Below are 72,089 nucleotides of genomic sequence, written 5' to 3'. Positions count from 1 at the left end.
ACAACAAACCAAATGGTAAACACCTCAAAGATAATGAGTGGACAGTTCAAGATTATACACTATTTAAACAGACCCAAAACCTTGTATCCAAACATTAATAGGACAAAATGCAATCTTGAAAATATGACAATGAGATAAAAAATTGTCTATCTATATTCTGGATCTAATAATTTCAAAAGTAAAAACACTCACTTGAGAGACATAGGGTCCTTTTACCTAGAACCAAGGACCACTTATTATGGAATCCAGAATCATTAACTTAGGCATTTGATCATGTAAATTGGAATTGTATATGTCAACACTAGATGTGATCAAACTAACAATAACTCCAAATTAAGTCACGTCCCAAGCTTAAATCTAAACCTAGGATACAAAACCAAGATTCTATGACATCTCCCAATCACAATCTATAAATCAAAACCCACCAATCCAATTTCTTTTCCATCTACTATTGGCACTCAAACTCACAAAGAATATATTTGGATCTTGGAATGGGAACAAGGACAAATTGGATTCAAGGAATAAACCCATAACCTAATACAAAGTGCACTTGGAACCAAAACCAGATAGGTAGAATTGATTGCCTGAAATATTTGGAGTTTGGATATTCAAAATCTTGAAAACAAATGTTAGCAAAATCTAAACGTAAAATTTGTTTATCTAAAACATCTTTGGGGGGTCCAAAACTAGGGACCAAAACGTAAATCCAATACTAAAAATGTATTGAAATCATTTATCTAGGTCATGAAGCTAGAACTAATACATATTTCAATATTCCTTAACTAAAAATCAAAAGTCAGTTTTAATATTTTTTTTTCTTGATACAAAGAAATCACGATGACCTTTTATTTTAGAACCTTGCTTGTACCAATCTCTTATAGTTCTTTGCTTTATTTTGAAGAAACCCCATCCAAATTTATTCTTAAAGCCATTCCAGTTAATCACAAAAAGATCTTTATGTATGCACAAATAGCTTTATTGTGTGGACTAAAGTAAGCATTAAAAAATGGTAGAAAGGTCAAAGCTCATTTGAATTGATCATGTTATCGAAGAAAATTTTCATTGTATAATAAGAACTTTGTTGATTGCTCTTTCAAAGGTATTGTCTAGTAATCTTCCATACCAATAACTACATATTTATAACTCCATTTGTATACTAGGATGGGAAGGCAAATCAATGAGTGGGTAAGTGTCTTAAATCAATTGGATTCAATTTCTATTTCCTGAGGTTGCAAAAAAATAAAATCAGAAGAACCATCTCATCTAGCTTCTTTAATGAGCTTAAAAACTATGTCCCATGATCTCAATTTGGATAGACCAAGAACAATTGCTAATTTGTCAATCTACATTAAAACTTGCATTGTTAAGTGATCATATCAAGGATGTTTGAAGACTTGGTGCAAAGTCAGAGAAGCTAATTGCCAGTAATATTAGCTAAATTTTTAGTTCTAATGGATAAGACTTCTAGTTCTATGCTAAAAGCAACTAGACTCCATGATTATGTAGGGTTAGGTTTTTTTAGATTTGTGGGCATGTGGCATTATCTGGAGACATGTATTGAGGGTGCCCCAACCCTCAGCCATCTAGCCATTCCTAGTAGCCTCATCCCCAAAAGTGAATGCAACATGTTGAGGTCTCCTATCACCAAGGATTTATATGCCTTGACATTGGGCTACCCAATTTAATGTGGGATTAAGCCCTTGTACATTTACCCAATTTAATGTGGGAGTAATCCCTTGTACATTTGCCACATGTCATGGTTCTATTCAACCCTCTCCCTATCAACACTTGTACCTTCATGAACTCATGATTATGAACATTCTAATGTGCTCCTCAATCCTAAGTCAAGTCATAAATAACTACCATTGATTTTCATCCTCACGTGCTCCCTTTGCAATTTGTGGGCTCTAGCTTTTCATCGGCTTCATGCTACATGGCTCTTCCCTACATTTGGTCTATGTTTCAAGGTGTGTGCTTCTTGGTCCTTTCATAGGTTCATTTCATGTGAATCTCTTTGGTTGTACGTGCATGAGTTAACAACCTTGCTCCTTGCATGGATGTTTGCTTCTCTTGGAGGACTTTAGAATTCACACTTAATTTTGTGTTTGAATTTTTATCCTTGAGGAAGGATAGGCCTTCAAGAGACACATTTGCATCCCCTTTAACATCTTGTCCATGTTCATTATGTATATGCCACAAAAATTTCCACTTGTCATTGCCCTCATCAATCTACTACATCTGTGTACTTAGCCACATCTAACTCATGGTTAGTCTACATTGTCTATCAAATTTGCCTTGTCTACAATGTCAATGTCATAAAATAATTATGCTTGCTTTTGACCTATGGTAGTTGCCACTTTGCTTTAATGCACTTGTGGATCTTACCTTGCTATAGCTAGTTCTTGCTGCTTGGATTTAGTGTAGTCTATCTGGCTAGTATTCTTTTGGCTACTACTGATCCCAATTCTACACTTGCTTTCAAGCTTGCATGCAATAGTTCTCTGATCCTAGTTCCATGCAAGTTCTCTAATCCTATTGATCCCAGAGATTTGATACAGTGTTGGGATTTCTAGACACATAGTGTTATCTAGATCGATCTAGTGAGGGTGCCCCAACCCTCGGCCATCTAGCCACTCTTAGGAGTGTCATCCCAAAAAGTGGATCCAAGGTGTCGAGGTTTCCTATTACCAAGACTTCGGCCATGGCTAGCTTCAGTTCCACATTTATGCTCAAGCTATCAATTCTTTTAGCACCTCTTCACACGTTATTTCTTAAGAACATGAAATTCATTTGGATAGATAAATGTCAACAATCATTTGATAAGATAATAAATTTATTGAAAAAGGGCAGTTTATTGCATCATCTTGGACTACAATAGACTTTCTTATTTGCATAATGTTTACAAGGAGGGTCTAAGAGGATTTCTACTATAGTTGGATGAGCATGACAATTTGAGGCCTTTTATCTACCCTAGTAGAACTTTGTCTGTTATGAGAATTGGGATTATCCCATTATTTTTTATCTTTCAGTATTTAGTTTTGAGTTCTATCATTTTGTCACATAGGTGATGCAGTGTGGGCTTGGTATTCATATGAGTGTGGCAGTGTGTGCACCACTTATGTGATGAGTGTGTAGCAGTGTGTGCACCACTTATGCAATGAGAGACAAAATGTGTAGCAATGTGTGCACCATCCATACGCATGGTTGGATATATAGCTATGGCTATATGAGTGTGTAGCAATGTATGCACCACTTATTTGATGATGGTATGTGTAGTAGTGTGTGCACCATGTGATGGTATGTGTAACATGTATGCACCATCCATCTATGATTTGTTGATTTTGCTTTGCTTAAATGTTAAAATATTGAAATTTTGCTTTGCTTAAATGTTGAAATATTGAATAATATTGGTGATTGATTCCAAGGTTCCTTATGCTTGAAATATTTGCATTATTTATGGATGTTGTGAATTCAATGGAAGAGTAACTAATCGGGCAATGTCTATTGGTAGCAAGCATGATTTGCCATATTTTGTGTTTATGTCCCTTGTTGCTAGCCCATGGTGTGTTTGGCAAAGTAATTCACTAGTCCTTGTTGAGATATCGAGCTCCACTTGCGATATGCCAGGGTGACCGTTGTGTATTTATGTCACCGACTTGTTAGCTGGAGATGCGGTTGATACACCGCCCACGAATAATAGCTGGATGACAGCTATCCTTATCTACTCTAGTTTGTGGCTCAGTTAGCATGCCACCTTAGTTAGTTGAGTTTGGTTTGAGACCCACATATAGGGTTCTTCTATTTCTTTGTACTAGAGTTCTTTTGGCTTTCACAACTAAGAAGAGGAAAACTGTTTTCAGCCTCCATCTTTGTGTGTATTCCCCCATTTGTGCATGTGAGAAAGCCGCAAGTGAGACTCCTTCCCTCTCTCCCACTATCTTCACATGGTATCAGAGCCTTGTTCGTGGTAAGGAGCTCAAGAAACCAAGCCAAGTTCGTGGTGTCCTAGTAAGAGGACCAGTGTTGCTTTCCTATTTCGAGTTTGGGAGCAAATCTCTGCAGGTAGCACAGCCAGAAGTGCAAGAGTGCACTGTTTCAAATTGAGACGCCCTTCGCGGTGTGGCGAGAGCGCAGTATATGCTGCGGGAATGGGCGAAGCCCTTAGTGACTTTATTTTTCTAATTTGAGGCCATTTCGGGGCTCATTTTGAAGGCGGAAGTTCTTTGCAGGCACTCAAAAAAAGGCCGTGTTTTTGGCTGTGCGACCACTGCGCGGCTAGTCGGTGGAAAGTTGCCATCGTATGCCTGTGTGCAGAGATATTGGGAGTTGCAGATTCATGCCTGTTGCCTGTTGATGCAAAATCGTCACTAGGAAGTGACTGTGTGGTGAAATACCACTTTCATCAGTTTTGCAGATCTGCCCTTGTGAGGCAAAAGCTGTGTTTTTTTACAGTGATAGAATATGTTGCAGTGTTCTGTAATGGCATCTGATTCTCTTTCACAGATTGTCACTGAAAAGCTTGACAAGAACAACTTCCAGGCATGGAAGTTTAGAATGATGAATTTCTTGATGGGAAAAGGCTATTGGAAATTCATTACAGGAAATGAAGAAGAACCTGTTCTTCCTAATGTTCCCAGTCAACAGGAAATGCAGGCATTCAAAGGATGGCATGAGAGAGCTAGGAAAGTTATGTACTGGCTGTCTATCAGTATTTCGAACTCCATGATTGTGCATATTCAGGATGCAAGTACGCCAAAGGAGGCATGGGATACTTTGGCAAAAATGTACAGCACAAATACGCAAGCCAGGAAAATGCAGCTCAAACAGGAGTTGCACAATGTGCAGAGAGAAAATTTGAGCATAAATGACTACCACATGAAAGTGAAGAAAATTGCAGATGCACTTGCTTCCATTGGGTCGCCAGTGGACGATGACGATTTGGTCTCTGTCACCTTGAATGGTCTAGGAAAGGATTATGCATAGTTCCGGACATCCATTGCCGTCCGTGAAAAATTTCCTGATTTTGAGGAGTTGATTGCTCTTCTAATTTCCGAAGAGCAAAGAAATGGTGGTGCATCTTCTTCAGCAGGAACTTCAAAAGAAACTGTCTTCTACTCAAATGCTGGCAGATGTAGAGGCAGAGGTAGAGGAGGCCGATCTGCAGGCTGTGGTAGAAATCAGAATATGCAACAAACGCAAGAAAACCAGTCCTATGCAGGAGGACGTGGTAACTCTAGAGGCAGGGGGAGCCAAAGAGGCCGTGGTGGATGGCAGAGAAGCCAAAATGCAAACAGCAATGTTGAATGCTATTATTGTGGCAAAATGGGTCATATGGCTAAGGACTGCTACAAAAAGCAGAATGACATTATGAATGGAAAATTGCAGCAAGGCAATTATGCATCTTCTAGCAGGCAGGGTGAGCATCTATTTATGGTGCAGCATATAACCAATTCTGTGACAAGTGCAGAAGAACAAAATGATGTATGGTATGTTGACTCAGGTGCGTCAAACCACATGACAGGTCATGCAGAATGGATGCAAGATGCAAGGAAAATGGAGAAACCAGGATTTGTGGAGACTGGTGATGATACTGCAGATCCTATTGTGCAGATTGGCAAAATTCCTTTGTCTATGCAGGATGGGAAAAAGAAATACTTGTTTGATGTATTTCATGTCCCGAACATCACCAAGAACCTGGTTTCTATTGGTCAGATGGTTGAGCAGGGCTTGCAGGTTAGATTTAATCCTCATGGATACTTTGTTGAGGATATGAAAAATAACGGTCGCTTGATAGCAAAAGGAAAGAAGAAGGGCAGGATGTTTACGTTGGATGTGGACATGCCTGAATTGAGTGCAGCAATGTTTGCACATGGGACCGATGTAGTTGCAGATATTAATATCTGGCACAAACGCATTGGTCATGTTAATATACAGTGACTTAAATCAATGCAAGCCCAAAATATTGTTGCAGGATTGCCTAAATTCAAGGTTGCAGAAATGCACAAGGTTTGTGAAGCCTGTCAATTTGGGAAACAGGCAAGGAAACCTTTTCCTAGGCATGTTCAAGAGAGTAAAAGGCCATTGAAATTAATCCACTCTGATGTGTGGACTACAAAAGCTGCATCTATTGGAGGTTGTCACTATTTTGTCACATTTATTGATGACTTTAGCAGAAAACTGTGGGTGTATTTTATGAAAAAGAAAAGTGAAGTGTTTGGGCACTTCAAAGCTTTCAAAGCTATGGTGGAAAAAGAAACAGGCCTACAAATAAAATGCCTAAGGTCAGATGGAGGGGGAGAGTACCTCTCAAATGAGTTTGCAAGGTTCTTGCAGGAGCATGGTATAAAGCAGCAATATTCATGCAGTCATACCCCACAGCAAAATGGAATTGCAGAAAGGAAAAATAGGCATATTGGAGAGGTATCTCGGGCTATGCTAAATGAAAAAGATCTACCAGATTATTATTGGGCTGAAGCAGTTGCTACAGCAGTTTATATAATGAACAAGACTCCCACTGCAGCAATACATGGCATGACACCAGAGGAGATGTATACTGGTAGGAAACCAGATATTTCTCATTTGAAAATTTTTTGTTGCATTGCCTATGTCCATGTGCCAGATGAGTTGAGTGGATCCAAAAGCTAAGAAGTGCGTCTTTATTGGTTATTCTCTGCAGCAAAAAGGGTATAGATGCTATAACCCTTCTACACGAAAGTTCACAGTGAGCAGAGATGTTGTTTTTGATGAGATGAGCAGCTGGTATAAACCAGTAAATGTGATGATTGATGTAGATGCACAAAATGGTAATGAATTCACAGCAGCAATCACAAAATATCAGTGGACCTGGAGTGTCCTCTAGCAATGGTTCACATACTTCGCCATGGACAGGCAGATTGAGATCAGGAGAATCTCCTCAAAGCAATGCAGAGAGTGGTACGCAGGTATCACGAAAAGGAAAAGAGAAGGTATATCAGCCCATGTTTGATGTGAATGCAGGTCACTCTTGTGTGGATGGTGAATCCAGTAGCTCAGAACAGAGCATTGATGATGAGTTGGGTATTCCTTCTATTGTTACACCTGGAGTAAGGAAGACCAGGGATGTTTTGAGAGCACCTAGAAGTGAGCCTATTTTGCACAGGTCTACCAGGGTTAGGTATCCTATGGATAGGCTGAAATATGATGGATTTACAGCCATTCACTATGCCTATATGGTCAAAGTGATACAGGAACCAGAACCCACTTCTTTTGAGCAAGCCATGGGAAATGAAAAATGGGAGAAAGCCATGGATGAAGAAATGGATGCCTTGGATGCTAATGCTACATGGGAATTGGTGCCTTTGCCTAAAGGCAAGAATGCAATTGGCTGTAAATGGGTTTATAAGATCAAGCACAATGCAGATGGTTCTGTGAATATATACAAGGCAAGATTAGTTGTCAAGGGGTATGCACAGACATATGGCATTGATTATGAAGAAACTTTCAGCCCTGTTGCAAGGATGGCAACTATGGCTGATCAAAGGGATGGTCTTTACATCAGATGGATGTAAAGAATGCCTTCTTGCATGGTGATTTGCAAGAAGAGGTCTTTATGGAGCAGCCAGCAGGTTATGTTCATGCTATTCATCCTGAGTTTGTTTGCAGGTTGAAGAAAGCCTTGTATGGCTTGAAGCAAGCACCTAGAGCATGGTCTGACAAGATAGGACAGTATCTTGTCATATTGGCTTTCAGATTTCCAAGGCAGATTTCTCACTCTATGTGAGAAAAACAGAGAAAGGGATTGTGCTGCTGGTCATTTATGTTGATGATTTGATCATCACAGGTGATAGTGATGAAGATATCCTTCATGTGAAAATGCTATTGAGGCAGAAGTTTGAGATGAAGGATTTGGGAGAGCTGCGTTATTTCTTGGGCATTGAGGTGATTAGATCACCAAGTGGGATACAGCTCTTGCAGAGGCAGTATGGATTGGACATGCTATCCAAATATGGGATGACAAGCTGTAAGCCTATTTCAGTTCCTTTGGAGCAGAATGTGAAGCTGAGCGCAGATGCAGGTGAGCTTCTGGAAGACCCTACTATGTACAGACGCATAGTAGGAAGTTTGATTTACATGACTATTACCAGGCCAGATTTGAGCTATGCTGTTGGGTTGGTAAGTCAGTTTATGCAGGCTCCAAGGAAACTGCATTTGGATGCGGCTAGATGCATACTCAGGTATGTGAAGTCCACATTGCAGTATGGACTATTTTATGAGGCTGGGGTTCAGATACCGTTGCGTGGATACACTGATGCTGATTGGGCTGGTAGTATTTCTGATAGATGATCTACCAGTGGGTATGTGTTCTCTTTTGGGAGTGCTGCAGTCACTTGGAGCAGCAAGAAACAGCCTATAGTTGCCTTGTCGAGCACAGAGGCTGAGTACAGTGGTGCAGCAATGGCTGCATGTGAGGTAGCTTGGTTGCATAAGCTACTCTATGATATGCATCAGTCTACAGATGGGCCAGTTGTCATTTATTGTGACAACATGAGCAGCATACACTTGGCAAAGAACCCAATCTTTCATGCTAGAACAAAGCACATTGAGGTGCATTATCACTATGTGTGGGAGAAGGTTTTACTAGGTCTTATTGATCTAGTTTATGTCAGCACAGAGGATCAGGTAGCTGACATATTCACGAAAGCATTGGGCACAGAGAAGCTACGCAAGTTCAGAGACCTGCTTGGTGTGCAGGAATTGGGATTGAGCTCGAGGGGGAGTGTTGAGATATCGAGCTCCACTCGCGATATGCCAGGGTGACCGTTGTGTATTTATGTCACTGACTTGTTAGTTGGAGATGCGGTTGATACACCGCCCACGAATAATAGCTGGATGATAGCTATCCTTATCTACTCTAGTTTGTGGCTCAGTTAGTATGCCACCTTAGTTAGTTGAGTTTGGTTTGAGACCCACATATAGGGTTCTTCTATTTCTTTGTACTAGAGTTCTTTTGGCTTTCACAACTAAGAAGAGGAAAACTATTTTCAGCCTCCACCTTTGTGTGTATTCCCCCATTTGTGCATGTGAGAAAGCCGCAAGTGAGACTCCTTCCCTCTCTCCCACTATCTTCACAGTCCTTACATGGAATAGGAGCCCTGTCATGTCTTCAACAATTAGAGCCTCCTCCATTATATACTAGAGTCTATTTGGGCTGCTTGAGCATGGTTATCATATAAATTTTGATCCCTCTTTGTAATGAGTGACTCGGCACAAGTCAACCTTCTCTATAATCATCCCTTAATGTTTCATCTACTACTTTCTAATGACATGAGCCGATGTGTTCTTACCAAAGTCATTGCAGTCGATAGATCTTGTACTTGGTCTATGACCACACCTCTTTGGTAAGGTTATCTATTGCTTGTCTTGTTTGATGAACACGCAAGTATCAAGACTTATAGTCTCTCTGTTTTTGTTTTTATTTTTGCATGCACATCATGGAAATGGTTTTGCATGCTACTTTGATGATAGTTCCAATAGGTTAGAAACCTAGAGCAATTGAGGCACTACACATATCTATACGATCCAAGTAGAGAGAGAGATCATGAACATTGATGGCTATATGCAAGAATTAGTGGGCTGTGGCTCAAAAATCATGGCAATAGACTCCTTCAGTAAATATCTTTGGATAGTGTAAGCTTGGAGATGTTATGGGCCTTCGATCCATGAATGAAATATCTGTTGCCCTTACCCTATAGCGTATGCTTTCTTGGGAGGTTTCTTATTATTTCAAGCCTACTTCAACTTCTTGGCAAAGTAGATACAAGCTTAACCATTTCTACATGCACGAGTGCCAAGCCTAAAAAGAGATTATGTCTTTTGGTTCTAACAATCTAGCCCACAGAGTTAGTCTACAACTAGTACATAGTGGAATCTTAATTATCCTAAAAAAAAGACGCTTGGCTCACATGATGGATGCACTTTATGAATGATATTTCCTCAATTTGTCATGGATACTTTTCCCACATATGCATACTCTCTATGGATACTCAAGAGTCTAGGAATTGGCATTAATGATAGTGCTAACAAATGATTTCAAGTTTATTGCATTGGTGATCATGTAAGCATTGCTCATGATGTTTCACATAGCCCATCAGCTCATACTTTTTACTGTCAGAGGCTTATGTTGGCTCTTTCCTACGGCTTCCGTAGGAAGAGCAAGGTATTCTCAGTATGCAGGGTTTCGAGGCTTTTTATCACCTACAGATATATCGGGGTTATCATTTGTAGTATACGTGTAGCTTAGGACCTCGAGTCGTGTTTTGGTGAGAGACGTAGGCTTAAGTGTGGTGAGCAAACATAGTGCATGCATGTGTAAAAGGAACGTGTATTTTCATGGTTGAGGTAATGAAGACTTTCGCCTTCATTGGGGGTTGCAGGGTTTAGGAGGAGTTTAAGGATTAGGACGAGGTTCCAAGGTTTAGAAGAGGTTCCAAGGTTAGAAGGAGTTCCAAGGTTTAGAAGGAGGTTCCAGGGTTTAGAAGCAGGTTCTAGGGTTAGAAGGAGTTCCAAGGTTTAGAAGGAGGTTCCAGGGTTAGAAGGAGTTCCAAGGTTTAGAAGGAGGTTCTAGAGTTTAGAAGAGGTTCCAAGGTTTAGAGTAGAGTACATGGTGGAGAACTCGTCTCCCTCGTAGATCATGGAGGTTAAGGGTTAAGGAACTAAGGGTTTAGGGGGAGCATAGAAGTGGGAGAGGAGAAGGTGTAAGAGCATGGGGGAAAGAAGAGAGAGGAGGGAGGAGTTGGAGGAGGAGGAGAAGGGAGGAGGGAGGAGGAGGAGGAGAAGGGAGGAGGAGGAGGGAGGAGGATAGGGAGAGGATGGGTTGCAAGGTTGGAGGAGAGGGGAGGAGGAGTTGCAAGGTTAGGACATGCTTTTGGATGTGGAGTGCAAGGAAGCATGGACACTTGAGACAATTGCTTGGAATACCAAAGTAGAACTCAACACAATCCCCAAAGAGTCTGGGCTTCATTCCATTATGGGGTATTTATACAAGTTGGAGAGCTTCTCTCTCTGCATGTAGGAATTGTAACACATTCTCTCTCTACATGTAGAACTTGCATGTAGAACTCGCATGTAGAAGTTGCATGTAGAACTCGCATGTAGAACTCGCATGTAGGAGTTGCATGTAGAACTCGCATGTAGAACTCACATGTAGGAGTCGCATGTAGGAGTTGCATGTAGAACATGCATGTAGAACTCACACGTAGGAGTTGCATGTAGGAATCATATGTAGACCTTACATGTAGAACATGCAAGTTGGCTCCCAATCTCTGGGAGAGTTTCAAAGGATGGATTGAACTCGCAAATCCCCCTCCACCTATGAATGACATCGAAGATATCCTTGTGCAAATGAGTGAGAGAGATGACATACACAACATTACTATGCCTTTGATCCACAAGGCATATAATGAAGTCCAAGCCATAGTGGATGGTGGAGCAGGTGTAAATGTCCTATCAAAGGAGCTCTACGAAGAATGGGGTCTCCCACCAATGCAAAAGGCTAATTTCAACATACGCCTTGCCGATGATTCATGGGCTAAACCCTTGGGAATGGTGAATGGTGTGTCCACAAAGATCACAGGGGTCCACTTTTCCCTTCAATTCACAATCTTAGATCTCCCCAAAAAATCCTATCAAATCTTATGGGGACGTCCTTGGTTACAGGAAGCATCAGTCCTTCATGACTGGGGAACTGATAGACTAACAATCCAGAATCGCAACACCGCAGTTAGGGTGAATGTGGGAACAGGAGCTATAAAATCAATTGTGCCTAGAGCATTGGAAGACACATCTTTCATGACAATCTCAAGCAAATCGGCCCCCCTGCAACAGCATGCCATAGCGGGTTACTCAAAAAGCAATGTCAATAACTGGATACAAAAAATGGCAACCATCGAAACTGCCATTCATTAGACCCCATCTCACAAATAGATGCTAAGGCGCTATAGGTAGATCCTCCACTCCCACATGAAGAACCAATCGATCTAGAGATGCCATTCTTTATGGCTGACCTCGAGTGGGATAATGAACCTGAAGAATGTACCCATACCAATGATGACTCAGATTTTCCTTGGGACCTTGAAATAGAAGCTGAGAATGTTGAAATTGAAGATCAAATCTTTGATAATGACTTAGCCATTCTGCATGCCCTAATGGTAGTCGAGCTCCCAAAAGTTGAACCTCCACAATTGAATAACAGCAGAAGATCCCACAAGAAAGCTGAAGGAGGAAATCGTAGAAAAGCCAAGGCCGAGCACTTCAATGAATTCAAACGAATCCAAACATGGATCATCAAATTGTACCTTGCAAAGCCAGCTCCCTCAAAATCAGAACCACCGTTTCTTGAATGGTCCCCTGAGGGACTGGAAGGAGTATGCGCAGCAAATGAACCCTTACTTGGAAACACCTTACTAGTGGAAAAGTTACCCCATAGTTCCCAACGTAAGAACTTTTGGAAATATAAGCCACATGTACAGATGAAGCTCGATCAAGAGACTTCAAAAAAAGAAAGTCAAGAAGAGCCTAACAAATTAGTAAATGCAATTATGCCACCCAGTACACATGGCACATGTCAGGCTAGTTCAACACCATCAGAGGCCGATCTTTGAGAAGTGTCGGAATACTTCAAGAATTACACAAGTGACAGTGTGCCAATAGCAATGCCAAGACCACTAAGAGAATTTGAAGTTCATGAAACCGATAGCATTGGAGAAACTCTAATCTATGAGGGACTGGCAAAAACATGCACAATAAACCTCGCCCTTGAAGGGGAGGAAGAAAAACTGGTTTTCATTGGGAAACAGCTTCGTCAAGAAGATGAAACCAAACTCAAAGCACTCCTAATGGAATACTGTGACTGCCTAGCATGGTCATACAAAGAGATGAAAGGAATTTCACTAGAAGTGGCAGTACACACAATACCTATAAGGGAAGGTGCTCACACTAAGATATGTGGACCTTATCGCACAAATCTTGAGTATGGCACCATGGTTTATGACGAGTTGGAAAAACTCCTAGATGCCGAATTCATCTACGAGATAGAGCACACTGATTGGGTTTCACCCATTGTCATTGTGCCTAAACGCAACAAGAAGCTCAGAATATGCATAAACTTAAAAAATGTGAATGTCGCCACAATTAGGGATCACTATCCCCTACCCTTAACGGAAGCAGTGTTGGAAAAGGTGGTAGGTTCAGAAATATATAGCTTCTTGGATGACTTCAGTGGCTATAACTAAGTGCAAAAAAGACCAATCAAAAATAGCATTTGCTACAGAATGGGGTATTTTTGCATATAGAGTCATGCCATTCAGCCTTTGTAATGCCCCGACCACATTCCAGCGAGTCATGTTCACAGCTTTCAAGTCATTTCTGAATAAGTTTTTACAGGTGTTCTTGGATGATTTGTGCATCCATTCAAAGAAACAAGACCACTTCAAATGTCTTGAAGCAGTACTAATCAAATGGAGGGAGTATGGCATCTCCCTAAATCCAACAAAATGCCAATTCATGGCCACCCACAGAGTTGTTTTGGGACACATCATCTCTCAACATGGGATTGCAACTGACATGGACAAAATCAAAATCATCATGGAATTGCCTCCTCCTACAAATTCCAAAGGTGTACAGGTCTTTATGGGACATGCAGGCTATTATAGAAGATTTATATTACAGTATGCCATGATAGCTAGACCACTTTACAAATTATTAGTGGAATTATTATGGACCAAAGAGTGCGACCAAGCCTTTGAGCTTTTAAAGTGGCACCTAATCACAGCACCCATCCTTATATCTCCCAATTGGGATATTGATTTTCATGTTCATATAGATGGATCCAAGTATGCAATTGGGAGTGTGCTTTGTCAACCTAGTGAACATAAGAAAGACTACCCATTCTACTTTGCCAATCGACAACTCAATGATACAGAGATCAACTATACCACCACAGAAACAGAAGCCCTAGCAATGGTGTATAGTGTCAAGAAATTTTGGCACTATCTATTGGCAAATGATTTTGTCTTCTACACCAACCATCAAGCATTGCTTTATCTTGTGAACCATCCGTGTACAATAGGAAGAATAACCAGATAGCTCCTCTTGCTTCAAGAATTCAACTTCAAAATAGTGGTCTGCAAAGGTGCCCAACACTACATTTCCGATCACATGTCTCGAGTCAAGTCGAGAGAAGAAGCCACTAGAGTAGAAGACAACTTACCAAATGCCACACTATTTCAAATAGATGTTGTTCTAGAGTGGTGTGGAGATATCATTGGGTACTTGATGGCAGGAAGACCACCCCCTGATATGAAAGCAGTAGATGCCAAAAAATTGATTCTAAAGGCTGCACCCTATCAACTCATTACAGGACAACTGTACAAGATGGGCAAGGACCAAATATTAAGAAGATGTGTAATGCCTCATGAGATCATGCCAATCCTGAGTGAAGTCCATGAAGGCATTGCAGGAGGACACTTCCAAGGGGAAGCCACAGTAAGAAAAGTTCTTGTTGCAGGCTACTGGTGGCCAACACTGCGGGAAAATGCCTATGAATATGTAAAAGGTTGTGATGTATGCCAACGGACTACTAAACCACAACACAAAGATTTTCAAATCTACCAACAAAATAATATGCATTATCCTCACCAAGGTAGTAGAACCACATCATTCTAATTGGGCAGAGAAACTGAATGCAACCTTATGGGCATATAGAACCACATTTAAGGTCAGTACAGGAAACACAACTTTTCAATTGGTGCACAGCCTTGAAGCTGTGGTCCCACTAGAATTTGTAATACCAAGTCTGCGCATAGCAGTACAAGAATGCATGGGAGACCATGAATCCTTGCAAGAAAGGCTCTATCAGTTGGAGAAGATATAGAGACAAGACTAGTCACCTACCATGCCATGACAATAGAAAAACGCAGAAGAAAGGCATAGTTTAATAGAAATCTGAAAGCTAAAGACATCAAGGAAGGCGACTTAGTCCTGTTATACAATGCCAAAGTACACAAGGGGAAACTAAAGTATCTAGGTCAAGGACCCTATTGAGTACGAAAGATGAATCCCATCGGAGCTGTGCTGCTAGAAACATTGGATGGAGTTCAATTCAACACAACAATAAACGGGAGCCGACTGAAGCGCTACTACATCAACATGCAAGCCATCCCCGACAAAAACGAAGATTTGGGAAACCAAGTCTTGCTTAGTTAGGATTAGATTGTATCACAAGTACTCACTAGCATATGCACGTTTTTGCACATATATTTTGCACTAGATTGTTACATGCACACTCACTGGCATGTGTACATTTTTGCACATTTAGGAAGACCTAATCAATTTCGTATTAGGGATGATTGAGTCTTAGTTTCCCTATTAAATCCCCCAAATAAGCATATAGTTAGACACATCACGTGCACTCACATGATTTTGCATAGGCACATAATAGATTGCATCAATAATAGTATCACACACTTTCATTCCATACTCTCAAAGCATGCAATGAATTCACAACAAGTAGTACAAGAAGCTATGCCAAAAATCAAGATGAATTAGCAAAAGAGTCTATAGCCTCAGCAATGAGACCCCCGCCAAACATCACAGTCGTCTCCTTTGATAGGACATTTACACCTGCTCCACCATCCACTATGGCTTGGACTTCATTATATACCTTGTGGATCAAAGGCACAGTAATGTTGAGTATGTCATCTCTCTCACCCATCTGCACAAGGATATCTGCGATGTCGTTCATAGGTGGAGGGGGATTTGTGAGTTCAATCCATCCTTTGAAACTCTCCCAGAGATTGGGACAATTCCGTAGGAGGATTCCGATGGGAATTGACACAGGGCAACTCAAGATGCTAGAGAGTGCGGTGCCTTCAAGTTGACGTGGTGGTACATTATATTATGGAGTCTGTTGTTAGAACAAAGGCTCAAGTACAATATCAGTCATGGATTGGGTCTTGAGCTTGTTTCTCAGCCTCAAATTGAGCTTGTTTCTTAGCTTCAAATTGAGCTTGTTCCTTTTGTACCCATTCTTGAAGTGCCTGAAAACGAGCCTTCTCCACCTCTGCATTTGGGTATGGAGCTTCTTTTATTTGAGGCTCGAGAGTTGATGTGGATGAGCTCGGCTGCTCATTGCTTGGCGGAGGTGGAGGCACTTATGCTTTCTTTTTAAGAAGTCGCTTTGGTTGGATTGGAATGTTAGGGTCCTTGGTGGCCTCTTTCTGTTGGCATGTAATTACATTTACAAGTTGTGATATTACACTTGCCAGACCCAGACTTTGATGGTCCACCCCAATGATGCCGATTGGGACGTCAGGCTTAACCTCTGTTTGTTCTGGGACCTTATTTTTCATGGGCCAATCCATACATGCATGTCCTATGCCACAATCTCTGCAAAGTGATTGGAAAGTAGCTGGGCTACCACGATGAGGGCACTCTATGATCTAGTGATTTTTGCCAAAACCGCAGCACTTGATTGGTGCTTGATATGTGTTGGGACGTACTTGATTTGCATAAACTGGTATTAGACCCTCTGCACCTTCTACATAGTACACTAGGTACTCTGCTTCATACTCAAATGGTGAGTCTACTTCCTCGGCTTGTAATTGATGTATTGGAACTGCCTGAGTATTAGATATCAATGCTCCACTCTTGTGTAACTGCACGGGAACCAGCTAACTCTACTTGTAAGGCCCCCCATATGAGGAGAAGGCATTTGAGTAGCTCGGTTATCCGGTAGGTCCTGGTTTGGACACCAGATGGGGGCCATGTGTGGCTTGATGGCTGGACGGCTTCAAATAGAGTTGGCACACTGCCAACTAGGCTACATGCAAGTGCAGGAAGGCATCCCTTTGTTGAGATATCGAGCTCCACTCGCGATATGCCAGGGTGACTGTTGTGCATTTATGTCACCAACTTGTTAGCTGGAGATGCGGTTGGTACACCGCTCATGAATAATAGCTAGATGACAGCTATCCTTATCTACACTAGTTCATGGCTCAGTTAGTATGCCACCTTAGTTAGATGAGTTTGGTTTGAGACCCACATATAGGGTTCTTCTATTTCTTTGTACTAGAGTTCTTTTGGCTTTTACAACTAAGAAAAGGAAAACTGTTTTCAGCCTCCACCTTTGTGTGTATTCCCCCATTGTGCATGTGAGAAAGCTGCAAGTGAGACTCCTTCCCTCTCTCCCACTATCTTCACATGGTATCAGAGCCTTGTTCATGGTAAGGAGCTCAAGAAAGCAAGCCAAGTTCGTGGTGTCCTGGTAAGAGGACCAATGTTGCTTTCCTATTTCGAGTTTGGGAGCAAATCTCTGCAGGTAGCACAGCCAGAAGTGCAGGAGTGCACTATTTCAGATTGAGACGCCCTTCGCGGTGTGGCGAGAGCGCAGTATATGCTGCGGGAGACGAGCGAAGCCCTTAGTGACTTTATTTTTCTGATTTGAGGCCGTTTCGGGGCCCATTTTGAAGGCGGAAGTTCTTCGCAGGCACTCAAAAAAAGGCCCAGTTTTTTGCTGTGCGACCACTGCGCGGCTAGTCGGTGGAAAGGTGCCGCAGAAATTGCATCGTATGCCTGTGTGCAGAGATATTGGGAGTTGCAGATTCATGCCTGTTGCCTGTTGATGCAAAATCGTCACTAGGAAGTGACTGTGTGGTGAAATACCACTTTCATCAGTTTTGCAGATCTGCCCGTGTGAGGCAAAAGCTGTGTTTTTTTGCAGTGATAGAATATTTTGCAGTGTTCTGTAATGGCATCTGATTCTCTTTCACAGATTGTCACTGAAAAGCTTGACAAGAACAACTTCCAGGCATGGAAGTTTAGAATGACAAATTTCTTGATGGGAAAAGGCTATTGGGAATTCATTACAGGAAATGAAGAGGAACCTGTTCTTCCTAATGTTCCCAGTCAACAGGAAATGCAGGCATTTAAAGGATGGCATGAGAGAGCCAGGAAAGTTATGTACTGGCTGTCTATCAGTATTTCGGACTCCATGATTGTGCATATTCAAGATGCAAATACGCCAAAGGAGGCATGGGATACTTTGGCAAAAATGTATAGCACAAATACGCAAGCCAGGAAAATGCAACTCAAACAGGAGTTGCACAATGTGCAGAGAGAAAATTTGAGCATAAATGACTACCACATGAAAGTGAAGAAAATTGCAGATGCACTTGCTTCCATTGGGTCGCCAGTGGATGATGATTCTGTGACCTTGAATGGTCTAGGAAAGGATTATGCACAGTTCCGAACATCCATTGCCGTCCGTGAAAATTTTCCTGATTTTGAGGAGTTGATTGCTCTTCTAATTTCTGAAGAGCAGAGAAATGGGGGTGCATCTTCTTTAGCAGGAACTTCAAAAGAAACTGTCTTCTACTCAAATGCTGGCAGAGGTAGAGGCAGAGGTAGAGGAGGCCGATCTGCAGGCCGTGGTAGAAATCAAAATATGCAGCAAACGCAAGAAAACCAGTCCTATGCAGGAGGACGTGGTAACTCTAGAGGCAGGGGGAGCCAAAGAGGCCGTGGTGGATGGCAGAGAAGCCAAAATGCAAACAGCAATGTTGAATGCTACTATTGTGGCAAAATAGGTCACATGGCTAAGGACTGCTACAAAAAGCAGAATGACATTATGAATGGAAAATTGCAGCAAGGCAATTATGCATCTTCTAGCAGGCAGGGTGATGACAGAAATGAGCATCTTTTTATGGTGCAGCATATGACCAATTCTGTGACAAGTGCAGAGAAGAACAAAATGATGTGTGGTATGTTGACTCAGGTGCATCAAACCACATGACAGGTCATGCAGAATGGATGCAAGATGCAAGGAAGATGGAAAAGCCAGGATTTGTGGAGACTGGTGATGATACTGCACATCCTATTGTGCAGATTGGCAAAATTCCTTTGTCTATGCAGGATGGGAAAAAGAAATACTTGTCTGATGTATTTCATGTCCCGAACATCACCAAGAACCTAGTTTCTGTTGGTCAGATGGTTGAGCAGGGCTTGCAGGTCAGATTTAATCCTCATGGATGCTTTGTTGAGGATATGAAAAATAATGGTCGCTTGATAGCAAAAGGAAAGAAGAAGGGTAGAATGTTTACGTTGGATGTAGACATGCCTGAATTGAGTGCAGCAATGTTTGCACATGGGACCGGTGTAGTTGCAGATATTGATATCTGGCACAAACGCATTGGTCATGTTAATATACAGCGACTTAAATCAATGCAAGCCCAAAATATTGTTGCAGGATTGCCTAAATTCAAGGTTGCAGAAATGCACAAGGTTTGTGAAGCCTGTCAATTTGGGAAACAGGTAAGGAAACCTTTTCCTAGGCATGTTCAAGAGAGTAAAAAGCCATTGGAATTAATCCACTCTGATGTGTGGACTACAAAAGCTGCATCTATTGGAGGCTGTCACTATTTTGCCACATTTATTGATGACTTCAGCAGAAAACTGTGGGTGTATTTTATGAAAAAGAAAAGTGAAGTGTTTGGGCACGCACTTCAAAGCTTTCAAAGCTATGGTTGAAAAAGAAACAGGCCTGCAAATAAAATGCCTAAGGTCAGATGGAGGGGGAGAGTACCTCTCAAATGAGTTTGCAAGGTTCTTGCATGAGCATGGTATAAAGCAGCAATATTCATGCAGCCATACCCCACAGCAAAATGGAATTGCCAAAAAGGAAAAACAGGCATATTGGAGAGGTATCTCGGGCTATGCTAAATGAAAAAGATCTACCAGATTATTATAGGGCTGAAGCAGTTGCTACAGCAGTCTATATAATGAACAGGACTCCCACTGCAGCAATACATGGCATGACGCCAGAGGAGATGTATACTGGTAGGAAACCAGATATTTCTCATTTGAAAATTTTTTGTTGCATTGCCTATGTCCATGTGCCAGATGAGTTGAGGTCCAAGTTGGATCCAAAAGCTGAGAAGTGCATCTTTATTGGTTATTCTCTGCAGCAGAAAGGGTATAGATGCTATAACCCTTCTACACGTAAGTTCATAGTGAGCAGAGATGTTATTTTTGATGAGATGAGCAGCTGGTATAATTTAGTAAATGTGATGATTGATGTAGATGCACAAAATGGTAATGCTGCACAGAATGCACAACAGCAATCACAAAATATCAGTGGACCTGGAGTGTCCTCTACCAGTGATTCACATACTTTGCCATGGACAGGCAGATTGAGATCAGGAGAATCCCCTCAAAGCAATGCAGAGAGTGGTACGCAGGTATCACGAAAAGGAAAAGAGATGGTAGATCAACCCATGTATGATGTGAATGCAGGTCACTCTTGTGTGGATGGTGAATCCAGTGGCTCAAAATAGAGCATTGATGATGAGTTGGGTATTCCTTCTGTTGTTACACCTGGAGTAAGGAAGACCAGGGATGTTTTGAGAGCACCTGCAAGTGAGCCTATTTTGCACAGGTCTACCAGGGTTAGGTATCCTGTGGATAGGCTGAAATATGATGGATTTACAGCCATTCACTATGCCTATATGGTCAAAGTGATACAGGAACCAGAACCCACTTCTTTTGAGCAAGCCATGGGAAATGAAAAATGGGAGAAAGCCATGGATGAAGAAATGGATGCCTTGGATGCTAATGCTACATGGGAATTGGTGCCTTTGCCTAAAGGCAAGAATGCAATTGGCTGTAAATGGGTTTATAAGATCAAGCACAATGCAGATGGTTCTGTGAATAGATACAAGGCAAGATTAGTTGTCAAGGGGTATGCACAGACATATGGCATTGATTATGAAGAAACTTTCAGCCCAGTTGCAAGGATGGCAACCGTAAGAGCAGCCATTGCTATGGCTGCATCAAAGGGATGGTCTTTACATCAGATGGATGTAAAGAATGCCTTCTTGCATGGTGATTTGCAAGAAGAGGTCTTTATGGAGCAACCAGCAGGTTATGTTCATGCTACTCATCCTGAGTTTGTTTGCAGGTTGAAGAAAGCCTTGTATGGCTTGAAGCAAGCACCTAGAGCATGGTCTGACAAGATAGGATAGTATCTTGTCACTATTGGCTTTCAGATTTCCAAGGCAGATTTCTCACTTTATGTGAGAAAAACAGAGAAAGGGATTGTGCTGCTGGTCATTTATGTTGATGATTTGATCATCACAGGTGATAGTGATGAAGATATCCTTCATGTGAAAATGCTATTGAGGCAGAAGTTTGAGATGAAGGATTTGGGAGAGCTGCGTTATTTCTTGGGCATTGAGGTGATTAGATCACCAAGTGGGATACAGCTCTTGCAGAGGCAGTATGGACTAGACATGCTGTCCAAATATGGGATGACAGGCTGTAAGCCTATTATTTCAGTTCCTTTGGAGCAGAATGTGAAGCTGAGCGCAGATGCAGGTGAGCTTCTGGAGGACCCTACTATGTACAGACGCATAGTAGGAAGTTTGATTTACATGACTATTACCAGGCCAGATTTGAGCTATGCTGTTGGGTTGGTAAGTCAGTTTATGCAGGCTCCAAGGAAACCGCATTTGGATGCGGCTAGACGCATACTCAGGTATGTGAAGTCCACATTGCAGTATGGACTATTTTATGAGGCTGGGGTTCAGATACAGTTGCATGGATACACTGATGCTGATTGGGCTGGTAGCATTTCAGATAGATGATCTACCAGTGGATATGTGTTCTCTTTTGGGAGTGCTGCAGTCACTTGGAGCAGCAAGAAACAGCCTACAATTGCCTTGTCGAGCACAGAGGCTGAGTACAGAGGTGCAGCAATGGCTGCATGTGAGGTAGCTTGGTTGCATAAGCTACTCTATGATATGCATCAGTCTACAGATGGGCCAGTTGTCATTTATTGTGACAACATGAGTAGTATACATTTGGCAAAGAACCCAGTCTTTCATGCCAAAACAAAGCACATTGAGGTGCATTATCACTATGTGCGGGAGAAGGTTTTACTAGGTCTTATTGATCTAGTTTATGTCAGCACAGAGGATCAGGTAGCTGACATCGTCACGAAAGCATTGGGCGCAGAGAAGCTGCGCAAGTTCAGAGACCTGCTTGGTGTGCAGGAATTGGGATTGAGCTCGAGGGGGAGTGTTGAGATATTGAGCTCCACTCGCGATATGCCAGGGTGACTGTTGTGCATTTATGTCACCGACTTGTTAGCTGGAGATGCGGTTGGTACACCGCTCATGAATAATAGCTAGATGACAGCTATCCTTATCTACACTAGTTCGTGGCTCAGTTAGTATGCCACCTTAGTTAGTTGAGTTTGGTTTGAGACCCACATATAGGGTTCTTCTATTTCTTTGTACTAGAGTTCTTTTGGCTTTTACAACTAAGAAGAGGAAAACTGTTTTCAGCCTCCACCTTTGTGTGTATTCCCCCATTGTGCATGTGAGAAAGCCGCAAGTGAGACTCCTTCCCTCTCTCCCATAATCTTCACACCCTTGACTGACCACACTGAGGGTAGATAGAGCATTTCTCAGGGTAGCCCACTCTCGGGTTGCGGGGCCCGTTTGGAGCCAATGGCTTTGGGCCGAACAGAGACCATAGGTTAGTTGCTCTATTTTGCGCACTGGTTCTATCGTATGGTCAGTGGCCTATTTCGAGACTGACCCCCAGTCGATCGTTTTGGGTGGACTGGGTCGGTCACCCAATTGAGCCTAACCAACTACGACTGGTGGCTATATAAGAGCAAGCCTGTGAAGCCCATTTCATCACTGGCTATAGCAACCCTGATTCCTTAGCATCCAGCCTCCGTTCTTCTACTATTTCCAGCACACCATCGAAGCTTCTTTCACAGGAGCGTACGGTTGGGAGGCAGCGCCATCTATTATATCAGTCCTACAATAATCAAATTTTCTCCATACTATCTTGTTTTCTCTCTTGCGTACAAGATCCTGTTATCTATTGATCACACACATTGTATTATTTTCTTACATGGTATCAGAGCCTGGACTCTAGCAAGAAGATTTGGTAGTGTGTTTCTGTTTGCGAGCAGATTGTGAGAGATGGCCCAGCCCGCAAGACTGCAAATCCCACCGTTCGGTGAAAGCAGAAAGTTGGATGGCTCTAACTATCCACTTTGGAAGTTCAAGATGAAGACCATCCTAAGCGCATACGAGCTTTGGGACACTGCTACTGGGGTGGACGTGAGGCCAGTTGCGAGACCGGATCTAGCCAATGCAGGACAACAGATAGTACCAACTGCGGATGAGATTCTCACGTGGATAAGAAGAAATGCAGATGTGTTGTGTTCTATTGTTTGCAGTGTTAGTGATTTTGTCATGGCGTTAATTCAACATGTCACCACAGCAGAGGAGGCATGGATGGTCTTGAAAAATCAGTACGAGACCACCAATCAGATGTGGATTCAAAATCTAGAGACTCAACTCATGAACGAGAAGTTGTCTGAGTCTGAAGTAGTAGAGAAGTTCATCACCAGGGTGAAGAATTTGCGCGATCAGATGACTGCGATTGACATCACCATCACCAGCGAGAATCTAGCACGAAGGTGCATACAGATTCTCCCACCAAAGTACGACAGCCTTGTTACGGCGCTGAATACACAGAATAGAAATCCGCCCCTCAACTTTGAGGATTTCAGCGCGATGCTTCTCGAGGAGGAGATGCGTTAAAAGATGAGGACTGGAGAAGATACGGCTATCTGGACCGGATCAAAGAAAGGTAAGGGTAAGGACTCTAGTAACCCATCTTCTTCTGATGATAAAAAGAGAAAGAAGAAGATCAAGTGCTTCTATTGCAACAAGGCAAGGCACAAGCAGAATGAGTGCCGAAAGAAGATTGCAGATGAGAAGAACGGAGTAAAGAAAGAGTCCAGCAACAGTGTGCAAGCGGCACCAATAGAGCTGTTCGTAGCAATTGAGGAGATTTGCATAGAGGCAATTCATGTACCTACGGATGAACCTTGGATCATTGACAGTGGTGCATCGCGCCACATGACCAGTCGAAAGGATTGGTATACGTCTCTACAACTGGTAGGGAATGACATCTTGGTAGCAGTCGGTAATGATGCAAAATGTCCAGTAAAAGAAAAAGGTACGATTACTCTCAAGTCAGATGGAGTTGTAAAACAGTTGTCCGATGTTCTTTATGTGCCAAATATAAAGAGGAACTTGTTGTCCATTTCTGCGATCACGGATCAGGACCTCAAAGTTCAATTCAATAAGAATGGTGCACCGATCCTGGATCTTCAAGGGAAGTTCATTGGTAAAGGTACACGGCGCAACAACATTTACGAACTCTCAGCTTTTAGTGCTCAAGCGGATGTGAACGCTAAGCTGTGGCATGAGAGGTTTGGTCATCCAAACCTTAGTTCTTTGAAGGAGATGCATAAAAGTGAAATGATTGCAGACCTACCAGAAATTTCAGATCTGCCCAATGTATGTGAAGCTTGCATGATGGGCAAGCAGCATCGGCAGCCCTTTCCTAAAGAGGCCAGTAGGGCAAAGGCTCCTCTAGAGCTCGTTCATATGGACCTCTGGCGAAAGATGGAGACGGAAGCTTTGGGTGGTTCCTACTACTTCATGACGCTGATCAAGGACTACAGTAGAAGGATATGGATATACTTCTTGAAGATGAAAGACGAGGCTTTTAGTAGGTTCCAGGAATGGCATCTAATGGTCGAGAAAGAATTGGGGAGGAAGGTGAAGAAGCTGAGATCAAACAGAGGTGGAGAGTTCACGACTGAATTCGAAAGTTACTGCAAAAGTCACAGAATCAAGAGGCAAAAAGCCCTACCACATACATCACAGCAAAATGGACTAGCAGAATGCAAGATGCGCGTCATCTGTGAAATGGGCCGGAGTATGATGAAAGGGAAAGATTTGCCAAAGACTTTTTGGGCTGAAGCATGTAACACTATGGTTTACATCCTGAATCATAGAGCTACACGAAGGCTGTGAATGGGATGACTCCACTGCAAGCCTTTTCTGGTAAGAAACCTTCAGCTGCACATTTCAGAGTTTTTGGATGAGATTGTTTTGTGCATGTCCCTGATGCTACCAGGACCAAATGGGAACTGAAGAGCCGGAAGTGTATTTTCTTGGGCTATAGTGAAGAGATGAAGGGTTACCATCTCTATAACCCGATTACCAAGAAGGTAATTGTAAGTCGCGATGTGGTCTTTTCTGAACAGCTGCATCAATTGGAGGATGCTTCCTTCCCAGACAACTAGGACTAGGATATCCATCCAGTACCACCACTAATAGCAGACCGAACTCCCCCAACGGTGCTTGGGAGGATTGAAGACAAAGAAGATGAAGAAGAGCCTGTAGAACCACAATGGCAACGGCCATTCCCGAAGTGGGTAAAGCAGCTTTTGGATAGCAGAGAACCTCCAGCCATTGAGGAGGAACCATTCGAACACCACCGGTCCAAGAGATTAGAGGAGCAAAGAAGGACACAGGAACACTTGGTCAACTACGCTTTGATGACAGAAGTGATCCGTGCTTATGAACCCAAGTGTCTTGAAGAGGCACAGGGCGATGATAGGTGGATGGAGGCAATGCAGTCAGAGTATGGCTCCATAATGAAGAACAACACTTGGGACCTTGCGGATCGACCACCGAAATGCAAGGTAATCGAAACCAAGTGGGTGTACAAGACCAAGTACAAGTCCGACAGCACGTTGGATAAGTACAAGGTTCGGCTCGTGGCAAAAGGATTTGCACAAGTACATGGTTTTGATTATCAAGATACTTTTGCTCCCATAGCTCGACTAACCACAATTTGCAGTGTTTTGGCTTTAGCTGCCCAGGGAAGTTGGCCCGTGTTTCAGATGGATGTGAAATCCACCTTTCTGAATGGAGATCTCAAGGAGGAGGTATACATGGAACAACCACCAGGTTTTGAGATCCTCGGTTCAGAAGGTAAAGTCTGCAAACTAAAGAAGGCACTTTACGGGCTGAAACAGGCCCCACAAGCATGGTACCAGTGAATTGATGCCTACTTTCTGTAAAACGGGTTCAAGAGGAGCCCATCTAATGCAAATTTGTATATCTTTAGAGAAGGAGGCATGTGTATGATCGTGGTCCTTTATGTGGATGACCTTGTCATAATAGGGAACCATGAAGAGAAGATCTCGCAGACGAAGAATTTGCTAGGAAGAGAGTTTGAAATGATAGACCTCGGACTAATGCATTTCTGTTTGGGGATTGAAGTTTGGCAGGAGCCGAAAGATCTTCATTTCACAGTATGCTGGAGAGATACTGAAGGCATTTGGCATGGCTGAGTGCAAGACAGTTGGTACCCTTATGGAGGTTGACACGAAGCTCTCAAACGAGGATTCATCACCACTGGTGGATGAAGAGAAGTACAGAAGGCTTGTGGGCAGCTTGATTTACCTGTGCAACACACAGCCGGACATCAGTTTTGCAACCGGTGTACTAAGCATGTTTTCCAATAAGCCCTGGGAGAACCATTGGAGGGCAGGGATGCGGGTGCTGAAATACATCAAAGGCACACTTGATTATGGCATCACCTATACCAAGGGCAACATCTTGACCGGATTCTGTGACTCAGATTGGGCAAGAGATGTGGACAGCATGAGATCAGTGACAGGGTACTGTTTCTCACTTAGATCTGGAGTTGTGTCATGGGTCAGCAAGAAGCAACCCACAGTTGCTCTTTCTTCTACCAAGGCCGAGTACAAATCTGCATGCTTTGCTTCTTGCGAGGCACTGTGGTTGAGGAGGATTTTGGGGGACATGGGTGTAGTGCAGAACAAGCCTACGCAGTTATCATGTGACAATCAGAGTTGCATGGCGATTGCAAAGAACCTGGTGTTCCGTGCTCACACAAAAAACATTGAGATTCAATATCACTTTGTACGCGAGCTCATCATGGATGGAGAGGTCGACTTGGTATACTATCCGACTACAGAGAATGCTGCAGACATGTTGACGAAGGCTCTTGGAAGAGACTTGCTAGAGAGGCATCTTCATCGACTTGGCATTGGGCCGAAAAAGTAAGTTCACTTGTAGTGAGGGGGAGTGTTAGATATCAATGCTCCACTCTCGTGTAACTACGTGGGAACTAGCTAACTCTACTTGTAAGCCCCCCATATGAGGAGAAGGCATTTGAGTAGCTCGATTATCTGATAGGTCCTGGTTTGGATACCAGATGGGGGCCATGTGTGGCTTGATGGCTAGACGGCTTCAGATAGAGTTGGCACACTGCCAACTAGGCTACATGCAAGTGCGGGAAGGCATCCCTTGACTGACCGCATTGAGGGTAGATGGAGCATTTCTTGGGACAGCCCACTCTTGGGTTGCGGGGCCCGTTTGGAGCCTCAGATGATCTCCAATGGTTCTGGGCCGAACGGAGACTGTAGGTTAGTTGCCATGTTTTGCACACCGGTTCTATCGTATGGTCGGTGGCCTATTTCAGGACCGACCCCCAGTCGACCATTTTGGGTGGACTGGGTCAGTCACCCAATTAAGCCTAACCGACTACGATTGGTGGCTATATAAGAGCAAGCCGGTGAAGGCCATTTCATCACTGGCTACAGCAACCTTGATTCCTTAGCATCCAGCCTCCGTCTTCTACTGTTTCCAGCATGCAATCGAAGCTTCTTTCACAGGAGTGCACGGTTGGGAGGCAGTGCCATCTATTGTATCAGTTCTATAGTAATCAAATTTTTTGATTCTCCATACTATCTTGTTTTCTCTCTTGCGTACGAGATCCTGTTATTTGTTGAGCACAGATGTTGTATTATTTTCTTACACTGAGGATCTAGATTTGATGCTCTTGGATCTGGTCATGGATTCGGATTCCTAAGTAGTTATGGGACTTGTGTCAGAACAGAACAAGATTTAGCCTCGGAGCTGGGGGCGCTTGTGCAAGTGCCAATTGCCTGTATACTGGCATGGGTGCCGCTTGGTATTGTTGAGGTCGAGGCGAGTTGTTGCACATGTTGAAGATGCAATTGTTTTCATCATGACCGCCGATGACACAAATATGGCACTACAACCTAAGCAGTGGATTTGCTTGTGCAGTGATCCTGGCTCTTAGGACCGGGCACTCATTTGCTGTATGATTGGCCATGCAGTGTGGACACCAGACATTTTCTCGCCGTGGATATGTCAAAGTTAGCGACTGAGACAAGTGAAGTTTTTGTTCCATGGCCTACATCATGTCTTCTTTCAGCTTCATGGTCATGGCCTCTAGGCGATCTTCATTTGATGTTTCGTCAGTGGACTTGGATTTGCCTTTTTTCAAGCGCTTATCCTGTGTACTAGATCTGTCGTCATCGCTGCTAGTGTTTGAGTCAGTCATGCGATCCTTGATGTCAATGGCTGCCGCATGAGTAACACTGAACGTTTCATAGCTGCTTATCTTTTTCATATCCTTTCGGATTTTCTTTCTTAGTCCGACAATGAACCATGCTGTGAGGTACTTTGCATTTGGGCGTGGGTCACATTTGGCGATTAATCTTACCCAAGTATGTGCATACATCTTCTTGACAGCCTTGTTCGATCTTGCTTAGTTGGAGAGCGGGATCATCTTGTAGTCTTCCATTTGAAAGCGTCATTTGAATTCTATTTGAAGTAGGTTCCATGTGTCGCACTCTTCCATTAGAAGGTCAAGGTACCATTCAAACGCTTCATCAGTTAAGGCCATGGGAAACCAAGCCACCTTGGTTTCATGGGATTGATCTCCACCTGCTCAGCATGTGGCATCAAAATGCTGGAGGAATCGGGCTGGATCTCCCCTACCATTATATTTGGGAAGTTCTAGTTTTTCCAAGGGGCGTCTGCCTTGATTGTTATTATTTCTTTGATGAAAGAAATTGTTAGCCTCTGCATCGAGGTCGATATCCCCAAAATTATCGCGATGGCGTCCAGCCATGTTGGAGCATGGAGGAGTTAAAGGGAGTGATTGAATTTCAGGAGGGGATTCAGGGTAAAGGATTGTCGGGGGTGGTGATTGCAGTGGAGTTGTATGCGTATTTGGCGAGCGGTGGAGTTGGAGGCATTGGCCAGAATGTAGCTGCATGCAAATTGGGCGAGATTTGCCAAGGGTGTCTCTGCCACAAGTGCGGGTGTGGATGAAGTTTTGTTGGGAGGGTTAGAGTGGTGTTAGTTTGTGTAGGAACCATCATGTTAATAATGTGCCTAAGATTGTCCTACATGTGTAGGGAAATGTGCCGGTGCAGACAGATCATTAATCGAAGGTCACAGCATGAAGATATGAGCGAATTTGTGCGAAACGAGGCCCACACGAGGGCGCGAATGAGCGAGTGCTAGGGATGCCAAAATGGTGTGCAATGGGCTGGAAAAATACCCCATAGCATGGTGTTTTCGTGTGTGAAATCTGGGTTCAAACAAGGTCCAGTTTGGGTCCCAAACGGATGAGTTACGAGGGGTTAAGGTAGGTGTAAAATTTGCTTTTTTGGGGAGGGGTCCTAAGGGTGGTGTGAATGGACTTTAAGTCTAACTGAGGGGTTTGAACCAAGTTAATCTAGTTTTTAACCTCCCAACTAAGTTCACTAACTACAGTTAGTGACTAACTGAAGGTTACTTAAACTAACCTAACTATCAGTAACTAACCTAGGTTAAACTAACCTAATTAAGTTAGGCTAACCTAGGGTTAGGTTTAGGCTAGGTTTTTTTTTTTTTTAAGAACAGTTTGTTGGAGGGGGGGGCTTTCGTGACAGTGACGCGGCAGGAGGGGGTTCCACCTGACAGCGGCGGGGGGGAAGGGGGAAGGGTAGAGGGTAGGGGGGGTTTTCGCGCTGGGGGCAGAGAGGGGGCAGGCGAGAGCGGGGCGGTGGGGAGGGGGAAGGGTAGAGGGTAGGGGAGCGGAGGGGGGCAGGGGGGAAGCAGCGACGAGGGGGAAGAGGAGGGTGCGAGGGGGGGAGGAAAAGGGGGCACGGGTGAGCAGCGACGAGGGGGAAGGGGAGGGCGCAGGGGGGAGAGGGGAGGGGGGCGAGCATAGCGTGGGTGGAGGCGAGGCGGTGCAGCGTAGGCACGGGCGAGCGGGGCTGTACGGCGCGACATGAGGCAGGGCAGGAGCGGGCAGGGCTGCGCGATGCGGGGTGGGAGGGTTTCGACGAGCGACAAGGGAGAATGGTGTAAACAGAGGGGAGGGGAAGAGTAGAGAGGGGGAGGGGGGGAAGAGAGAGAGAGAGAGGGAGAGAGAGAGAGAGAGAGAAGAGGGAGGGGGAGGGAAAGAGAGAGAGAGAGAGAGAGAGAGAGAGAGAGAGAGAGAGAGAGAGGGGGGGGAGGGGGGAGGGGAGGGGGAAAGAGAGAGAGAGGGGGGGAGGGAAAGAGAGAGAGAGAGAGAGAGAGAGAGAGAGAGAGAGAGGGGGGGGGGAGGGAAAGAGAGAGAAAGAAAGAGAGAGCGGGAGGGAAAGAGAGAGAGAGAGAGAGAGAGAGAGAGAGAGGGGGGGGGGATGGGAGAGAGAGATAGAGAGAGAAAGAGAGAAAGAAAGAGAGAGGGGGAGGGAAAGAGAGAGAGAAAGAAAGGAAGAGGGGGAGGGAAAGAGAGAGAGAAAGAAAGAGAGAGGGGGAGGGAAAGAGAGAGAGAGAGAGAGAGAGAGAGAGAGAGAGAGAGAGAGGGAAGGGAGGAGAGGGTGGTGGAGATGGAGGGGGTGGGGGAGTGAAGAAAGAGGTGGTGGAAATGGGGGGGGGAAAGGGGGTGGTGGGGGGAGGGGGGAAGGGGTGGTGGAGATCAAGGGGGTGGGGGGAGGGAAGAAAGAGGTGGTGGAGGGGGGAGGGGGGGAAGGGGGTGGTGGAGATGGAGGGGGTGGTGGTGGAGAGGGGGGTGGAGGGAAGGGGGTGAGAAAAGGGGTGGTGGAAATGGGAGGGGGGAGGGGGAGGTGGTGGGAATGGGAGGGGTGGTGGAGATGGAGGGGGGGAGGGGGGAAGATGGGGGAAAGGGGAAAGTGGTGGTGGTGGTGGAAGGGGGGGGGGAAAGAGAGAAGAAAAACAAAAACCTTGACAGACGAAAAACTTTGAGAAAATTTAAAGGAAGGAAGAGGTGGTCACCTGAACGCTCTCCAAGTCTTTCTCGATGTAACGGGATTGTTAAGGACCAATGGACGGTGGGTGGATGGCTAGGTTATCGCTGCAAGATGGGCTTGAAGTCACTTACCATGTGAGGATGGGAGTAGGGTGGTGGTCGATGGAGAGGGAGTATCTTGCGTAAGGCTCAAAATGAGGAAGAGGATGGAGGTAAGATGTGAAAGATGAAGAATGAGGGGGTGGAGTGAGTTTTTTTATAAGAAATGGGTTTAGGTTTAGGGTTAAACCCTAAACTCTTCCTGAGTCGTAACTTTTTATGGATAGCTTGGTTTGCTCTTTTGCCAAAAGGTGAAATGATCAAAATTGCAAGCTCTACGCATTCGTGTCCACTACCTTGCCTGATTGTTTATCAAGTGGCTTCTTTTTAAGAAATAAAGAAAATTTCTTAAGGTAGTAACCCAAGGTTGATGCTTGGGGTTGATATGTTTGGCTAGGAATGGAAAAAAAATGCCCTTGAGTGTTATGTTTGTGAAAGTTCGAAGTAATTTGTTTTTTTTACACATACCTGCGTATGTTTACTCGTTACTTGAGATGCTAGTCTCCCCGGCAGTGGCACCAAATGTTGGCTCTTTCCTACAGCTTCCGTAGGAAGAGCAGGGTATTCTCAGTATGCAGGGTTTCGAGGCTTTTTGTCACCTACAGATATATCGGGGTTGTCGTTTGTAGTATACGTGTAGCTTAGGACCTTGAGTCATGTTCCAGTGAGAGACATAGGCTTAAGTGTGGTGAGCAAACATAGTGCATGCATGTGTAAAAGGAACGTGTATTTTCATGGTTGAGGTAATGAAGGCTTTTGCCTTCATTGGGGGTTGCAGGGTTTAGGAGGAGTTTGAGGATTAGGAGGAGGTTCTAGGATTTAGAAGAGGTTCCAAGGTTAGAAGGAGTTCCAAGGTTTAGAAGGAGGTTCCAGGGTTTAGAAGAGGTTCCAGGGTTAGAAGGAGTTCCAAGGTTTAGAAGAAGGTTCCAGGTTCAGAAGGAGTTCCAAGGTTTAGAAGGAGGTTCCAAGGTTAGAAGGAGTTCCAACGTTTAGAAGAGGTTCTAGGGTTAGAAGGAGTTCCAAGGTTTAGAAGAAGGTTCCAAGGTCAGAAGGAGTTCCAAGGTTTAGAAGGAAGTTCCAGAGTTTAGAAGAGGTTCCAAGGTTTAGAGTAGAGTACATGGTGGAGAGCTCGTCTCCCTCGTAGATCATGGAGGTTAAGGGCTAAGAAACTAAGGGTTTAGGGGGAGCATAGGAGTGGGAGAGGAAGAAGATGTAAGAGCATGGGGGAAAGAAGAGAGAGGAGGGAGGAGGAGGAGGAGGGAGGAGGAGGAAGAGGGAGGAGGAGAAGGGAGGAGGAGGAGGAGGGAGGAGGGAGGAGGAGAAGGGAGGAGGAGGAGGGAGGAGGAGAGGGAGAGGATGGGTTACAAGGTTGAAGGAGAGGGGAGGAGGAGTTGCAAGGTTAGGACATGCTTTTGGACGTGGAGTGCAAGGAAGCATGGACACTTGAGAAAATTGCTTGGAATACCAAAGTAGAACTCAACACAATGCCCCAAAGAGTCTGGGCTTCATTCCATTATGGGGTATTTATACAAGTTGGAGAGCTTCTCTCTCTACGTGTAGGAATTGTAACACATTCTCTCTCTACATGTAGAACTTGCATATAGAAGTTGCTTGTAGGAGTTGCATGTAGGACTTGCATGTAGAACTCGATTGTAGAACTCACATGTAGGAGTGGCATGTAGGAGTTGCATGTAGAACTCGCATGTAGGAGTTGCATGTAGGAGTCGCATGTAGAACTCGCATGTAGGAGTTGCATATAGGAGTTGCATGTAGGAATCATATGTAGAACTTGCATGTAGAACATGCAAGTTGGATTTCTAAGAGGGATTATTTCTAGCCTTATGCAAGTACAAGTGGAGCTTTGCCGCTACTCTACACACACATTCTGTTCTACCTAAGTCCATGTTGGCACAGAGACAACAGCTTCCATGGATATGGTATACTGCATATTCTTGTATGGCTTACTCTGTATAGTTGTAGGTCTTGAAGACCCTTCAACGACTCTTTGACAACCTTTTTAATACATGAGCATCTTTTATGTGGAGGTCCTTTGTCCCTCCTTTCCTATTTCTGAAGGGAGTTGTCTTTGAATGGATATGCGGCTCAAGAAATTGATGTAGTTCCAGCAAAGTGCAAGAGACGCTATGATTATAGCAAATGGAACGTTATGTATTATACTTTTTCTAAAATTAGAAACAAAATGGATTTAATTTCCAACATCTATTAATGCATTAATCAAAACCCGAGAAGAGAAAAGCTTTTTTGCAGGGGCGTCACCATTGTTTTGCCCTTTAATTAATGAGAATATCCATATGGCAACATACATATTAGTCGCTTTCTACAATATTTCAATTCATTTACATTGAAAACAATGAAAATTTTCACTACTGTGAGAAGGAAAATGCCTTGCACTTGGGAGGTTGATATGTAAGATACTTTGATGTTGAGAGGGGCATATAAAGCATACTGTAGATTATTTGGTGATTTATGAAATGGTATATGTGCCTATTGCCTTGACCTATGATAAGAGGATGGACAAGAATATGCTTTTAGCACATAGCATGGTTAAAACACATGACAATATTAACGTATATTATTTTAAGGGTGGTTGCTATAAAATTGGGTGCATATTTGTTCCTTAAGATACATATGAGGTGACTATTATGATTGAAGGAAGTAGGAAATCAAATGTTTATCAACTTGCCTTTGTTTACTATGATGGGATTTGCAATCCTGGTCTTTAAAATTATTACTTCGTAAGTGTTTTCTCACCCTAGAGATACTCCTTTTCTCTTTATAATTTATTGCATATGAGTATTTTCTTTGATTTTACTATAGAATGTACTACACATGCAAAGAATGGAAAATGCCAACCTATGATTTCGTGAAAACTAGAATGCCAAGATTCTATTTTGCTAGTCTAGATTGAGTGACAAGGATAATAACTAGACATCATTGAAGCTCGACTTCCACAATTTCAATGGATTATTCTAGCTTTCATTTGGTTATGATGGTGCCACATGAGTTAATACACTTCTTAGTCGGGTTTATAGGGTAGAATGTTTGGCATGAGATTATCCATTACGAATGATGTTGAAAATTACACAATTTACTTCTTGATGGACTATTAAGTCGACATGTAATGACACCTTTTTGGATCAACAAGACTTTTGGAGGGCTCATCTCCTTAAATGGAAGTTCTAGACAATGTGACAAAGCCATATGGGGAAAAACGCCTTCATTAGTCAGTTTTGTTTGGAAGTAGTGTATATGACTTGTATCTTCTTTAAAAATTGTTATAACAGTCATATCAACTATTATATCTTCGTTAAGAAACTATTACAACAGTCATATCAACTATGTAAATTCTAGCTTGTTTTAAGAAATAAGGATTGAAGTGATATCGAGTAGGAATGGAAATGTTTACAAACAATTGGATGACTTAGAACAAGTTTTTTCAAGTTTTGAAGCTCATGATTTATGTGCCCCTTACCTAGGATATGTTGATGGATGTTAACTATGGAAAATTTTGACACACCATAGCTTGCATAGCCATCTTTGGGTTATCAAATGATTTGTATGGGACTAGTTATCTGATGATAATTTACAAAACAAGTTGATCCTTCCACTTTTTTCTACAAAGGGCCCTTCCTAGTATTTGAAATAGGCTCTTTTGCTTATTTAAAGTGAGATTGATTTTGAATGATAGTGAAGAGAAAAGGTAGAGATCTAGGATGAAAACACAAGCATGTGCATGCATGTACTCTCTCTTACACACACACACACACACATGGGGGGGGGAGAGAGAGAGAGAGAGAGAGAGAGAGAGTAGGGGGGGCAAGGGCAAAAAAGCAAGTTTAAAAAAGTAGTTAAGAAGGCAAGATAATGAAGCATGCATGTAAACAAGATGCAACTAGGTAATAATAAATTGTAAGCAAGACTAGAGGAGTCAAAACATATAAAAATGCATGGAAAACTAGATATGTGACATAGATATAGGATTAGTACAGGAAAATTTCTTGGTGATGCCTTCAAGTTCTAATTTGCATATCTAAATGCAACGTGGGTGAATATTGTCTAGATAGCTCTAGAAAATTATTCACTCGTGAAAAGCAATAGCTCTACAGAACTTAACTTTTTAACTTTACAATCATATTATTTCTTGAGCTATAAGTTTTGAAGCGATCCTTTTGGCATGAAATAAAATAATAAAAAGTTTTACAAACATAGACTTAGGAAAATGTAATTTATAGTTACCTTTAGCATGATCAAATATCACAACCTTTCATGAAAGGCAAAGAATTGATTCTGTTGCCAATGGGAATCTTAGGGAGGACGTTACTATTTGTGCACATGTCATATGACATTGTTTCCTTAATGTTTTCATGGAATCTTGGATGTTGACAATTGAGGATTGTTTCCTTAATTTGGCACAACACTTGGATGTGACATGGGATAGTCAAATTTACCATAGCTATGTTTTCCAAATGTAATAGCATATACCATTGTTTGTCTCGAATAAAAGAAGCAATACTTGCATCTCCCCTGTTTTAAGACATTGTTTTCATAATGTTGATACAAATCACATGAGGATTCTCATGTTTTCAACCTTTTTTCAATAAGTTCATCATGTTAGCTCATAGTCATATAACATGAATGAAAGCATGTTATATTATAAGAATACTTGATTATATTCTATGGTAGCAATATCATTGATTGCCAACTTTACAAATTTTAATATTTTTGTGATAACTCTCACTTCATAAATGGAAGTGCTCCCTTAATCACGCTGAAGTTGTAACAAGTGCGGATATTATATTAATATTAACTTTGCCACTCTAATTCTAGATATATCAAGCCATAAGTGGTAATTCAAAATCTTTCTAACATAGGGGTTATCCTATTAGAATTGTAGAATGGCAAGGGATCTCTTTAAGGGATTGGCTTGGATGCCGGGGTTGTTTCATGCGTTTCAAGTGAATGATACAACTGGAGCGACCAATTGCGAAGGTGGTGATCTCCTCAAATCAAACCAAAGGTATAATGAGCATGTAATGTAGTAAAGAAAATGAGATGTATGGCCATTGGAAATAGGGGACCCTTTTGGAATAACAATTTCATAGAGGGGAGGTTGACGTCTTTGTAATTGCTTGCACATAACAAGTAAAATCAATTAAAAATGGGATATCGTTCTAGAAATTGCGAGTTTATACCACATCTATTTAGGAGAGTGGATATAAAAAATCATACTAACATGCGTTTTACTAGAAGTGTGGTGTCCAAGACAATACATTGGGAATAGGCTTAGCACATGCCCTTGGTAGATGGATCCAAGTTTTGTGGAGTATCATTGCATTAAGGCCACGCCACGAGATTATGCTCAAGCACACAACCCCCACTATAGAAGTGCCTTAAAAAAGTCCTCATTACCTTTTGAATCATACTATAGGGCTTAGAGGGCATTCATTAGGCTCAGTGTCTAGAGCATTGACTCTCCTCCTATTCTTCTTGGAAACAACAATGCATTTTTTTGGAGGGTGCACTTTTATGTAGGATTTGAAGAATTGTGTAGATTAAGCTCTTTTGATGGGAAGGAGAGTGTACAAGGAGGATTTTATTTGGAGGGTGCAATTTATGTAGGATTTGAAGAGTTGTGTAGATTTGGCTCTTTTGATGGGAAGGAGAGTGTACAAGGAGGATTAGTCTACTTTTGAAATGAGATTAACTCTGTTAGTGTGTATGGATATGGGTCAAGGCTAGTGTTGGCAAGTTTAGTCTCGAATGCAGTGGATATGGATATGACCCTCCTCTAGGTTGTTCATACTCATGTGGTAGGTTGGGGCTAATGTTGCCAAGTTTAGTGTCAAACATGGAAGTATTTTAAGTTTGATGTGAGGATGACATTCTTAAAACTATTGAGATTTGTATGCATCCTAATTGTATCAATTGGTATTCAAGAACCTATAAGTACATGAGCTCCAATCCATGTCCATCCTTTCAACGAATATGAATATGCTCCACTATTGTTCTCAAACTGATGTACAATTGTTCTACAAAGGCTACAAGTACGTGAACATTGATTGTAAACTCCAAAACACATCCACATTTTGTAAAATTTCAAGATGCCATGATTGTCAATTATGAACAATTTTCTCTTCGAGGGAATGGACAATGGGCAATTGTTTCTGTGTGCATGGGGGGGTGTCGACCTCATCTTTTGTTGATAACATAGAAAATAATGGTGGTCAATGGTGCTTGGCTTGTGCCACATAGGGGAAGAAATAAAAAGTAAGGGGGCTTACTAGGCCTAGAAAACCTGAGGATTTATTCCTTTTGAGCTCTATGTTGCGTGCATGCCCTCCTATAGACTGTGACAATGATTGTCTTTGTTGCTCTTTATCCTTGCCTCAACACATCTACATGGAGAGTTGGGTGCGATAGTGTGGGTTGCCATCAAATTGCTAGTGGATACAGACGCACTCAATGCATGCCCCAAAAATATATATACACAAAGAAAATTCTTTAGAATGGTGTTCCTCACACTAGTAAGGCACTGACTCCTAAAGGAGTCTTTCACTTTTATAGCCAAAAGCATACATAGTAAAAAAACCAAGAAAACAACATTGCTATGCAATGTTGCCAACGAACTATTGACACCTCTAGTTGGCAAAATTTTGTACCTTATGACCAATTCTTGTAATATAGGCTTGGCATTTACAAAAAAGTAAATAAGTAAATTTAAAAAATCTATATACCATTTATAATTGATGTGCTCTCTTTAGACCTTGACGCTTTAGAGATGTTAAAAGTCTATATACTCTATATATAATTGATGTTAAAAAAAAACATATACTATATATAGTTGATGTTGTTCTCTTTATATACTATATATAATGATGTTGTTCTCTCTATATACCATATATAATTGATGTAAAAAAAAGGTATATATTTGATGTTAAAAAAATACATATACTATGTATAAGATGTTGTTCTCTTTCTAGAGCTTGATGCTCTCTCTCTAGACGTGTATTGTTCGTTAAAAAAAATTGAAGAAATTGCCTATTGCTTTGCAAAAGCGAGGAGAGGCGAACGAGCGCACGCCTTCCATGTGGCGAGGTAGTTGTGCACAGTGGCCAGAGTAGAGAAGGCGGTTGCGTGTGGCTACGCTACAAAGTGGCCGGGTGCGAGACAAGTCCTTCATTTTGTACATCCTTCACCACTTGCCCCCTATAGTAGTCTACGGACACACACACACACAAGGTGTCAAGCTGTGAGCAGAGGGGTTTTGTTGAGCACCCTTGTTTGTTGCCTGATATAGTTTAAACTTTAGAGTGGTGGGTATAAATATGTTGATAAGGAAGGCTCTTCTTTTCATGTGCAGAATCTTCAACTTCAGAAGTCGTCTTCTTCATCCTCAACAAGGGTTTCCTTCCTTCTTGTAAAGCTTCCATTTCTCCATAGCTATGGATTTCACTTCCCTCATCGCTCCCTCGCTCTCAACATAGCCTCGCCTGCTTGGAGCTCACATGCCGGAATCCATGGCGTTGCAGAGACACTCAGAAATAGTAACGTAATTGGCCTTCTGCGCTCCAGCTGTGACCAGCAACTATGCGGCAGTTTGTTCTGCTGCTGTAGCCAAATGCCTCCCGCAGTATGGAGATGATGAACGTTTGGTGCTTGCCTGTCACGTTTTGGCTGAACATGGAACTCTAGGACAGCGCGCGCAGCTGCCCTGGCGAACCACCGGCCGCTGCCACCGCTTATTCATTGAAACCGGGGACGGAGTTTGAAAAGGGGGAAGCACCTGAGCGCTGGCGGATCTTGCAGACCTCTCATGGCGGATCTGCCTCGTGGTTCAGGTGCTTCCCCCTGCTCTGCTCCGGGAAGCAAAACTTCCTGCATTACGCTACTAACAGCAACTCGACGGCATATAGAGCCGACGGAGAGGGAAGCATGCTGAGCGTGCTCCGTGTGCACTTGCCCTCGGAGATTCCAATTGCGGGCTGCGAGCTTACACCTTATGTTCTGCTGCGTCGCCCTGACGGCTCTATCTCCCCGGATGACATTCCTGAAGCGGCGCCCGTCGATGGGTTTTACTTGAAATACAGATGGTAAGTCTCAAGTGCTTACTTGGATCGCTGTGGATTCTGAGCTTTTGTATGTGGTAATTAGTAGTAATCGTTATTGAGACTTTAGCGGCCTCGGACAGCCGAAAATTTAGCCTTCCGAACGACAACTATATAAATCGATCCCTTTAAGAGATCGGTGCTTTCTGTGCTTCCAGTTCTTACCTGAGTAACTTCTGATTAGGGTTTTCTTGGTATCTCTGTAAAGGACGTGTTTGTATTTAAACATCTTGAACACTGTCAGGTTCCGCATTCAAAATGACAAAAAAGTCGCAGTTTGCAGTGTACATCCATCAGAACCAGCAGCGCTTCAGTGCCTAGGCTGCATCAAGGCAAAGATCCCAGTCAGCAAGAGTTACCACTGCTCTCCCAAGTGTTTTGCAGATGCATGGAGGCAGCACAGGTCATTTCATTCTCGTGCTGCCACTGCTGTGCATGAAAATGGTGCCGAGGACGAGGAGCTGTTTGGGGGTTTTGCTAGGGGATCGTCGATTGTTACACCAGGAGGTCTTGCTGGACAATTGGCAGCAAATCCGGGCCTGAGCAATGGTTCTGCTTTTTTGAGCCCTGTTCTTGTTTCAGATAGAAGTGGAGGCGGGGAAACATGGTATGAGGTAGGACGCAGCAGGACGTACACTCCTACAGCAGATGATGTGGGTCATGTGCTGAAGTTTGAATGCACTGCGGTTGACACGAGCACGGGACAGGCAGTAGCACCTGCAAGCACTCTTTTGACTGCGCAAGTTATTCCAGCTCCTTCACCTACTCCTAGGCGCATGATACCCATCAATTCCATAGATGGACTATCAGGTTTAGATTTGGAGAACCGTGCAGCCGCTGCAGGAACCTTCACAGTGCTCTCCTATAATGTGCTTGCAGATCTTTTCGCTACCAATGATATGTACAGCTACTGTCCTCCATGGGCTCTATCTTGGGTTTACAGGCGACAGAATTTACTCCGGGAGATTGTTGCATACAGGGCAGACATCTTATGCCTTCAGGAGGTGTGGTTGAATATTGGTGTACTCATGAGCTATGAATTGCTAATGTTTTTATGGTGGGACGGCCTCTTGACTAGGTTGGTGCATTTTTGTTTTGCAGGTGCAAAGCGACCACTTTGATGAATTTTTTGCACCTGAGCTAGAGAAACATGGGTACATGGCTGTTTACAAGAAGAAGACTACTGAGGTAACACTTAAAGCTACTATAGCTGTCTAAGTGTTGTTAATGTACTGGTGGGTTTATGACAAGCTTGCTATGGCAAGGGTTTGCAATGAAATATTGCCAATTGTTCGTTGTCTATAAAGCACATGTGCTTTAATTTTTTGGGCGTAGAACATGTTTACTGGTGCAGAGAATGTATTATGTTGCAGATCTATTGTTTGCATGGACTTCTCTCTTTGCCAGGTGTGATATCTTAGTGCATGTGAGATATTTGCTTGCAACAGAATGTGTTGTTCAAAGAAGTGTTGCAATGGTTAAGGTCATTTTTGCATTTATTTGTCCATCTTTTGTGTCCTCGGGATCATTTAATCTACTGAACCAGGCGACAGTAGTATTTTCATAAGCTGAGTTCATTTTTGAACTCGTGCATAAATATAAGATTATAAAATCATCTTTGGACAAACAATTTCAACCTAGAGAAGCGAGGAGTGGATATTTGCCCTGCACATCAGATAGCTGATTCTTTATCGATGATGTGTCTTGAGTAGGATCGTATTCATGTAAATGTGTTCTTAATCTTAATATCTATGCTTGTTACTGTTAATACTGCGACAGGTCTGGTGCTTGAATCATAGATTTGAAGAATTATGTCTTGCATCTCTATTGATCAGGCAGTTCCATTGTGTGTGAAGCACAAACGTAGGTGACACAAATGCATTACTGGAGGGTGCCATTAGAATCCCAATATGGAAGGAGTGACTGCAACGGACTGGCTGGGTGGTGATGTGCTGCTTGATATCAAAGAGCATGTATCAATGGTATTAGGGCAAGGGACAAAGGTCCAATGTTGACTGCAAGCAGTGACATTGCAAATAAAAACATGTTGGGTTAAATCCACGATGCATCTGTGGAAACAATTGGAGTATTTGTTTGTGATTTGTGGCAGAAAAGTTGGAACAAGCCATTGACAGTTAATTGATGGTAGATCTATGTAATGTACAGAATAGCAACATGTTTTGTAGACTCTTACAGAGGGATTGTGAGAGGATCGAAGTAAGGGACAGTCGTCAACAGAAGTTAATATTTCTGTTGACAGGCGAAAATTGGCGCTGGTGGATTGTCACATTAAGTTTTTCAAATCCCAGCTAGGGTATGTGTTGTTTTGTATTGTGTTTATGTGCGGTTTATTGAATAAGTAATATTTCTAGGGCTCATTCCCTAGGGACGGCATCTTGTTCTCACCCAAATATAGCATGTAAAAAAAAAAGTCAGTGGGACCGAGTTGTTGCCCAAAGATGGCTTTAAAGAATGGTCCTTAGCGTGTGACAAATGGGCTTTGTTTCAAAATACCTATGGATGAACTATAGAGCCTACAATTCATGCAACTTTTTGGAGCCCTTCGGAAATGCACTATGTCGAGAAACAGGGATGCAAATTTTTTTGTTGGAAATCTATGGATGGGAAATTGATGTCTCCTAATAAAATTGTCTGTTTGTGGGCAGCATGTTGATTGAAATTCAATTTATAGGCCTTGAAAGATTGACATTGTGTTGATCTGTGCCTTGTTATCTGCATAAGGTATGTGTAGCTAGTAAATTCCTGTGTTTAAATTTTGTAAGAGCCAGCTCAAGGAGGCAAAAAGGTGCACATGTTTGAACTTTGTAAGAATAGGGTCCCATCCTTGAAAGAAGCAAGTTTCGGTTTAGAACCTTGTGCGGCAAAGGACTATTCAAGGCCTTTTGGCTTTACACAAGGGCAATTAAGGGCCTTTTTTGGGACCATCGGAAGGCCACAGGGGGCCCAGTTCAGGTCAATTAAAATTTTATTGGTCTTTCTTATCGACCAGACTTGGGCTGGTTTAGCTGACTGAGAGCCCACCTTTCAAGAACCGTGTTGCTTTGCCAGCAAACAAAAGGGAAAATAGAAAATCAATGTGTGGAATATGCAACTCGAGTCTCCAAGAAATATGATATGGTGAGGCTATTCATCTAGTAACTCCCTTTACTCAGCTAATACTGCATTTGATGAGCATCTCATGCGCGTAAATAGAGGCTCAGACAAGTTTAAAAAAAAAGTGAATCAAGAGGGGCATGGCCCTCATACAAGCGGACATGTGGAATCAGGTGCTGAAGTGTTTCCATATACAAAAGTATAGCACAATCAACCTGGCATCCTTTTATGTCTGCTAAACATTTTGAGGGTGACAAGGGCTCCTTACAGTGGCAAGGAAGCACAGATGAGGACCCTGCACACACCTGTACATAGGGGCTTATGTCTTTCAAATGGTATTAGAGCCTTTTGGCTGTTTGTCCGTGATGGCAACACGTGGCAGAGGTTGAGAAACAGGCAAGTGTCAGGAGACAAAGCTTTGTGGCCCTTGTGGGATGTGGCAGCCTGTGTCTGTGAAAGCGCTGGGGACCCTGCACGCAGCTGTGTGTAATAGCTTATGTCCTGGAACGATTATTGGAGCCTTGTGAACTCTTTCAGATGCCATCAAAGCCGTTCAGCTCTTTGTCCGCCATGGCAACGCGTGGCACTTGAGGCAGTGGTTGAGAACAGGGAAGTGTGAAATACAGACAAAGCTGTGTGGCCCTTGTGGGGTGTGCAGCCTGTGGCGATGGCTGTATTGGGGGTGGCAGCCTGTGAGATCAAGAATCACAAAATTAAATAATTTTCATGTGGTGACCTGGTTTGACTGGGTATGGTGATGATTTTACATTTGTGTCCACATCTAGAGCAAATCTGTGTTGATGTCATCCTTCTTGTCTCTTCTCTTTGATTGCTCTATCACCCTTCTCCAACAAATATGTTATCATCAACTTCAACAAACCCGCCGCCCCCTCCTCCTCTTTTCTTCCCGCTCTTTCTCCCCTTCTCTCTCTCTCTCACACACACACACACACACACTTGGGTGCAAGGTGACACACTAACTACATTGACAAGTGCATTATAGTTCCCTAATATGAGATTTTGTCGTATGCTGTGACCCCTTTGTGAGACCTTGTCCAGGGACAGTTAGGCACAAGCTACGTAGGTCAGTCTCTCAGCCTTAGGTCAAGTCAGAAGATCAGTCCTTGTTCACTGCTACCCATTGGAGAACAGTAGGATAGTGTTTCCATCTTAGGATTCTAGGTAGGTCTAGGTCTCAGCCTAGGATAGGAGCCCTTCTGGGCCCCCTCAAGGCTGAGACAATGAGGGAGAATGGGCTGGGTAAGGGCTGCCTTTATAGGCTGCCCTGCACCCCTTCCTAGGCTGCCTTTTATGGGGCCAAGGGCTCAACCAACTAGCCCAAATCAGCTGACTAGAAAGTTGGCCAGTTTGGCTGGTTGGCTCAGCCCACAGCCCCCTATAAATAGGGGGTCCTACAATCATTTCTCACTCTGCTCCCCCAGCCTTCACCACTCCAAGAGCTCCCTTCCAGCCCCTTGTGTGCAGCTCTTGAAAACTTCCAGATCTGGCCCTGATCAGCCTCAGCTTTTGGCCCTCAGTTCAGCCTTTCTGGAAGGTGTATACGTAGCACAACAGTTGGGGATTCGGACCAGCAAACAGAGTAAGGTTTGGGTACTGTTTCAGCAGCTCTTTGAAGTTCTCTTTTGCAGTTTTACACAGCTCACTTCCCAGCTCTATATCTCAGTCATATCTCAGCTCTCTTTTAGATCTATTACTCCTAGCTTTCACTCGCTCGCTCATGCAGTAACCTTGCATACCTCTGGACAGCACAAGCCTCTTCCTTGCCTTACAAAAGTGCCCTACATCATTAGTGTGGACAGCATCAAGGTCTCGGTATTGGTTGGACTTCCCTCTCAAATCATTGGGTTTGCAATACGTGTGCTTTAGAAGTGTGCTTCTGTGCTCTCTTGAAGAGTGTTATTTGTATCTTTCAGTTCTCCAAGTATTAAAGTAAATTCTCCCCTAATTGGGGGAGGGGTCCTCAGTGGGTATGGGGACCCAATTGGTTGTCGACTTTATTCTCTCTCTACCCTCAATTCCTTTCTCTCTCTATAGTGCATAATGCTAATTCCTTTAGCGCTAAAGGTTTAAAGAAGGTATTGCTGTGATTACATGATCAGATAACTGTTGCATGTTGCATTGGTATCAGAGCTTCGGTTTGTATCTAGCTTGACTACTGCGAGTGCATGGTTGTGTTGAGATTCGGAAAGGACACACAATCAAGTGCCTTGGAATGTTCGGAGAAAGATGGGGGAGGGGCCCTCAGTGGGTACGGGGACCCAATTGGTTGTCGACTCCATTCTCTCTCTACCCTCAATTCCTCTCTCTCTCTATAGTGCATAACGCTAATTCCTTGCTAAAGGTTTAAAGAAGGTATTGCTGTGATTACACGATTAGATAACCGTTGCATGTTGCATTGGTATTAGAGCTTTGGTTTGTATCTAGCTTGACTACCGCGAGTGTATGGTTGTGTTGAGATTCGGAAAGGACACACAATCAAGTGCCATGGGAGGCTCGGAGAAAGATGTCAGATTTGACGACTACATAGAGGAGAAAGACAACCAGAAAGAAACGCTTACGCCTAGTGCTCAAGAGATGGAGAATCTTCCGAAGCAGAATCGGGTCCTCCTACAACCCGAAGTTATTGCAGAACAGTTGGAAGAAAGAAGAAGACAGAATAAAAAGAGGCAGAAAAGCCTTTGGAAGAAAGAGGAACCACATATTTTTAAAAACTGCTCTTGTTGATGAGTGAGGAACGCAAAAATGAGGAGGCACTGTGATGCGCCGAGCTTGCCCACGCAGAGAGGCAACACAAACTAGACCGAGACGCGATGCTTCTCAGCACATGTTAGCCACTATGCAAGCCAATTTAAGCACGTCATCCGTGATGGCCATAACTTAGATTTACATATGCTTGATAGTGTTTGTAAAAAGAAAAAGTGTAAAAGTTGCTCAATGCCCATACAAGTATTTAAGGCCAATACTTATTTCACAAAAGAAGACTATTTACATGCAACTTTACCACTCGGTTGTAATCTGGATATGCCTTGATTTCGCAAGCTCACCTTACTATCTAACCAAAAACTATAAAGGATTTGCACGTCTCATGTGTTAAAATAAAAGATGGAGTTCCATGCTGTAGCTAGTAATCATGCAATGTGAATAAAACAAATCTCACTTTTTAGTGAAACCAGCCTCAACAACGTAAAGGGTGGTAGGATCCACTTAATTACAGCATACACAGTAAATTGACAAATAATTATGCACCACAGATCAAATCACAGGGGAGCTTGAGCGCTCCTACTCAAAAACAAGGACACCGATTGGCCCCAAGCGTTGGCGTCCCTTGCGGTATTTATTTAACATTCATTTGAAGCCAAGCGGCTGATTACAAAGGTCTTTGGGAAGCTGCGCCACAGGCAAACCAACGCCCGTAGACTCCCCGTCAAGCCCACCTTGTAAAATTCCTTACTCAACTCCAAACACTAGACAACCCTTTGTCCTCAGCCAACCAAAGCATGCAATAGAGACTCCAAAAGCATCCACTATCTGTGCCACACCTGCAATTGCACAACCCAGTGCCCAACCAGCCAGACACGGTTGAACAATTGTAAGATAAAGCCTTCAATAGACAAACTTTGGTGCAATCAACCGACAAAGCACTCCCAAAACAGGTTGCCTCAAAATGTAGTCTCTCTAGCCACTGCCCAACAGTATAAATCAACCTTTCTTCGCGAGGAAAGAAACCCAAACGCAATAACTAGTGAGCAACCAATCAGGGAATGGCAAAAGCAGGCAAAAACAAGCCTCCTTCTACCTAGTATCCATAGAAGATATGTCATCGGGGTTGGAAAACCCTAGATCCTGCAGAGAAAAGCTGATTTTGCTCTGGCACAGCCCCAAAAGCAGCTTAGAAGAGAAGACCCACGCCCAGAAAGTCACTAAAAATCAGTAGCAACACCCAGAATGCTCCAGAAATCAAATTGCAAGTTTCCCTGCAGAGCCTGGACAGCCCGGAAGCAAATTGCAATCTTCTATAGCAGGCTGGATAGCTTGGAAACACCTGGAATAGCCCTGGAAGAGGACGTAGTCAGTGGCACAGCCCGGAAGACTTGGAGATGAAATCGCAATCTAGAAAAGACACCCTGGCTGAAATCGCAATCTGCAACAGGCTCTTGGATCAGGTGCGATTTCCTTTGGCAGGCCCTGGATGCACTGGAACTGGCCTTGGCTGATGGCAATTTTCCTTGGCAGGCTTTGGAAGCTCCTTGCAGATGACGATTTGGCTCTAGCAGCACTTGGTAGGCTTTGGCAGCTCCCAACTGATGATTTGGCTCCTTTTGGCCTTCTGCCCCCAAAACTAGGGCTCTGTGCTCTTTTTGGAGTCCTGTGCTAAAATTAGCAATTTTTAATTGCACCACTCTTTTGGCACCCTGTTGCATACTTTGGCCCTAGGAATTAATTGTCTAGTAATTGGGCGCACATTCACTATTTCCAAGGGGGCCCACTAGGGAATTTTAATTCCCCAAGTCCCACTCCATGGCCGAACCCTCATGGTCAAGAGACTCAAGGCAGTCACACGCAAATTACGGGAGTTGCAAATCAAAAGTCCCACAATTTCACGTGCTAGTGATATTCAGTATGCACAAGTATTGTTGAAGTATACAAAATTGGGACACTTGCTTAATTCGGCTTTGTTAGGAAGAATAAATTCCTCTTCATACCTCGGCTTTGCTGAGAAGGTCGAATATGTCTTTGTAATTCGGCTTCACAGAAAGGACCGAAAATGTCCTCATGATTCGGATTCGTTGATTTGGTGAGGCAAGAAAGTTGGATGGGACGAACTATCCATTCTAAAATATCAAGTTTCATGAGCCACATCGCCGCACAAGGCGTGTGGGAAAGGTCAAGTGGATGCCACAAGCAAGGTCCTCCTCTCTTGATGGTCTTGCAGATAGACTCTCTGTTAGCTTGTAACTGCTGAGTCAATATGTGTTGTAAGGCATCTTCTAACAATGCAATCCTACCTGACAATGTATGTGCTGGTCGGACCCTTGATTCTACGTCAATTTCCATTGCAATTGCTTTCCCTTTTTCCATAGTCTCAAATCTTGTTTCGTAAAAAAACAAACAAACATACTATCCAAAGCTGAAATCATAACTTGCATAAGCCAAATCCAACACTTCTTGCTATATAGGCATATCTCGGAGTGCTGACAGAAACTGAGTACAAAGACTTTGTATAAAAGGATACGTCAGTGGGGATGTCATAGTAGCTAGTCCCTGCTATGCGTGATGGAGTTCATGGTTTTCAATCTTATGAGTGACTATCGTGAGATTGAAACTGCACTATGTTGTGTTTTTAGAGGATGAGTTTGGGAATGGTCCTGGATTCATCTAGGTATATACTCGAATTTATGAAGTTGTAGTTTGACAAATTCTCTTTCCTTACAGTAGGGAATTGCCTGCTGTCACGAGGACGTGAACTTGTGATTGAGAGTTGCAAAATTTACTAGTGAATACCCTTAGCCCGCTTATGGGCAAGACTTTGGAATCCTAGTGGGGATTTTGGTGGGCAAGGTCTTGCAAAAATGTAAGTGCCAAAGGTCCCCCTTGGCATTAGTTGTTATGGCCTTGGAGATTTTAGTGCCAAGGGCCCCATGGTATTAATTGTTTGGATTTTGGAGTGGTCCAAAGAGGGGGCAAGGGAAAATTAAAACTTGGATTGCCACGTGCATGCGAATGGAAGAGGCAGGGGCTTTTGGAATCAGCGAAATCACGTTGCGTGGGCATGGAATGGGAACTCGGATGGTGTGACGGTGTTCGCGATTCCATCTGTAGAGGGTGGATAGGTTGGTCGGGATTGGTTCTTTGCATTGGTCGAGATTGGTTCTTTGGAGCACTGGGCGACCACAAAGCCTTGGAGGCTAGTGATAATTTGTGTTGGAAGGCTGACGAGCTGGTCGCGGTTGGGCGTTTTGGAGCACGGGCTGACCACCAAAGGTTGGATGGAGGTCACGACTCGATGGGCGGGCTGGGGGTGATTCGGGCGGGGAAGCCAAGAGTTTACTCTCGAGCTGGTTGTGATTTGCTTTTGGGAGCATGGGCTGATTACAAGGGCCTGGATGGAAGCCACGATTTGAGCGTGGAAGCGCAAAGCTTTGCCTATGGCCTGTGATCTGTTTTATGAGAGGATGTGCGAGGTGATTGGACAAGGTTGTTTGGTCTGATAGCGCCACTTGATGACGCCAGTTGTTGGTCACGTGGCTGGTCATGAGGGCCTGGGTGTTTGCATCTCAGCTATGACTTTGAGAAGCGGGCTGGGCACATAGGGTGCCTCGACCTTCTTGCAAACTGTTCTTGGAAGATCTAGCTGGACATATTGGAGCCTATGTCATGCAAGGGAACACATAGTAGATAGTTCTTTCCTTTGTTCAAGCTTTCGTTGATGCGGGCTGCGTATGCATGCTTTCTATCTCTGCTCAGAGCATATTAGTGGTCAAGTGGGCACGTGAGGCAGCTGTGGGAATTGTATGGGTTGATAGGAACAATTTCAAGCTGAGTGCAAGCAATTTGGGACAGAAATGGATGCCTATTGTATGCTTGGTGAGAGCAGAGCACAGCAAGGAATATGCATGGGTTATTGATGCCTAAATGGCTGTGAAATGCCCTTGATGCAAGAGGAATTGTATCCATTGTATAACTTGGTTTTAGGGGGTTCCAACTATGAAAGAAATACCGAAAGATGTGTTGAATGGTTGATATGAGAGTATTGGCTGGTTATTTGTCTTAATGCCGGTTTCACCAATTACTGTAAATAACCAAAACTTGCACTTTGAAATCTTAAAGGAATTTCTGAACTCGAACAAAGGGAATTTATAAGGGAATTGAGAGCTGCCTGGTCCAAACTCCTGCGTACAGCTTCCCGATCACCTTAATTCCACATCATAGCATTTCAAGACAACAAAATCCACCCGAAAGTTCCTCCCAACTGGTTTTCTGTCTATTTCCATCCGTTTTTTGAATCTATGCCCTTGTGCCATTTTGGAATGTATCCAAATGGCAGCCCTCTCAATCCCTTGCCTTTTGCGGGTGTCCTACCCACTGGTTCTCTTTATACGGGGGTTGGGCAATGAACCATTTATTCTAATTTCTAATCCTCCAATGGTTTCAATTATGGTCCCTTTAATGGGGATCAGATAGACCAATAGATGTGCAATCTATACCCTTGTTTCACATTGGAAAATGCAATATTCTTCCTCAATGATTTATTTTATGAGCCAGAATATGACAGGAACACCATTGTAAGTCTATGAACGGTTTTGCATTGCTATGATTGACTTCAATAATCTCTAATTTTGGCCGATTTTATTCTCATCTAGATCTTCTAGGTCTATTATGTTCTTTTGGAGCTGAAGCCTCGTCTAGTGCTTATAGGAGGATGTAACCGGGAGATAGCCTAACTCTGTCTCTCTCCTGCTCACGACTATCTGAACTGAAAGAATGATGCACTCACAACACAAGTGGGACTGCGGAGTGAGTGTGAGAATCCGAGGGAGAGCATATAGCGTGCCTATGGAGAGGGAAATGAATTATGAACAATGTCTGGCCCAGAGGGCTGAATACAACTGTAGATATACAAACACTGTATGGAGGGAGATCCTCACTACAAAAGAGTGAACTAGAAACTACTGTAGACTAACGGAAGGGCTGAAGGGGCTGCTGGTCTACTGCAGTCTTCTGCTGCCTTGATCCTGGACTCAAGTGCTGCTACTGGCTGAGGGCTAGAGCTCACTGAGGAAGATGATGAATGAGTGCCAAAGGCTGCCCAAATAGCTGACGACTCCTGCCGCTCTGACATCATTGGTGTCTGCTGATGGCATCTCCTGTCTGTTGACGTGTCGCCTGTGTGCTGTGCGCTTGTGTGGCAGCCCTGTGTGGCTGTCTGCGCAGCAGTTGACATGGCTGCTGCGCTGGCTGCCTGCGTGGCAGCCTAGCATGTCCATGGGATGCAAATGCCCGTGGCATCCCCTTCTGCTGAAACTCGAACTAGGGTATGGAAAAGGCCTCCTTGTATGCTGCAAGACTCTTCCACCCATGGTGCCTCGTGTGAGCCCCTGTGCTTGAACTTGAGTGCATATAAGCGTTGTCGATTGCCTGTTCACCTTTTGAACCGAAGATTTACTCAGATTCAACGACCTCGGCCTTATCAACAATTTCAGGCTCCTCCACATCTGATATTGTTGTCCGTGTCAGGCCCACATTCGGCTTGAGCCATGAAAGATGGGATGCATGGTCCATGTGGAAGGCAACTGCAAGTTCATGGCCATATCATTCACTACCTTGACTATTGGAAAGGGGCCAAAGCTTCGATGAGAGAGAGCTCCGGGCACTTCTTCCCAATCTGCTTAAGGCGTTACTTCATGATCCGGAGATAGACCCACTGCCCTTCCTTGTAACTCGTCCGGTCCTTCATTGACTCTATGATCTGCTCATAGGTCTTTGTGATGCAATCGGCCTCGTATATCTTCTCGGATGTTTTGGTGAGAAGGGACTTGAATTTCTTGCTGAAAGCTGCTTCATAGGGAGTTCGGCCCACACTGGAAGAATGTGTGTCGTTCAGGACTCCTTGAACTAGTGGTAAGTACTACTCTTAGCGGGACTAGTGGTAAGTACTACTCTTAGCGGGACTGAGCATCTGCAACATAGCACTTTAGAATGTCGAACGATAGCTGGTTGTAGACTTTTGACTCACCATTTGATTGTGGATGAAAGCTGTTGGAGAAATTGAGTTTGGGTACCAAAGTTGTCGAGCAGGGCTCTCCAAAAGTGACTGTTGAATTTGGAATCCTTGTTGGATACAATGACACGAGGCATGCCACACATGGGATACCACCATTTGATAAAAATACGAGTTGTGTCTTGTGCCTCGATGGTACCCGTGCATGGAATAAGCATGACAAATTTGCTAAACCTGTCCACGATGGTCAGGCACATGGTGTTCTTGGTATCGATGGTTGGTGGAAGGTCCGTAACCAAGTCCATGCTAATCGCTCAAAAGGTTGACTCAGAATCTCAAGGGGATGGAGTAATTGTGGTATCTTCTCGTGGGATGCCTTCACTTGTTGGCAAGCCTGGCAATGAGATACATGCTGGTGAACATCACTCCGTAAATGTAGCCAAGAAAATTTGCGGTTGATCTTCGCAAGAGTGCTTGCAACCCCTCTGTATCCGCCGGATGGGGAATCATGCATATTATAGAGGGTGGTAGCACGGTATGGAGGCAGCACACAATGGTGTCCTTTGAAGAAGAACCACCTGTTATGTATATTGGTTGTGCATCTTTGCCATAGAGGACTCTTGCACTATGAAGATAGAGGTGACCATTCCTCGTCTACTAAGAGCATTTGCCACAACATTCTTTGATCCTGGCTGTTACTCGATCATGCCGCTAAACTGCTGAAAAGCATGGCTCCATCTGGTCTGGTCATCTGACCATTGAGCAGCGGGCATGGTCTGAAGCCACCTCAAATCTTGATGATCTGTGCGAACGGTGAAATCTTGACCATATAAAAAACGTTTCCATGTTTTGAGGGCATGGATGACGCACATAACTGCCTGTCATAACTAAGTATTTGGTCTCTGTTGGAATCAACTTGCGTCCCTTAAACACGATTGCGTAACCGTTCTGCTCCAGAACTGCTCCAATGGCATAATTGCTGGCATCGGTCCGTACATCAAAGGGTTGATCCCATTGTGCCGATGCTAGGCACGGAGCTGGTAACTGTTAGAAATGACACAACAGAGGGTACGCACAGCGGAAGACTGATAGTATTGCCCAGGAGCTCACACAGTGTGGTGTGGGGTGTGGAATCACAAACTTCTTAACTTAATGTGCATAGATGTGCAAGCCAGTAAATAGACAATGCCCAGAGACAAATATAGAAGCACTCTTTATATTTCTGTCCGCCCACAAAGTAGGTCAGGATACAATACCAAAATGTTCTCCTACTAGATGTCAAGCACTTCTAGATCTCTGAGCCCGTGTGCTCCACCTCGAGCATATGTAGACTCTCTGTCTAGAGTGTTCTTCTCCACCTTACTGCCTGTGAATCAGCCTAGGTGGGCAGCACCTTGCTGAGCTAGGTTTGCAACTCTCCAGCCTCTATTTCCTCCTGGATGTAGGCTGCTGGTCTGCTGCCCCTTCTGCTCCCTGAACTGCTGCTCCAGAAGATGTTTGAATGGGGGCCCAAGTGCCCCCTTTTATAGGCCCAAAGGGCCCTGCAAATCAGCCGACCAAACAGGCCGACTTTCTGGTCTGTAGCAGCTGACCTGGTTGGCTGGCTCCAACCAGCCCAACCAGGCCCTTTAAAAGGGCAAGGGGCCTGCCCCTTTCAGCCTTTTACCTGCCTCTTCAACCTCCCTTGATTCTGCCCTAGATCTGCTTCCTGCCAGGCCCTATCCAGCCCCGTACAGCCTTGTACCCTGCTCCGTACAATTGCTGATGTCAGCACCACCTGTCCCAGGTCTGCATCTCTACGCAGTTCTTGCTGCAGCCAATCCCCGCTGGCCACGTGGTATACCGGCAGTCCTTCTGCCCTCTAGAAGGTGCCTTCTTTGTCGAGTAAGTCCATGAATATGCTGCCCACATGGCAGCCTGTTTGCTGCCCATGTGGCAGCCCTTCTATCTGTCTTTTCCTTGCTGTGAGGTGTTGCCCATGTGGCAGCCCCCTCTCCAAGCTTTTCCCTCTGGGCATGTCTTGCCCTAGGTCTCCCTCCCCCATGCTCTCCTCATATGGGGGCTTACAGATGGGGAGGTGACCTTTCCAACAGTAACTACCTCTTTCAGCTTGGGGAAGGCTGGTAGAGCTGCTGGAGTAAAGGTAATAGCTTGGTTCTTGGCTTTTACTCCTTGTTAAAGGTCGGTGATGGGAACTGTAATTTTTGTTAAGTCCTTGATATCCTTCCTATATGCTTGGCAATGCCTTGAGCTGTGGTAGGCACCTCCCACTCCACTATGTCTTTCACCTTGGATGGGTCCAGGCGAACACTTGTTGGTTTGATGATGTACCCTTAGTAATGGACCTCAAGAAGAATGTACCCCATGAAGAAATTGCTTTTCTCGACATTGATGTACAACTGATTGTCCTTTCAACTTCTAAACTTGCTTCACTTCATCGATTCATTCAGCATGGACTTAAACACAGGGCAGCTTACCTGACAAACTTTCTCCATCTTTTGCATCATTTTTGTGATCTCCTTGGCTCTGCTGTTCGCCTCTGCTTGTTTTGCGAAAGCCTTGCAAGATTTTCCTTGCCTTGCTGCTGAGGGCTTCCCACGACGTGTGTCTGGGCATTGGGGGGGGTTTAAATAAGCTTTGATTGCCGCTCTGAACTACTCCAACATAAGATGGTTTGCCTTGCAACTCACGCACGGTTCCCATCCCTTGGAGGTCTTTTGTTGGCGTTTGCACTGTTCCATTGCTCTTATGGGTGTCTGTGGTGCAGTCTTGAGCTCTCGGTGTGGCTGGATCATCCGCTGAGCCCAGTTTGATCTTGTTGCTTCTGGTGTAGAAAGGCGTCTTAAAACACAAAGACACTCTTACCGATCAAAGGTACGGTTGAAGGACGCGGGTGCCCCTGTGAGACCGAAGGGCATTACCACAAACTCATATTGGGCTTTTTTCTTGCAGAAGGCTATCTTCTGTATATCCGTATTGTGCATCCGGATCTGGTGGTACCCACTCTTGAGATCAATCTTGCTCAGCATGGGGAACTTGCTCTTGATGGTCAGCTTGTACAGTGCGTGGTAATCCACACAGATACGAGCTGAGCTGTCCCTCTTGTCAGAGTTGCGTACGGTGAATTACTAGGGTGCATGAAGCCACTCTGTAACAACTACTCTAGTTGTTGCTCAAGCTCCTCTTCCATTGTCTTGTTGAGACAGTAAGGGTGCTTGCTGGGGAGTGATGGTCCAGGAATGAGCTCAATACGATGATTTTGTGGCCGTCTTAGAGGTAGAAATGGAGGAAGGCTCGATGTGAGGAAAATGTCTTGGTACTGCTGAAGCAAAGCGTCTTGTTCGAGGGTTGTGGTTGGAGCTTGTACTGGTTGAGTTGACAACGTAGACTATGTATGCCCCACATCCCCGTCGGATCTCCCATGCCATCTGGATTGCGAAAATCAAAAAGCGAGGCAAAGTGTTCTTGAGCCAAGAAATGAACTCCCGTGATATAGAATTTTGAGGTCCAAACCCTGGTGCTGATGGTGCCATCATCGGATGATGTCCGCTGCCTGAGTTGGTGCTACCCTGAAAGTACGGGTATCTGCCCGCTCTCCTATTTTCAGAGTGGTTGCTGCAGCACCATGTTGCTCTCCAGCTGCTGTCCTGTGAATGCCCCATTCAGGGCTATGGTATTTGAGGGGGTGAGAGTCAACTTGGCTCGCTGAGTGTCTTTGGTAGAAATGATGTCCTTGGAACTCCCTAAAATCTGCGAGAATGAGGAATTTTTGGCTGCTGATCTGGCCATAGAACTGGAACATAGTGGGAAACTGCTGTCAAAGCTGTAGAAGAACCACCTGGTGTGGCTCCATCTGCCTGAAGCTTCTGAAATGCGGGCAATCTTGCTTGATGTGACCCTGCACATGGCAAAACAAGCATAGGTAGCTTGAGTTGCTGCATCCAAGTACCCCCCATAGCCATTGCTGTCCTTTTCCGTCCAGTTTTTCTTTTGTTGCCCATTGCCAGATTTCTTCACACTCTCTCCTGACGTGGAATCCTGGGGCTTCTTACTATTGAACTGCTTGGGTTGTGCATGAGCTCAAAGCTTTGAACAAGCTTGTATGCACACTCATAATCTCGTGGCTGAAAACTATGGATGTACCACTGGATGGAATGTAGCCCATGGAGGAACTTGCTCAGCTTCTGACTTTCCTCCATGTACAAGTCATTAAAGACACTCAAAGCTCCCACATATCACATACATGTCCACCAAAGTGGCTCCCACAAACAAACTCGAAGCCAATCTTAGAAACTTTGGAGTTGAGGGTTCTACCTTTCACCCGATACCTAATATTTTCAAACTTGCTATCAACTCTCTTCCCCTATTCCAGTGCTGCAAGGCTATTGCAAGCCTTCAATACACAAGTGAATGTTTGGGCTTCCAGATGGATGCCTTCCCATTGATTCCAAGCATACAAATCCAAAGCCAGCACACCCTCATCCTGCTTGCTATAACCCATGATCATGGTAGACCAGGAAGACACATTAGTATAGGGAAATTGGTCAAAAACCCCTTGTGCATCCTCCATGTCCCCACATCAAAATATTTCCTCAAGCTGCTTGATGCCCGTGACAGAGGACTTCTCTGTAGTTGACTTCTTTTGAGCTTCTTGTCTTTATTTGCAATTGTGAACAGTTTGCTTTCTAAAATATGGGAGTTTTGAGCAGAGTTGTGATTCTGACTGCAGGTGTATACAGGCACTGCATATGCTATAGATGGCTGTGCAACCTTCTTTCGTCGAGATCGGTTCTCATTAGTGAAGAAATATGAGGTACTTTGAATTGAACTGTGTAGAGTTCGATCAACTAATGTCAAAGGCATCAACCTCTGTTTGATCTAATTTGTTCTACATTAGGTCGAGTTCAATAAAGCTGCACAGTCTTTGACCGAAGCTGTGATTCCTCCTGCCCAAAAGAAGGCGGCTTTGAGTCGCCTCTTGAAGGTAACATTTATTGAGAAGGAAAAATTATATTGTTGGATTTTCAAGAATGTATGGTGATTGCTACTGTCTGCTGCAGGATAATGTGGCTCTTATTGTGGTTCTTGAAGCTCGTGACTCAAGCCATGGTGCTGAAGGCCCTGCTGCCCCTGGCAAGCGGCAACTACTTTGTGTGGTAGGCTCGCCTTCTCAGTGGTTATTGCTGTATTGGTGTGTTGGTCCTTCCAAATGCAGTGTTTCCAATAATGCAATCAAAACATCAAAGTGGATTTCTGCTATGATGAAGATGGGTGTTGCAGTGGCATGGAAGGTTTATGAGGCATTGTGATTGAACTTTTTTTAAATACAAGAGCACATGAAATTTCATGGTACATTAAAGTTATCTGTTGAAGAATAGTCCCTTCAGTTGATTATCGATTGCAATTTACACAGATTGGTTTAGTAAATTCTTGTCAGGGAGCTTCCATTTGATTGCTGATCACTCAATTGCATGTCCTGATTTCCTCGATGTGTGTTGGATGTGATTGGCTTTTTGGGGGAGGGCTTATGTCCTCACCACTGACAATGTCTTTGTTCAATTTTTCTTTTTGTCTGCAAAGATTTCATACTTTAGATTTACAATGTCGGTGTTTCAGGCGAACACACACATACATGCAAACCCAGAATTGAAGGATGTTAAACTCTGGCAGGTTCGTATGATACCATTTGATTCTGGATTTTAACATTGGTAAGGGATGCTCACGCCATTCTGTCCTGCCTTCCTCTGGATTGGTGGTTCTGCTTCAGGTTCATACCCTTCTTAAGGGATTGGAGAAAATAGCGGCCAGTGCAGATATACCCATGCTTGTGTGTGGGGACTTCAATTCTGTTCCTAGCAGGTGATAAGCTTATTACTGGCAGGGAAAGTGTTTCAGGTGATTCTGTATGGTAAACCTTGAAAGACTGCTGTGTGCTCCCATCTAAGTAAACGTGGCATTGGAAGATTGCTGTGAACTTCCATATGAGTAAAAGGTAGTCAGATGCTGGGTGTAATAATTTCACCTTGTGGAATTGGGTTTTACCTAGACAAACGCTAAGAAACCGAGTCTGTGTTGCTACCTTAATCTCTCCTTATGTGCAGTGCACCGCATGCTCTTTTAGCATCAGGGAGAGTAGACCCATTGCATCCAGATCTATCAACTGACCCACTTGGTATCTTGCGCCCTCCAAATAAGCTTTGCCACCAGCTACCATTGGTGAGCCTTTTATTTGTACAATGGGCACAGATTTTTCCTTGATTTGGTGTTTATACCTCTAACACCTGTGCACTTTTGATTGGAGTAGGTAAGTGCCTATTCTGCTCCTGCAAGATTGACAGGAGGGTCTACTTTAGAACGGCAGCGAAGGCGCATGGATCCTACCTGCAATGAGCCATTATTTACAAACTGCACTCGCGACTTCTTAGGCACCCTAGATTACATCTTCTTCACTGGTAAGACCATTGTTTAATTTTAATATCTGTTCTGCAGTTTTCTAATAATGAATTATTAGGCAGTCTACTGTTTCATATGTGCATTGAGTACTATGGACGAGAACACGTACAGGAGGCCTGAACATGTATTTTCCTTCACAGCTGATTCATTAGCAGTGGAGTCACTGTTGGAGCTTCTGGATGAGGAGAATTTGCGAAAAGATACTGCCCTTCCTTCCCCTGAGTGGTCATCTGATCATATTGCGCTGCTTGCAGAATTTCGTTGCAAGCCACGTCTGCGCCGGTAGTCCTTTTTTGGGTCAGTCGTTGGATGTTTCAGACTGAATCAGTAAGTACACGTCCAGGCAGAGTGTGCTGGGCTGTTTGCATATTTCTGAGCCTCAGAACCAGTCCATGTGACACTCCTTGCTTGATGGCATGCCCTTGTGTGATGGTTTGCTGCTCCTGAGTCCTCTCACGATGCCCTCTTGCGTGAGATGATAGCATGTATCATGAGTCATCATCTTGTTCTTTTTCATTTCAATTGTGTACTGAAGTTTGATAGAAAAGCTGGCAATATCTGCAATGTAAATTTGATAGTTACCTATCACTGGCACTGCAGAAGAAAGTCTGTAGTCACATGCCAACTGTTTTACAATAAAGTTGAGGCATGATCACTTCCACCCATGTAAACCGCATCACCATTGCAAAGGTGAGAAAGGTATGGAATAGATGAATACATTTTTCAGGGTGTTATTCTTCCCAGGTAAAGGTCTTCTTAAGTTATGACACAGCCATGAACAGTGCATTTTTGCGCACATTCTCCATTCCATACTTTACATGTATACAAAATGGAACGGTGTCCAATTAGCAGTGAAAACTAGAGGTGATTCATGAGGGTTGTTAAGTATTTAGTGCTAAAGAGAATACTTCTTTGCAGATGCGGTCATATTAAATGCTCTGACAGACATACATTGTACCCCACAGCCTCTATCTGTGATGAAATTCTAAAATCTAGAGTTAAAAAACAACAGGTATGCCTCTTCACATGCATGAACGAGTTTATTTTTTTTCAAATTGATAAACTACTTTATGCTAGTGATTCGAGTGCCATTAATCGAAATACCCGAAATTCAACTCCACAAGAATGTATATGCCTCACGTTTGTGCTGCATTATCTTGGGAGTTGGGTTAGAAAGAGGAGTTTGCAGGGTTTTTACCAGATTCCATGCACAACAGCTTTTGGATAGCAATCTGACTGCAATATCTGAATTACCCTAAGAAAGGGCTTATGCAGTTTACAAGTAGACTTATCTGAAACCCAACAATTATGTTGAACTATTGTAATAGAGGCTTGGACAAGGCCCAAGATCTCAGCCTTGCAACATTGAAAATAATGCTTTCATCACTTGCACCATGGAGCAGGGCTTATTACGGCTTCATATTGGTGTAGGTGGGAGTGAGAATATTGTTTCCGCCCCTCTTTTTTGTTGGTGTGGAACAAAGATTTCTTTTCTGTCTATATTTCAGGAATTATCAAGAGGAGAGGCTGGGGTGTATTTGAGAAGATGGCTGAAGTGTGCAGTAGGTGGTTTCAGGTCATCGCAATCAAACTGGAAAGGAGCAAGTTTCTATGGTAAAAGTGACGGCCTTTGAAAGCATAGAGGCATATATCAAGTTTCTAGCATTATATTGAGAGTACATTTTAGTTTAAAATGCATAATTTCAATTGAGAATTGATTGCATTGTGCAAGAAGACAAATGTAGAGTCTGTCATTGGTGTCTCTTTTGGATTATTTTCAATTTTTTTGGCTGAATATCTCAGTTTACGAGTGTGCTTTACCTATGGTAGAAGCAAAGAATGCCCTCTTACGGTGATTAGCTTTGAATGATGTATTAAGCAGAGTAGATCACACGAGAAGGAAACTTACGGTGATTAGCTTTGAATGATGTATTGAGCAGAGTAGATCACACGAGAAGGCAACTGTTTGCTTAAAAGCTCCCCCTTTCCCACATCTCTCTCTCTCTCTCTCTCTCTCTCTCTCTCTCTCGTCTTTGTTTTTCCTAGTCCAAGATGAGATGGAGGGATAGATTATAGTAGAATTTGGCATAAACTTGTTTGGCTTGGCACCCTTGCCCATCCGTCTAGCGCTTTGTGCATCAATAATTAAATACCATGTTGATTGATGACAACCTTTACAAATGCAAGATGAGATGGAGGGATAGATTATAGTAGAATTTGCAATATAATAAATTAAATACCATGTTGATTGATGACAACCTTTACAAATGCAAGATGAACAAGAAAAACACATATCTAGTGTGCCTAAATTTGAAGACCATACACTTGAAGACCTTCATACATTCCTAGTTACCGACCTTGGTGTTTGATTATGGATAGACTCATTTGATAGATTGGCATTGGCTAGGTAGGCTCCATACACTTGGGGAGACTCCATGCTAGAAACAATGTCCATAGTAAAGTGCTTGCGGAACGGTGGCAAAGAGTAGGGAGCCTAAATATTTGGAGATATTAGTACATTATGATCCACTTCCATACCTATACTTAATGTGTAGTCCACTTTCATGGCACTTTCAAAATTGTAAAATATATATGATACTTGATCTTTTGCACATGTTTGAGTTCTTTATGATGATCAAGTATTATATCTTCTTACGTATTAATTCAAAAAAATACATTACATGGAATATCAAAAAATTCTTTCATTGTCATGAGTGGCTATTACCAAAACGGGTAGTACTTCCAAATAAATCGCTAGGGTGTGCAAAACATAGTGAGATATTTAGTCTTTCTCCACTTTGATGTTGAAGTGCTTCAAACTTGGCTTGTTCACCTTTTATAATAGTAGACAATTGCCGAATTGTTCCAAAAGCTTGTTGTTCTGTTCACCTTCGTGGAATAGTAGATAGTGCTTAAACCTTGTCATGCTCTTCTTTTTCCTTTTGCAACTGCTAAAAGTCATTCAATGTTTTGCCACTTTGATGTTGAAGTATTCCAAAGGCTTGTTCTATTGACCTTACTAGAACACCAAGCAGTGCTCAAACGTCTTGTCATGCTCCTCTTCTTTCTTTTGCATTTGCAAAAAATCTTACAATTTTCTACTTTGATGTTTTTCAAAGGCCTGTTGTTCTATTCACCTTCCTAGAATAGTAGGTAGTGCTTAATCTTGTCATGCTCCTCTTTTCCTTATGCAATTGCAACAAAGCTATCAATGTTTCTCCACTTTGATGCTAAAGAGTTCCAAAGGCCCGTTGTCCTATCCACCTTGTTGGAATGGCAGGCAGGGCTCAAACCTCTTTTCATGCTCCTCTTTTTCCTTTTGCAACTACAAAAAATATTGATTGAAATTGAGCATGTCCAATTGAAGCCACTTTTGGGCCCATAGAAGAGTTAGACATTGCCATTAGACAAGGCTAACTCATTGCTGAACTTGCCAAGAAAATTCATATAAGCTTCCTTGGCATTGATGATAACATTGTTAGAATGCATGCTACTTTTGGATACACATGAATCAAAGTGCATGTTCTCTAACTAGTAGCCACATCTTTTGTTCACTTTATAAGAATCCTTAGATAAAATAGCTTCTAGTTTATGGTAAACTCTTGAACATCAACAATGATTGAGTGCAATGTTTTGATTTCGTGCTTCCATTTTAGAGAGATGCACTTCACGTGCATGCTTGTTTGGTGGTTGATTTGTATCTCACGCAGCTATAAGTGTAAGGGCATGTAGGAGACATATACTTTGATTTACTACATGTATCTTACACAAGGAGAAGATTCTCCTTTGCTCTCTCTTTTAAAAACATCTGGTCTAATTTGGGTAACATACTTCTCTCACGTATATCCTCATACCATTTCTACCCACTTTGACATTCCAAGGCAATTTTGGAGACTTGAATATCATTTGCAGTTCAAATTCCATGTTGATGGTCATTTGATTTCTAATGTTGGTCACATCCTATGTAACAAGATCAACATGAAAAGGAGATTACAAACAATGTTATTTGTACATTCAACCATTCAAATGAGCAAATCCTTAAAGAGAATGCTACCAGCTTTGCAAAGCCTCTTGACTTGCTTCTTTCATCATTTGTAACAATAGGACTACAAAAAGACTTAACAAATGAGCAACTTATAAATAGAACTTGCAACTGATTCAATCAACCATTCGGACATTGCATATATGTGAGAAGTTTGTTGGACATCATACATTAATAGTTATCATAAAAATATGATTGTGCCTTAGATAAGATTAAGTCTCATTACAAATATCAATTGACATTGCATTGTATTTGGCCTCATGTGTCTCAAAAGCTAGGTAGTACATGTTAGAGTCATTAAAAACTTGTTCATAGTCTTCATTAAAAACTTGATGGCCTTTACCAGATATGAAAGGAATATTGTTGTTGGACCTTCAACCATGAGACGATAATGATGTGAATCATTGATGTTGTAGTATACACCACCAACCATGATACGGTAATAATGTGAATCATGGATGTTGTCGTATACACCACCAACACATAGAAAACGCGTTGCTTGTTCTCTCCTCCCCATTTTTCTTTTATAGTATGTGTGGCAATTTGCCCTATATTAGTGCATTTCAAAAAATATAAAAGTCTACATCATCATTATCAGTTTCTACTAGAACAACAAAGTTGTCATTTTCACTCAAAAAATGACTAAGGTAGCCTTTAAGGCCCTAAGTTCTAAAACTTTAGCATTGAGCACATTATCTCTACTGGATTTAGTAGTACTTCCTTCCATTTCATGATACACCTTCTGCACATGCATTGTGCATACAAATAGCATAAAAGCAAGTTGGTTTTCTTCTTTTCCTTAGGAGGTAGAAAATCGTGTATAGTTGTACTGTTTGGACCTGTTTACATCAATAATGGTTATCTCCCAATAGAATCATCAGATTATGTTTTCCTTCTTCTTGGAAAAGATAGTGCTTACAACATTAGTGAGTATATCACTAAGAACAGATATAACATCAGAGTCCTTTAATACAACACCATATTTCTTGAGCTATTCTTCAGTCAAGGCTCTTTTTATGATTGTACCTGCACCATCATGCTCACCTTTTCCATGTGTGGAGCCAAAAACTTCCATGTCATCTCCATCTTTGTGAGGGCATAGAATTTTCCAACAAAGTAAATGGCCTTGCAGACTTGAATTGACTTGCACACCCATTTGGCCACACGCTATGTCTTTGAAACTACAAGATTTGATCTTCCAACCATTTTGAATGACTTTGAAACTACAAGCCTTGATCTTCCAACCATTTTGAAACTGCAAGTTTTGAGCTTCCAACCATTTTGAATGACTTAAAAAACAACGTTGCGCAAAGAGTGTATCATGATACTTGTCATCTTTTGCAATGATAGGTGATGCACCAAGATAATCCATTGTTCTATGTGCCAATGCAGTGATTGGATCTTATTGTGCTCTTTGAAGAAGTAATTTTTGGCAAAGTTGACGACCAAGAATATGATGGGCTCTAGGAAATATGTCAAACACTCCTTGAATTGGGTTGCCTACCATTTGTAAATAAACTTGTGGGTGATGATTTTTTTTTCAATGAAGTGGGTGATGAATTTTGTTATGTGCTACTTTGCAATAGTCCACAAATTACCAAATTTCACATATTTATGAGATAAAACCTTTCTCTTCATCTCTTTTTATGCTTTGACCTTGCCCACCACAATATCCTAAAAAATCTACACATTGAGAAGCCCCACATTTTCCACTCCAAGTATGCATGTTAGACTTTCTCTAATGGCGTTGCATTCTTTACATCATCCCATGAGGCATTTCAATTGATGGAATGGTGCATTCGTTGGTTTGCAGTAAAGACATGTCTCCTAAATTTTAGGACCACTAAAGACGTGATCAAAAGCTACACATTTACCATTCTCTTTATTAGAGAAGCAAAGTTGCAAGAACAAACACATGTTTCTCCATGCACACCAAATGACGTAGACCAAAGAAGGTTTATGGAATCTTTGAAATATGTTTTTTGCATTTGTTGAAAGTAGCAACAAGTATTCCTATCCTTTAGCTTCCTCATAAAATATAGTTATGTCAGGGGCAAGTGGGGGTTGGTGTGGGAGTGGAGAGCTCTTTAAACAATGAAATGAAAATGAGGGCCCATTCATTGATATAGGGCCCAAAACCCTAATTTTAAAAAATATTTGTTTCGATAAAAACCCTTAAAAAAGTAGAATTAGTGCAACCTTGAGCTAAATACTTATAATTAACATCCAATAACACAAAATTTCTCATTTATACTACAACTCATGGCCATTATACATTGGCTTTACTGCAAATCACGTAACTAAAATTACAAAGAAATTCTAAAACTTATGCATGGGCATCCACATTGGAAGAGTCTACACCATCATTTTCATCTGTCTCCACTCATATGCACCCTTGTCTATGATGGGTTGCACGCCACGTTGCATGATTTTGTCTTGCATTTGATGAGTTGTATATTCTTCTTCGACGTTCTGCATTAACATCTTGCACTGCATGGGACACTAAGGACTCTTTGAATGATACTGTTGCAGGTGCTCTTATTTCGATACACATGTACCACTAGTGAACCAATTGAACCATTGGGCTTGACTTAGTTCTACCACCCCATGTTGGGTCGCTCTATCATATGCACAACGTGCTGCAAATGTGATCTTTCCATGCCTTAAGTGGACCACACTCCGATGCTTCCATAATTCCATGGCATGTATGGTGCATGAGCATATAAAATGTGCTGCCCAATTAGAAAAACAAATTAGTAAATATAGAACCATTCAATATGCACATCTCAATGTCCAAGTTGGAGATTACCATGTAGTGTGTGAAATGATTCTTTCCCTAATCTATCTACATATTCTAGCTAAAGTCATTCACAGCATTGATGAAACACTGTGCATCATCATCTTCGAATCTTTTTTTATGTAGTAAAGGTATTAAGCTATCAAGAGCTAACCACACTCGTGTATTTTCCAATCTTTTTTGTCCCTTCCCCCCTCGTTCACAACAAGCAGTGTGTAACTTTCTCCATACATCAAACTCGTTAGCACGTTTGAGCTTGTCATTCTTCTTCTTTGCAGAAAGGAATTTTAAAGCCTTGACACCACCAAAGCTTGGCTTACAAGGAACATTGCCTGTTTTTCTAGATCTTTTCTCATCTTTTGTAATCTTTACTTGCCCAGAGTGTAGTCCCATATATGAAAGAACCTTTTCAATTCTTGCAATCATCCTCTCACTCTCTTGTTGGGGCTTCAAGTTATATGCATCAATGATGTACAGATGCACCAACTTTTCAATTATTCTTTCAATAGCATGAAGCGCACAAATGTGTACTCGCTCAAGAGGAATTTCAAGAATTGGGCTCCATGATGGATCTTTCCCTGAGCATCCCTATCTGGTGCCTTAGTTTGATCTATCTCTACAAGTTCAAAGGCCCATTGCTTTTGATTCTTTTTACCACCCTTTGTAGGTATTCTCATTTGCATGCACAGTGGACAAGGATCGCTTGTATTTGCCCCATGTGCCACATTAAACATACATTTAATAGTCTTGAGGTCATTTAATAGTCTTGAGGTCAGCAGTAGCTAGTGCCATACTACACGGTAGGTTCCAAAGCCCTTAACTTCAAGTAGCTCACCATTGTTATGACCTTTGATCACACTTGGGATATCGGTTTGGTCAAAAAACCACTTCAAAATTGAATGTGACTCTTTGGCTCCTGCAATAATAATTTACATGTTATTTCAAAATATTTTAAGTCTTTTTGCATTATTGCATTAAAATTCAAATTTCCATCATACCTCAAAGGTAGCCAATTCTTTCAATTTACCAAAAGCTTGAGCCTTTTTGTGAAAAAAGTACACCCACATCTTCCTACTATAGTCATACAATCAATAAAAAATAGGAAGATCCCCCCAAGGCCTGTGTAGGCATCTTACCACACAAGTTAAAATGCACCAACTCTAGAGGAGCGTTTGCTCTATTCTTGCTTTCTTGTGGGAATGCCTTTCTCTGTTGCTTTCCCATCATGCAAGCTTCTCACGGTTCTTTGATTTCTATCACTACAGGTAAGTGAGCAACCATACCTTGCTTCTGCATCTCCTTCAGCACTGCAAATCCAATGTGGCCAAATCTTTCGTGCCAAAGACTGCTTGTGCCACTCCAGCGATGGCTGTAAGAGCACTTAGCTCCTACAAGTTGTTCCTCCTTACTCTTGTGCCAACAAGATTGCCAGCACTATCTAGAATTTTTACTCCTGTCTTGTTGAACCTCACCTCATGGTCAAGGTCAATTATGGAAGCAACTGATAGCAAATTTCTCTTGATTTGTGGAACATACAGCGCATTAGATAATTTCTTAACATCTCCATTTATAGAAACAAATGAAACCCTGTACCCTCAACAGGGCATTTTGCTTTATTTCCAACCGTCATAGTGATGGGTTCCTGTAGAGGCTACATGGAATAATATAGAACCTTCTTGCAGGTCATGTGATGGGAGGCACCGCTATCCAACACCCATGAATCAGTGGTTGACGCTTCTTGAACTGAGGAACACTCTTCCTCAATGGCCAAAAATAGATCCAACTCTGCTTGCACTATGTTAGCTGTCTCTTTCCCGTTATCTATCTTCTTCAGGGTACCATTCTTTTCATCTGCTTTCTTGACCCGACAATTTGCAATCACATGGCCCTTCTACTTGCAGAAGAAGCATTCTCCCTAAAACTTCTTCTTGCCGCCCTTCTTCTTTTTGTCACCACTAGTAGAGGACTCACCTTTGGTGGAGGAACCACCTTTGCCTTTCGCAGTGGCAGAGAACGCAGCATCCCCATTGCTACCTCCATCTCGAGCTGTAAGCCTCAATTCCTCCTCCATAAGTAAAGCACGGAACTCCTCAAATGACAATGGTTGGGGTCTCACCTGAGTGTTAAGCATTGTTACCAGTCCATCAAACCTTGGTGGACATATCTGAAGACACCGTCATCTTCACTAGTCTTTTGTATCCCAGAACCAGCCATCTGGTCATGCAAATTTTTGATTCGGGTTATGAACACCTCCGCTGTCTCTCCTTCATTAAACTTCTCAGTTGCGAGCTGATTCTTCAGGTTCTAGATCCTTGTCTGATTCCGCATGTCATACTGACTCTTCAATATGTTCTAGGCCATAGTTGCCCTAGATGTATGCTGAATCAACATGAAAACACTATAGTAGTACTTGTAACTAGGGCACACAGAGCATCTGCGTTCCTGTGTTTCCAAGTTGTAGAAGGTCTCCCCAAATTTGCTAGGTCAGGGGTTCCTTGTGGTTCTAGATCAGGTCCCCAGTACTGTCTCCAAAAGCTCATATGAATCTAGAATAGCAGTAATTTTAAACTTCCATAGAGTGTAGTTCGTACCATCTAGCTTTCCTTCAGTGAAGGCTAGTGGGCGAATCCTCAATGCCTGGATTGTTGGTGCAGCAACAACTGTTGAACTTGAGCTGCTTTCTGTTGAGCCACTTCCTATTGCCATCACTCCGTATGCTGTTGAAGCCCTTGCCTCTCTTCTATTCTTCGATCCTTAGAGCTGCCTGGGCTCTGATACCATGTTAAATTACACGGCGTAGCAAAACAGAAACTGAACAAAGAATAGAGAGTACATAGCAAACTGGAGATGAACAAAATTTTTCTTCAATACTGATGTAGTACAAATGATGGCTCCGTCCACCCGTGCACTCCCATAATGGAGCTTATATGGCGATCTAGATAGATACTAGAAGAAGAGCTACTAGCTCGAAGATCTCTACTGGAAGATCTGATCTGATCTCAACTGATCTGATTTGAACTGGTATGATGCAATGGACTGAGGAGATCGCCTCTTTATAGCTATGAGGGCGGTAGTTAGATCAACGTAGTCAGTGGAACCGATCAGTCAACCTAGTCAGTGAAGCCAACCAGCCAACCTAGTCAATGGAACCGACTAGTTGTCCATGGAATATTCAGGGAATATTTCTTATACCATCGCCTCGGAGGCTTTCGCCCTCGAACCCCCACCGGGGGGCCGCTGGCCCCCAGGCCCCAGCAAGAGTAAGGGGCTCCAACAATCACCTTTCTACCATCAATGGTCTCTTTGACTGGATCAACCAACCACACACTAGCCATCACACAAATCTCTGACGTAGGCCATCAATTCCCATGCCAGCCATAGAGAGAGAGAGAGAGAGAGAGAGAGAGAGAGAGAGAGAGAGAGAGAGAGAGAGAGAGACTTTCCAAAGGAAAAATAATAAATATAAAAGTATTATAATTAAGAGCAGTTTTAAGGGCAATGCCCATTTTATAAATTACATTTCTAAGGTAATTTTCACATTTTCAATTTCCCACTCTTGAGTAACCTTGCATTCCATTGCCTCCTCTTTCGTCTTCCCGAGCATCCTCCTACACTCATGGCTTCCCCTAGAGAGGCTTTTGACCAGTGGATTTCATCCACTAATTCCCATGCCTTTGCAGATTAGGTTTATCCTATCTTCTGCAAGGCATTCCATCTTGAGTCACACTTGAGAGCTCTCCTTCCTGTTGATAATCCCTCTCTTCAATTTTTTGATACACTTATCCATGGGCAATCTGTCATGATTGCTAACTCCCCTCACCAATGGGTTTCATTGGATATTTTGAGCTCTTTTGACTAGAGTGCTAACTTCAGGAAGACACTAGGTAGGGCCATGGATAATGTCCCTATCTCTCTCCATGAGTACGCTATTCCCATCGGGGATAATTCATCTTCCCTAATTCATTTCATCGAGAGAGATGCAGCCCTTACCATTCTCCTTGCAACTAGCAAGTTTAATGAGGATATTGGCAAGCAGCCCTAGGGTCCATCAACAAGTGGTGGAGGAGATGACCTAAACCTAGGCTTGGAGCCTGAGGAGCACACTATTAGTCTAGCTGAGGAGCAAGTTGAAAGCGAGGTCATCTTATCTTCATATCCGACTTGTGCATATCCATCCTCTACCTATAATCCAGATGAGGCACCAAGCCACACCTTGCTTCAGTTGATTCAATCAGGATTGAGGGTGAGGAATACCTTACCCTATTGGAAGTGATGGAAGAAACTGGTCTCCGAGAGGATAAGGTGCTATGTCGAGTCTCAAATGACACCTTTGATGATGTCATTGATTTTGATGCTCCAGTCAATCCAACAATCGATGAGATTGCACGCTTTGATGACTCGAGCCTCACCAATCTGGAGGCAATCCAACTAACATAGAAGGCAATCGAGGATGCTGCACCAGAGTATGACATGTTTGATGAGCAGTTCATGAATTTCCAGAGGGAATCGCTTGGGGAGAGAGATGAAGAAGCTGGCACCTCAAGCCAACATGAAGTTCAAGACCAACCACAAAAGGGAGTCTAGTTGGACACTGTAGGCTGAGGCACTCTGCGATGAGGAAAACAAGGTATGAAGCTTTGCCAGCTTCATCGTGTGATTCAAAATCATCAGTATACTACTAGGCTCCATTTTAGCAACAAAAATCATTTCTTTGTCTTCAACTGGTAGGAAATAAAAAATAGGGTTTAGGCTTTAGAGTACCAAACCCAACCAAATTTTATGATTATAAACCCAAGACATCCTACCACTACCAATTGCCCCTGTCACTCCATTTCTGGAAACAATTAGGGTTATGGTTTTGTAATTTAGAAAAATAATATTAAAAAAAAATCAAATTTGGAGGGTCACTGAGACCCTAGTAGCCTTGTGCATCATTTTCAAGCAAAAAAACCCCCCGAAAGCCCTAAATCTGACATCGTGTGACTAGAGCACAGTTTCTGGTCACATGATGTTAGATTTAGGGCTTTCAGGGGGGTTTTTGGCTTGAAAATGATGCACATGATTGCTAGGGTCAAATTTGATTTAGGGAATAAAAAATAGGTTTAAGGGTTTAGGGTACAAAACCCAACCAAATTTTATGATTTTAAACCTAGGACATCCTGCCACTGCCACTTGCCCCTACCACTCCATTTGTGGAAAAAATTAGGTTATGGTTTTGAAACATAGGGAAAATAACAGGTTTAGGGTCTTTATTCAGACCATATGGATACAATTAGTTTTAGGGAATAAAAAAAAGGGTTTAGGGTTTAGAGTACAAAACCCAACAAAATTTTATGATTTTAAACCCAAGACATCTTGCCAATGCCACTTGCCCCTGACACATGCCCCTACCAATCCATTTGTGGAAACAATTAGGGTTATGGTTTTTCACATATAAAAAATAATATATTTAAAAAATCATATTTGGGAGGCCACTGAGACCCTAGCAACCATGTGTATCAATTTCATGCCAAAAAAACCCCTACAAGCCCAAAATCCAACATCGTGTGACCAGAGCCCAGTAGAAACTAGGTTTTTCGGCATGAAATTGATGCACATGGTTGCTAGGGTCTCAATGGCCTCGCAAATATAATTTTTTAAAGATATTACTTTTCATTTATGACTATGAAAAACCCATATTCTTATTAATTCTTGAAAAATGATGTCTTATTAATTAATATAATCTTTTGGTTTTGATGTGATATGTTGGTTGCAGGATATATTATGAGTTGATGAGTATACCGGACACAAGGGTGGAACCAGAGGGTCTTCTTGTGGGGGGGATGGCTTTGATCGGCCACTACATCAACACAGTGGCTCAACACATTTTGGTGTTCCATCGACAATAATCACCAGATGGAAAGCTGAGTATCATGAAGTTTAGGGTCCTCAGTTGGATGGTGAAGATGAGGCCCATCCATCCTACTACAGATCGTGTTGTTCTAGTTAGGTGCAGTGTAGCTTTATTTCTATTCTAGGGCACACGATCAGGTCCTCTCCATACTATCATAGCTATTGCAAGTCCAGCTGGCATTACAGATTCCCAGGCTATAGAGAATGAAATTGTGCAATCCTCTCTACTTTAGCAAGAAAAAAAGGGATCTGAGCCAAGCAGGAAGAAGCATAGACTAGAATAGCTTGTGCGTTCAAGTGGGAGCTCTTTGTAATACTACTCTATGTCAATAAAGAATGCCATTTTCAAATTATTTTCTCTTCCCGCTAACAGAACATTGTTTCCTTTTCCATGTTACAAGACACATATAGAGACAATTCAAAAAAAGACATTTTATTATATTGAAAAGAGGCTGATAAAGATAGATGTTCATAGGCAGAGTACATGAACTCTAACTATCACCCAAGCTAGAGCATACAACATCCCTAAGTGCCCTTGGGCTTCCTAAGAAGGGCAATAAACTACATGTTTGAGGTGGTCACCCATAACCCTTTTCCTATGGATGGCAGCTAGTTGGGTGTCATCCATGAGGTCTACTAGAGATAGGCCTCAGCTGCATGCTACATGACAAGCAAGGCATCTCTAGAAATATGCCAAGGAGCCTCCACAACTCTGCATCTATAAAACCAAGATGCACTAGGGTTGAGGTCCTGCATGACCTCGCATACCACCCTTGCAAAGCTCGCCCCATCGGGATCAGCAAATCGATGGACTTTTAAAACTTTCTGATCTCCCGAAGTGCCATCGTCCTCGGCTTGAATCTGTATTACCTCACTAGAGGAGGGATGTTCAAGGCCTCTTTGAGCTGTCCCTAGACCTTAGGCACCTCTCCTCCATTGGCGTGGACCCTGATTGTATGTTATTGCCTTTTCCCTTTGCTCTATCCTTCGTTGTTCCTCTTCGTCATGCTCCTCCTCTGTGCTCTCTAAGACATCAGTCTCTACATAAGGATCTTCTTGTGCCCTCCTCTATCCTAAGTAGAAAAATTTGAATTCGTGATTTGAAAAAATCGAGAAAATCGCTCAAACGATTCGAATGGAAGAAAAAATCAGTTTAAAAAATGATGACACGTCACGTTTTTTATATAAATCACCACATCATCCCCACATATTCGTACGATTAACTTTTATTCATACGAATAGATATTTGTATGAATAAAGTATTCGTATGAATATACTTGTATTAGGATGAATACATTCCTATGTTTTTGCATATAACCTCAATGTTTGCCTACATTCCGTAGCCGAGCATAAGAGATCAAAAAAGGAAAAGAAGAAGAAAGGTCCTCAAGGTTGTGAAAGCAATCTAAAAGGTCCGAAATAAGATGGATTTTTTGTTAGGGAGCTTTAGGATCTCATTTTGAGTTCCTAAGATCTCTTGTGAGGATTTTGGTTTTGATCTTTGTTCTTTTGCTTATGGGAGTTCTAGGTTCTCTTTATTGAGTTCCTTCTATCTCTTGTGATATACAAGTATTTTATATATTTATGTGTTAGAAATTTGTGTGTGGGAGTTCTAGGATCTCCTTGTTGAGTTCCTTAGATCTCTTGTGATATAAATTTATTTGTGAGAGTTTGAGGATCTCCTCGTTGAGTTCGTTAGATCTCTTGTGAGAAATATGCTTGTTTTTGTGTCTATGAAATTTGTTTGTGGGAGTTCTAAGATCTCCTTTTTGTGTTTCTTAGATCTCATGTGAATATTTGTTTGTGGGAGTTCTAAGATCTCCT

At 42.9% G+C, this 72,089-nt stretch overlaps 1 protein-coding gene across 8 annotated transcripts; it reads left to right on the top strand.

Annotated features, from left to right (window-relative positions):
- Positions 1-38,412: 38,412 nt before the first annotated feature.
- LOC147889723 (carbon catabolite repressor protein 4 homolog 1-like) lies at positions 38,413-59,415 on the top strand. Of its 8 annotated transcripts, none has more exons than XR_015542849.1 (13): positions 38,414-39,212; positions 39,472-40,231; positions 40,329-40,415; positions 55,811-55,894; positions 55,979-56,065; positions 56,142-56,237; positions 56,698-56,751; positions 56,849-56,940; positions 57,183-57,297; positions 57,386-57,533; positions 57,675-57,861; positions 58,135-58,546; positions 59,043-59,415. XR_015542849.1 is itself a non-coding variant. In XM_087391205.1 (11 exons), exons 1-11 carry the CDS (start codon positions 39,055-39,057, stop codon positions 57,818-57,820), a joined length of 1,827 nt encoding a protein of 608 aa, XP_087247331.1. In that variant the 5' UTR covers positions 38,414-39,054; the 3' UTR covers positions 57,821-59,415. The 8 variants fall into 8 exon arrangements, 1 of the variants encoding a protein (XP_087247331.1); XR_015542848.1 differs by having other exon boundaries at positions 57,675-58,224; positions 58,453-58,546; positions 59,111-59,415; XR_015542847.1 differs by having other exon boundaries at positions 57,675-58,224; positions 58,453-58,546.
- The last annotated feature ends 12,674 nt before the right edge of the window (positions 59,416-72,089 follow it).

This window comes from Dipteris shenzhenensis, chromosome 20 (assembly GCF_047967505.1).
Source record: "Dipteris shenzhenensis isolate YYH24624 ecotype China chromosome 20, Dip_SZ_1.0, whole genome shotgun sequence".
Lineage (NCBI taxonomy): Eukaryota > Viridiplantae > Streptophyta > Polypodiopsida > Gleicheniales > Dipteridaceae > Dipteris > Dipteris shenzhenensis.
The sequence above is the reverse complement of the archived record's forward strand: the minus strand, read 5'-3'. Positions and strand labels throughout refer to the sequence as shown.

Coding starts and splice junctions, on each gene's coding strand:
- LOC147889723 (XM_087391205.1), top strand. CDS start 39,055: ATGCTGAGCGTGCTCCGTGTGCACTTGCCCTCGGAGATTCCAATTGCG. Junction 40,232..40,328: donor ACATCTTATGCCTTCAGGAG/GTGTGGTTGAAT, acceptor TTTGTTTTGCAG/GTGCAAAGCGACCACTTTGA. Junction 56,941..57,182: donor TTCAATTCTGTTCCTAGCAG/GTGATAAGCTTA, acceptor CCTTATGTGCAG/TGCACCGCATGCTCTTTTAG.